This window comes from Lycium ferocissimum, chromosome 10 (genome assembly GCF_029784015.1).
Source record: "Lycium ferocissimum isolate CSIRO_LF1 chromosome 10, AGI_CSIRO_Lferr_CH_V1, whole genome shotgun sequence".
NCBI classification, from domain to species: Eukaryota; Viridiplantae; Streptophyta; class Magnoliopsida; order Solanales; family Solanaceae; genus Lycium; species Lycium ferocissimum.
This window is the reverse complement of record NC_081351.1, coordinates 19,273,873-19,345,961: the sequence shown is the minus strand read 5'-3', so window position 1 is coordinate 19,345,961 and position 72,089 is coordinate 19,273,873. Positions and strand designations below refer to the sequence as shown.

Here is a 72,089-nt window from a genome sequence, read left to right as displayed (position 1 = left end):
AAGAAAATTATTTCAAATAATCAAGATTATTACAATGGCTACATTTTAAACTGTTAACAAATTTAATTACTGTGCTATCCGAATTAATTAGCTTCTTTTCCAACCAGATATTTAACATGTTTAATTAATTAGAATATATTTACTACTTAGTGACCGTAATTCTTTTGTCGGTCTTACGTACGAACCCCTAGCTTTATGATTTATAGATAGGTGATCTAATTAAGTGGCAATATATCATTAGTAGCAAGAAAATGTGACAACATTAATATGATAAGAACCAACAACGTGAATATATCTCATGATGAGATATAGTTGTCTCATCCCACGTCTTGTAAAAAATTTGGCATGCTTGTATTTGTGTATAAACTACTAATTCACCCGATCTCAAATATTAGTCGTTTGGAGTTTTTTGATGCAACATATTTGGCGCTTGAATAGAGAAGATTTTTTTACTTATTTTCAATATGAAAATTTGTCAAGAACAAAAAGAACAAATTTCTAGCACGCCCAATGAGTCCAACTTCATCCTTCATATCTTTCTCTTACAAATCAGATCTACAGATTCTGGAGCCAACTATTGTGATGGCATCAAGGAAGAGCAACAACATCCCATGCTATAATATTTACATTGTTGCAACGTTCATTGTACATGAACGGACATGCCGATAACATGTATCATGCGCTAAGATCTAGTGGAATCGACAAAGATAATTACTTTATTTTCCTAGATATGCTTGAGATGAGTAAATCTTCAAACAATGAGGGTACATATCTCATATTCTAGATCTATTCGATGTGATTTCTCAATCAGTATCCAAGGTTTACGAGTTCAAGCGCAATTTCCAACTTAACACATGAAAGGACAAGTCATTCTATTATAGTAGGGTCACTCCTAGTAAAGTTTGAGGTAATGTGATCAATTACGCGTATTGATTGTCGCGAGCAAGTAGATAGCGTTTTAGGACTCTTACCTCATTCCTCTCTCCCTTTTTTGCTCTCATGTTGCCACACACAAGGAATTAGAATCAAACCTTGACGAGTTTATGAATGAATTAGAATCCAACCTTGACGAGTTTATGCGCTCTACCCAATTTAGCGCATGGAAGGACAAGCTGCTCCACAAAGAAGGTGTCACGTCCTAGAAAAGTCTGAGATAATGAAATCAAAAGCTGACAATCACGACCAAATAAATAGCGTCATAAGACTCTACCCCATTCCTCTCTCACCTTTTTTCACCTCCTGTTGCCACACGGGATAAATTAGACATATACTCTTAGCATTAAGGAAGTATAATTTTTTTTTTTTTTTTTTTTTTGAAAGACTTATAATATGAACCAAAAAAAGGTAGTATTATCGAGACAAGACCACGTGGTTGAATTTCATGTAGAGACGTGGATGTGTGAGCCAAGACCGGCTCATTGTACGGTACAAAGTACCCATCAAAATGGGGAGAGAATTGTCTACCTAGTTGTACTTAAAAGTACTTCTTTAAATATATATAAAAGTACTTAAATAAAGTGCTATTAATAATGGGAGCAATAGTTAGGTTTGCATGGAGATCTGAAATATGACAGTTGGATATGTCATATATTGTCCGATTTTTCTAATTTTTCTTTTCAGTCCAGTAATAATTTTATATTATGGTGTAAGAATTTATTGTGTTTCTTTGTTTTTGTAATTGTTAGAAGAAAATTGAAAGTTGCAATTGCATTAGTAGGACAAAAAAAGGCTATGCAAGGAGACACTGCATACCTCAGAATTGAGGGTTCTAGGGTTTGACTTCGTGCTTGAGCTCGATTTATGTGAACCTTATGATATATTTGAAGTGATTATTGAAATAAAAAGTTCTTTTTAGCTGTCGAAGGCATATTTTATACTCCTGTTAATTTAGCTGTTAAAAAAAATGGAACTCATTATAGTCATATGTAAACGAGAGCGGAAAATAAAACGTATTAAAGTAGTACAATCGATATGATGTTATTACAAATCATATTTAGACACAATACTGGCCACAAAAAAGTTAAGAGTATCATGATATATATGTTTTGAATTTTCTTCTCATTGCTCATTATGGGAAATATAATTATATATATAGACCTTATTTACGAATTTTTCATTTAGTTTCCAATTTTCAAAAGGTACACGGAAAATGAAACATGTCTAACTTTAATTTGATTCCTTTCCTCTCTTTTTTGGCATTTAGTAGAAATACTATGAAAAATATAGTTACAAATAAATATTTAAATCCGTAAATTAGCTTAGTGGGAAACACCATATATTGCGTCAAGAACCAAGCCAGATTTATTTTTATTTTTTGTTGGAACCGTCAAATTCATATAATCGAGTTTGGAACCTTTGGCTTGGTCAAATATCCACTCAAAAGCAAAAAGGCAAAAGTTAGATTCTTCTTTTAACAAAAAAAAAAAAAAAAAGGTAGCAAATATAAATTCAATTTAAACATCCCTTTGCATCCTCAGCTTTTTTTTTTCTACAAAATTTGTGCTAACAGTAGTTTCCGTTTCCTAATTATCTATACGTTCCAATTTTAGTCCTTATACGTTCCAATTTTAGTCCTTATAATATCTACTTACGTATATTTTTATTTTCAATTAATTGAGACATGCACTTTTAATTCGTTTTGCTGGTAAAGACTCACAACCAATTGTTTCACCACCTAACTACCCGCGTGACATGCTAAACTTGTATTGTTACTCCATATTTAACAATAATATAGTTCTAAAAATAGTTCAAATATGACATATATATTTCCTGTATAAAAGGACCCAAAACACATATTTTAATTAATTGAAGGTTAAATATGCTTTGTTGAATATTAAGAATCAAAATTCATCAATATCTGAGGGCCAAAGGTGCTGTTATCCCACAAAATTTCTTATATTTGTAATCTGAAAAGAAAGATTATTTTCATTGTTATTTTTTTTTTATCTCCAAAAAAGAAGTGCCAAATATGATTATACATATATAATAAAGTTTTGCTGTTTTCTTTTTGGGCTACGCGTTAGCTATAAAGTATTTTAATTTTTTATAAGAAACTCCACTTTTTGTCTGATAGATTAATTGTTTGTTTAATGGATAATTGCACATTTTTATGTGAGCGTGCATGTGTACTTGAAGTGTAAAGCTTTGTTAGTGACGCACTGTTCACACTCTAAATTAAGACTTGTTTCTTCTTTTTATTCTTCAATTTTTATTTTTATTTTTTGTGGTTTCTACTAATTCAATATTGCTGTCCTATTACTTTATCCATCGGTCTATCAATAAAATTTAAATAGACTTTTTCAAGAAGATTATTAATCTTCATGTTTAGACAAGACCTCTCTAGGATCTGTGATTTCTTATTGTTTTGGTAACTCTTCAAAGGTAAGCTGTAAGATTTGGTTCAACTCGTTCAAGAGGCGAAACTGGAATTTGAATTTTAAGAATTTGACATCAGATATTCTGATTTTTTAATTTTTAATATATCTCCAATAGAAGATAATCTTAGCATATTGTGGATTACTATGTTACAGTAGACAGTGGCGGAGCCAGGATTTTCATCCAGGGGGTTCAAAAATTCTAAAAGGTAAATATACGAAGAAGTCGGGGGTTCAACATCTATTATATATACATAATAAAATAATTTTAACTTTGAAAATACTGTAATTTTTCGATTTTTGAAGTAGAGGGAACCTTTCTAGTGCTTTAAATAAAACCACCAATTGAAAAAGAAAGAGGTTCAATATATGATAGTTTGGTCTAGTATGTAACCAAAAAAAGAAAAAAGAAAAAAAAAAGAGATAAATAAAATTATTTAAAAAGGAAAAAGAAAAGGAGAAAATAAATGAAGTGGTGACGATGACTATTCTTGCAACCACAAATTTAATCCATAACCTTCAATTATTTATGTACAAATAAATAAAATACCAAATAGTACATAATGTTTATAATATTTCTTCGACAGGTAGTATGAGTTACAACAAAAATACAAAATGACACCAAAAATGTAAAGGCTTGATTAATGCTTCTTTGCATTGAAAAATATTAAAATAAATATCTGTCCCTTTAGACTTATCTAAAAACTTTTTGTTGGTATTAACTCATCAACCTTTTTTCTTCTTCTTTTATTATGGGATTTTATTAGTCAACTTGTGGGTCATCCAAGAAGTATGCATGGAAGTTTCAATTAGCTTTGAGCTTTCACTTTAATTAATACTAATATAATTCAAAAGGCTAAGTATGTTTGTCAATTTCAAATGTTCACCAACTCAAAAAATCAATCCAACCTAAGCAAATACATCATTATGGCTAATCAACACTTAATTAGTACTAATTGTACCTTCTAGTTTTTTCTACCTAGTGATGCAAGCAAATGCATACAATCCATACACCACGTATGAAATATTTCTAATCTCGCCAAAGATATAAAATACCTTTGAATTCAAAAAGGGTATTGATTGATTCAACATTTTAATCATATGTACTATTCGACCAACAATTTGACAAGGAAATTAGATATATATATATATATATGTCGAAGATAATTTTAACAAAGGAATTTTTTCCATAATTAATCTTTTTATAATTTATAAACAACCAATTGTCAATAAGTAAGAAAAATTAATGTTGACTTCTCAAGTGGTTTTTATTCTTTTAACCCTTTGAGTATACTTTGGTTCTTTTATATTTTTTTTTCCTCGCAATTTTGTACTTGTAGATCAAGAAATTGCATTAATGGTGATCGGTTGTTGTAAGTTTTTCCTTTGATATTTACAAAGCTTGGAGGGTAAGTTATTTGTGGTGTTTGCTTAAGGGAAGCTAGCTAGTAATTACATCATCAATGGCGATTATTCATAACTACTATAGGTCAATGTAATGTCATTGGTATACTAGAATTTCTTGTTGAATAAAGAATATAGTAGAATTTGACTTAGCTTTTTCAAGAAACTGATTTTTTTTCAAAGTATTCCTATTTGTCATTTTTTTTTCGTTTTCCCACCTAGTGTCAGGTAATCGTATTGGGGCCTCAACTAATTCGTATTCACTCCATGTAAAGTCCATTAAAGAGGGAAGCGCTCCTTACTAAGATTTTTTTCTATATCGTGGCTCAAATTCAAGACCTCTTGTCGAAGGCATGGAGGGATTTTGTCCTTCCCATCATAATCTTTGGTGGTCTATTTGTCATCTTTCATCAACCCTCAATGTTTAAACCAATACGCATCAATAATTTGAAATTTATGGATTCTTATAGCAATCTCAAATTAATACACAATAACGATCGAATTCACAGTTAAATATTTATAAATATCTAGTATATTCATTTAATACATATTCTGGTCTAGGAAAACATTATTGAATTTACGTAAATTCACATATTACATTATAGATTAAATGCCTCGCCAACACATGCATTAATTTCTAATAGATGCAACTAAATGTGAAAATAAATGATATCAAAATTGAAAATTAAGAAGAAAGGAAAAGTTATATTGAGTCAAGTGGAATTCCAATTTTATGATAAAATGTGAACTTATACAGGTTTTAATAAAAAGAATTTCTCTTTTAATTCTTCTTAGTTTTATTCCGATAAGTTGGGCGGAAATTTTCAAAAAGCTATATGAAAGCCATTCGTGCTTAACGAGGTAAAAGAGATTATGATCTAGCATACTTATAAAGTTTGAACTATATTTTGTTCACATTGAATAAGCAATAAAACAGAAAAAAATGAGGAAGAAATTATAAACCGTACAATTTTGAGAATTTGATTTCGATCTTTTCTTTTCTATCTCCCCATTTTCACTAAATAAAGCCTAGAACGATTGTGATTTACTAAAAGAAGAGTTTAAGTTGAAAAATAAATAATACTTACTAATTTGCTATACCTAGTTGAAATTGAAGAGGAGTCTTGTAATAATGATAAAAATTGTCTTTGTGTGACATATATGTTCGAGTTGTGACATCAATCCACTCATGTCCCCATCATAATAAACTACCTATGAACCATGCCACTAATGCTCCTCAAGGTAGACTATCTAAATTACATTGTGAACACTGTGTGAACGATGATCGTTTCATGCACCAGACTACCCTTATTTTCATATCTGGTTAAATTGCATAAAAAATTTAAAATTCTTTGTACTGTCAACATATATTACGAGACTTCTCGATAATAATCATCTTCTATAGCATATTTCACTATAATATCGAAGTATTTTTGGAGCTATTTTTCATGTTATATATATTTTTATAATAATATTTCACTATAGCAACTGAAAAAATATTCGGACAAATGACACAGTTATAAAAAGATTTTAATTGTGATCTCAAATAAAAGAAACATATGTTTTCGTTTGAAAGAGTAAAAGGGTTTTTTTTTTTTTTTTTTAAATACAATTTTTATTACAGCCTCACTAAAAAGTCCATCCACGTGCCTACCCCAACCTCCCCTTTCTAACTACCCCACACCCTCCTATGTCTCCTCTTCTCCTCCTATATATATAAATCAGCTCATAGCCATCAGTGTTAAAAGGAGAAACAAAAAGAACCAATCAGTATATTCACATTTCATTCTGTTTATAGCAACACAAAGAAGAAAAAAAGAACAGTTCTTTTTGTGAATATCATAGCCAAAATACAAACAAATACCCATTTTTTATATTCCATTTTGTTCATATTTTATCTCATTTTCAATTCTTGATTCCAAAGATTCTTGCATTGAGGTAAAGTTTGAATCTTTATTGTTTTTCTTGTGTTTTCAAGAAATCTTGTAAAAATGGTCTTTTTTTGGGTTGATTCTTTTTTCCTATGATCTGTCAAATGTGGATTCTTTCATGTTTTTCAATGTGTTTCTTAGGATGTGGAGAGCTGAGTAAATAAGAAAATTTTATGCATATTTGTTTTCAGAGGTGTTTGGGACATTGATTATCCCATTATCAATTCTTGGTTTAAAGATTCTTGCATAGAGGTAAAGTTTGAATCTTTGTTCTTTTTTTAATGTGTTTTTCTTGTGTTTTCAAGAAACTTGTGAAAATGGCATTTTTTTTTGGTTTCCTATGATCTGTCAAATTTGGATTCTTTTCTGTTCTGAATGTGTTTCTTGGAATTTGGAGAGATTCAGCTGAGTAAATAAGAAAATGTATGCATTTTTGTTTTCTGAGGTGTTTGGGACATTAAAAATGTCATTGATGTAGTGGCTATTTGAATAGATTCAGTTTTTGTGATTTGTTTGACCAATGGATTGCAAAGTTTATGCTTTTGCTTCATCTTTTTATAGTGTCCATTTTTGAGACAATTGAATCTCCCTTAGGAAATGTTCTTTTGTTTGTTGAGAATCTGTATATTCTTGCTTGACTTGTTCAAATATAAAAATGAAAAATATGAAGTGACTAAAAATTTTCCTTGAATAATATTTTCTTGGTCAAAATTTGCAAAAAGTTGGTTCAATCTTTTCTTTTGGAGATTGAATGGTAGTATTAGTTTATTAGTACAGCTCATAATGTGGTGTACAAAAGTTTATACTTGTTGATGTGCTTTCATTTGGCACTTGATTATACTATTTTGAACCATTCAAATTCTAAAGTATATGTTATTACTATTGGCAGGATTTTAAGGTCTCAATAAGCTATTCAAGATTTGATTTCGAAATCGTATGGGGTTATCCTTTTCATGCCCACTTGCCATTAGTACTGATTCAGAAACTGGCCTTGATTCTGTCATTGTGAAATCTATCGATTTTGGAAACGATGAGCGAAAGACGCCAATACGATCCGTTAGCTTCAACAGCCATGCCAAAGAACCAATAATATTGCAATCGGATGGCTCTGGGAAGATGTCAATAGAAAAAACTGTTAGCTTTAGGACAATGGGAAATGCAATGGAGTTCAGGAGAAATTCATCTGAAGAGAAACACGAGTTTATCGAGTCTCCAAAATCTCCTCTAGTGTATACTAGCAGCCCTAAACACGAGGCAGCGTTAAAGTTGCAGAAAGTGTACAAGAGCTTTAGGACTAGAAGAAAATTAGCAGACTGTGCAGTACTTATAGAGCAAAGCTGGTATGGTTTTCTATTCCAAAAAAGAAAAAAGAACAAAGAAAAAAAAAAGGAACATATCCTATCTGATAATTATATTGATTTGATTTTTTCTGACATGTATTTTTGAAAAACTTTCAGGTGGAAGCTATTAGATTTTGCAGAGCTCAAGCATAGTTCTATTTCATTTTTTGATCTTGATAAACATGAGACAGCGGTTTCTCGCTGGTCGAGGGCAAGAACTAGAGCAGCCAAGGTAAATTTTGGATCATATCGTTTATGCTTCTGAAAGTTATCGTAAATTTTTTGGATTTACTCAGATTTTCTTCTTCTTCATGCAGGTTGGCAAAGGCTTATCTAAGAATGGCAAAGCCCAGAAACTAGCTTTACAGCACTGGCTTGAAGCTGTAAGTAGATCTTTTTTATGATATTGAATTTATGTTTTATGCCAAATTTCTATATTTCGCTAATGTGGAAAAGGTTTCTTGTGGAACAGATTGACCCACGACATCGTTATGGACACAACTTGCATTTCTATTATGTCCAATGGTTGCATTCTCAAAGCAAAGAGCCCTTCTTCTACTGGTAACTGTCTAGATAACCAATGATTGAATTGTAACGATAATACAAAAGTAAAAGTTTCTCGTTTGCTAACTGTGTTTCTCTGAATCAGGTTGGATATTGGAGAAGGAAAAGAAGTGAACATTGCTGATAAATGCCCTCGGTGGAAACTTCAGCAGCAATGCATTAAGTACCTCGGTCCGGTAAGTCTTAGCTCTATTTATCAGTTTGTTGCCATGAGTATGGCATTTGGAAAAGGGATAATTACATTTTGGACCGCTAAAAAAATAAGAGCCAGCAAATGTATTGGTTTTGTATATTTAGTATAATATACATATTGTGCATATATCAGTATATATTTTGTATATTTTGGCTAGCGCCCATAATTAAAATGAAAAAAGTCCTTTGGAAAATTTACTTATCGTCAGTTTCTTCTTCTTTCACAACAGATGGAAAGAAAAGCTTATGAAGTTGAAGTGCAAGACGGGAAGCTCTTCCACAAGGAAACCGGGAAGCTCCTTGAGACGACCGATGAACCAAAAGGCACTAAGTGGATTTTTGTCCTCAGCACCTCTAAGACCTTATACGTTGGCAAGAAAATGAAAGGCACGTTTCAGCACTCTAGTTTCTTGGCTGGAGGAGCTACTTTAGCTGCTGGGAGAATAGTTGCAGAACAAGGAGTATTGAAGGTATGTCAATAAATCTTCGAGTAACTTGCACACTTCCAATTCGACAGCTTATTCGTGATTTCGGTCTAACTCTCTTTTGTCTTGTTAACTGAATTATACAGGCTGTCTGGCCTCATAGTGGACATTACCAACCTACCCCAGAAAACTTCCAGGACTTCATTTCATTCATGAAGGAGAACAATGTCGACCTCAATGATGTTAAGCTTGATTCTGATGAAGACGAGGAAGAATCAGTTGGCAAGAAGAGTGTTGTTTTCCTCAGAGGCGACTCTTCTGAGGACGACTTACAAAAAGACGGTTTGGAGAGAGAAGAGAATGATTCAGAAAAGTCAACTTCGGAGAAAAGCGACTTAAAAGTGCAAGAGAATGCTGCAGATGTACAACTTTCCGATTCAAAACCATCTCATAGCTTCAGTAGCAAATTGCCTAATCTTCAAATTCCTCGCAATGATGATCTCATAGAGAAACTAAAGAATGAAAGTGAAGCTGCTAATTCTAATTCCAACTCCTTCTCATTAGAATCACCAACAGACGGATTCGAAACAGCTAGAGAATCTTTTGCTTCCGAACAAGATCAAATGGATGAAAGTAAAGAAGAGATAATTCCAGATGAATCTATCATGCAAAGGATAAATTGGCACATGGATCTTAAATCGTATCAATTGGGAAAGCAATTGTCTTGCAAATGGAGCACAGGAGCTGGACCTCGGATTGGATGCTTGAGAGATTACCCGTCACAGTTGCAATCCCATGCTTTAGAACAAGTGAGCTTGTCTCCTAGAAGTGCATGCCGGCTCAAGATGAGTTTCTCTTCGAGGGCATCAACACCAGCGAGCTTGAGCCGGGTAATGCAGCATTCATGTTCCCTTTCTCCTATGGGGAACAAAACTTTATCTTGCCTCAGTAGCAGATATTCCTCTCCACCTTATAAAGGACCCTAACTTTAGTTACTCATGAAACTAGGATTAGCTTTTTTTTTTTTTTCTTCTTTCATTAGTCTGTTCTTTCACTGTGAATAGACACAATGACATAGGGATTCTTTACTTATTCTTTTCATAAGAATTCTTTCATAGTTTTTTGATTCAACTGTATACAGTTCTGTTCATCCTAGAGGTAGATTGCAATATGCAAGTTGTAAAATTTTGAGTTCCAATACTTATTTGTAACTGGAAAACAAAGAAATGAGAAATAGAAAAAAAAAGGAAATCATTCATTCTTTATATATGGTATTCTTAGCACAACTTTTGTGCTTGATAAGTTTATTATTGCTGTACTCAGGGCCTCTGGCTGTGATGATAAAAGAAAAAGAAACAAAGGGCTCTCACCTATATTTCTCGCACTCTCAAAAAATGATGTCGCACAGGTGTCGGATCCTCCAAAAACCCACTACTTATGGAGGATCCGACACACAGTCGGTTGCATTTTTGAAGGGTTTGGGTAACATAGGCTCCCACTTCATACATTTACTACCATTATTCCCATAGCCTTTCCTTTTAACTCCCATGGTGTTTGCAAGTCTACATGACTCCAATGAGTATTTTAAGGTCAAGGGCATATGTTAGTTGACAGATTGATACTTACTGATTCATGGAAAACTTTTCCACAGTGCTAATTGTTCTCAGTCCTTAGAACACATGAGAAATATTTAACCATGAGTAAGTTGAAACCAGGTTGATAATGCGCCCGCACCCTATACCCTTCTCTACCTATATATAGGACCTGGTTTCCAAGTAAGATTCAAGACTTTGACATGCTGCTTTCTATTTTGCTCCGACTCTCCAAATATCTTTGCCGCACCTGTGTCAGATCCTCTACAAATATAGTACTACTTTTGATGGATCAAACAACCACCCGTCGGCATTTTGAAGAGTCCGAGCAACATAGGCTGCTCTAACCACACATCTTGTGTTGTACTACCTTGGCCGTTGTACCAAAGCCTTAGGGGCTGTTTGGATTTGTTTTTATACATAAATCTTTATGTTGGTTTTTATTGTCCATGGACTTTTTTAATTTCCTAGTTTATGTTAGATAGGTACTGTTGACATGATAAACTGATATAAAACATGCCTCTTTAACAAAGTCAAGTATAATAGACATTATTTATTTCTGAAAATCTGTTGAAGCAAATAATAGAGGCAGTTTTGATAAGACTGACATACACAGGTCATTAGCATAATTACTTGTTAGAACTAGTTATTAATTTCTTTAATACTCAATCATTATGATGTGCTTCCAGCTTCTTGGAACTAAATAAGTTGTATTAATAAAATCCCAACATCAAGAAACATGTAAGCACATGTTGACCTAGATCAAGATGCACAAAACTGAAAATTATATCAATTTTAGTCCTCAGGGTTGTGGATTATGCTGTGACCTAGTGGTCAATGAAGCGGGTAATTTTTTTTGGAAATTACGGTTCAAACTCTTGCAGTGGCAAAAGTTGTTACTCCCTCTGTTTCAAATGTATCTTCCTTTCCCTTTTTAAGTTAGTTTAAAAAAGAATGTCATTTTCGATATTTAGTAACTATTTAATTTCAACATCTTACGTAACATGTTTAAGACCACGAGCTTGAAAGGGCCTGCATTTTGATACATTATACACATTTTTAGTTTAGGACCACAAGATTAAAATTTTTCTACATTTCTTAAACTTGTGCCCAGTCAAAGTAAGATACATGAAATAAGATGGAGGGAGTAGATATTTCTTAACATTTGCCTTAGCATTGGTGGGTCAAAGTTACTTGATACCTGTTATGGTGAAAGAACAAGTAATCGATGAATAATTTAGGTGCACGCAAGCTTCCCGACACCATTAAAGCATCCTTTTGACTATGTAGTTTTTAAGCTCAGAAAAACATTGTGGTGAAAAGTTTGAAACATGAAAAGAAGTGGAACCTAATCTAACATATCTAAGACAATATGATGAGCAGATGTTGGATGAGGAATTGCATTATTTCCAAAATGCCAATTGTCACTGTCTAGGAGATTCAAAACATGGGATTGTTAAAAGTACAGACAAAAACTGGAAGAAGAAGGAAAAAAAAAAAAAACTAAGTCCATATTTTTTCTGCAAAATCTGCAATTATAGACCTTAATGTTTGTTGGATAAGTTCATGAACTTGTCAATAATTAGGGAATATTACTAGTAAATGCTATCCTATTTCCAAAAGGCTGCACTTATCATGCGATCTACACATTTAATACTTGCAAGCACGCAATTTTTTTGTGGGACTGCTTATTGATCCAACACATTAGTGTTTTAAATAGTTGTTATATCATTTTAAGGGTGTCACCAACAAGGGGTGTGGTGGAAAGGTAGGTACTCCTTCATTCTTAACTAGAAATTTCGAATTTGAGCCCTGCGTATGCGTTGTCTTTGTTAAAGGAGTGTTTTACCCCAGGTAGAACTTTTCGTCTGCACGTATCTGGATTTAATTGGATCCCAACACAAGGACCTGACACCAACCAAAAAAAAAGTGCATCCTGTTCTTTATTTAAAAAAAAAATTCCCTTTATTTTGTTCTGTTTTATTTGAGATAAAGAACATTTAAAGTTTTGCTATCTACTTCCAGCTCATGTGGTTGCTTGGAGTCCAACAATTGGTTTGAGTGTTCTTTGAAAGATTTGTGATCTTAAATTTGAAGATTGCATATCTAGGAAGTTGCTTCAATGATGGATAATTCTTCTTAAATTATTGTTTAAAAGATCTATTGAAGATTGCATTTGATCTTACATCCAAATATCTTTTATGAGTTTATTGGAAAGTTCATGTAACTTGTAAGAGCCACTCTAGAACTTGTAATACCAATCTTTAATACCAAAAAATTTCATGAAAACACTTTCCGGTTTACTAATATAATCATTAATGTTTACTATTTATTTTTTCTAAATTCGTTTTACTAACTTACCAAACACTAGAAAACAATTTCTAAGAAAATCAATCACTAACAGATCTCTTAACAGGAACTTCATTATATCTAGAAGAAATAGCTTTAGTGCATCAGATTGTTTAAATCTTTTGTTCGTAGATATCCACTCGATCGGAGTGCCAGTAATTGTTCACATTTTATTATATTGTTGCATAATTTTTGGTATAGCACCACCAACCATTGGAGAGTCATTTGCAATTTATATTTGGATTAAGACGATTAACTTTGAAAATGAAACACGAACCTATTTCTGCTATTCCGAGTTTGACAAACAACATGCTTTCTTTACTCGTACTTGACTAATTTTGTTAGAGTTTCATCTAATTTGCTAGTTTAGTTCTCTCTTTAATAATTGATTTCCTTGTTTGGAGGAGAGAGTGAAGTTTAAATTCTTACATCTGGCATTAATTAGTTCAGCAGACACAACAACTATAATACCAAATCATAATGTGAACACTTTCATTGAACAAAAAGATCGCCTAATTATAATATTTGATTAGCCTTGTTAATTAGAGCTGGCATCTACTTTAAAAAGATATTATAACCCAAACTTAAACTTGCACTTTGAACTTGTGCGGATATACTATTTAGTTGTACATTTGTACTCCAATAATCATAATAACAGTCTTAGATCCATGCACTTTAATTTGTTGAATGAATTATTGCATAATTTGTATTGTGCGTGGAAGATGTATATTACTACATGTTTCTTTAGTTTTAATTACCTTATTATCTGGTTATTTTTTTCTTGTTGCTACCGTTTCCTTTGCACCTTACTATATTATCTCGTTGTTTTTCTACTCGTTATTAATGCCTCTTTTTCATCTTACCTTGAGCCAAGGGTCTTTTGGACCCTTCCCAAACCCCACTACAAGTGGGATTAAACTGGGTTTATTGTTGTATTAATCTTTACCTTAAAATATTTAATTTGTACTTTGCGTGCTATTATTGAGTTTAAGTATATACAACGCGAGTGCCAAGAAATTTCTATACCATTAATCAGATCATTTTTACAAGTTATAGATATTCTTTAAGTCATGACCTGATGGCGTAAACTTTCTTTGAAGTTGGCTCCAAGGGAGGTTAAACTCAATCATATATCCTGTTGTCTCGTCAGAGTAAACTCCATTCATCAGTGAACAACAATCTGTACTCCTATTCCAGAAGAAATAGTGTTTATTGTTATTTTTCAGTTCTGTCTTTGAAAAATAGCTATTGTCATAGAGTTTCAAATTCCACCAATGAATATATATGACAATCTTCTTGAGTTTCAATTGTAGGATTTGAAACTCTATGACAATGACTATTTTTCAATTATATTGACTAACAAGTGACTATTTGTGTATTTTATCCCTTATTCCATCAAAGTGTTTTTGGACAAGAATAAGAATATTTGATATTTGGTCAACTTACATAAATAATTACCTTTTAGGAGCAATTAACCATCCATAACTACCTTTTTCATATTTACAATTCGTAGCTACATTAGGCATTTTTGCTAGTATTTGTATTCACTGTATTTGAATGTATCTCATATGTCTTGTATCTCATATGTATTTGAACTTCTTGTCTTGTATCTGAATGTATTTGGCTTCATATACATTCAGATACAAGACAAGAAGCCAAATACATATGACGAAATACACTTAGGCCAAATACATATGTTGGTTGGCTGGGTTGGAACCTGGCCGGGCAGGGGCAGAGCCCACACCCAAAAACCACTCTAGCCACGGCCGCTTGATATATTTTGGTATAGCTATGAATGGTAATTTACAAAATCAATGTAGCTGCTAAATATAAATAAATTAAAAGATAGTTATTATCAATAATTACCTCTTAAAGGTAGCTATGCCAAGTAATGTCTGATATTTTCTGATACAATTTTTTGATTCATGGCCAAATAATTAATTACTTTTCCCGAAGCATTAAAGGATAATTAAGGTCAATTTTGCTGAACTGTGAGCTTGTTTGTTCATTTTAAGCTATAACACCAACTTTCAAGTACTTTTTTTGTTTTGTTTTGTTTTGTTTAACTTCAACTTCAATACAATATTGTCCAAACGTAACATTTAAAGTTAGTAGCTCTTTCCTAGCAACATTTAATTTGATGATATGCGTTAGTCCAAAGTATATGAGGTTCATTTCTTAAATGCCAATAGTAAATTCAAATATCATCTTTTTTGTTACTCTTTTTGAAATAAAATTACAATTTAAAGAAATTACCTTCATCCCAAAGTAAACGTCACTTTAGCTCATTTCACGTCTATTAATAAATCGATAAATACAATATATAGTTTACTAAATTAACCATATTTATTAGGAGCATAGTTGCAAATAGCTCCCGTTTTAGTCTTGAATTCCTAAAATGACATTTATTTTAGGATAATATTTTTTAAGCTAAAATGACACTTATTTTGGGACGGGGGAATAATATAAATTACTACATTGATTGTTAAATATATAATCATATAAGTATATGCTTTTAAAGTAGTTCCTCATCAATTAAAAGTTACTTCTAGTATTCTAGATATTAAAATGGGACAAACTTCACATAAAGAAAAGGTTGGGGACCATTCAGCATTTAAATTAAATCATAAACAGATTACCCTAACCCGAGTGAATAGTGGAGCCCTAATTGAACCAAATTAGTGGAGCAAAAAGGGATTTTTTTTTTAAAAAAAAAATGCATATTAGAGAAACCCCATTTAATTAAAATTCAACAATTTGCAGCTTAAAGGTAACTTTTTTTCCCCTTTCATTGCTTCATTATCTACTTACAAATGAGCTAACTGTACGCCTTCTTGAATTATTGAATGTGAAAGTGAAAAGACTGAATCTTTGTACTGAAATACTAGCTCATGTTTTGTTTTCTTGCTAATTTTTGTGGTAAAAAGTTTCAAAGTTTGGAACTTTTTGCTTTGCTGGGGTTTCTGTTTTGACCCTTTTGCATTTGATGAAATTATATGGTTTATAGCCTGTTTGACCAAGCTTATTTCTCTCCAAAAGTGCTTATATTAAAAAAGTGAGGTGCTTCGCCAAGTTTTGGGAGAAAATAAGTGCTTTTTGGGAGTAGCAGAAACAGTTTTTCAGAAGCTAGAAAAAATAGCTTTTGCCCAAAAACACTTTTCTGAAAAGTACTTTTGAAAAAAATACACGTAGAAGAACTTTTTAAAAACTTGGATAAACACTAATTGCTGCTAAAAAGTGCTTTTTAAATTAATTGGCCAAACACAGACTGTTTTTCGCCAAAGTTGCTTTTTTTGAAAAACACTTTTGAAAAAAGTACTTTTCAAAATAAGCTTATTTTAGAAGCTTGCCAAACAGACTATTAGGAGTGATTTTGGAATAAGACCTTGCAGCTGATAATCGCCTAAAATCAATCTAAGACTATTTTTTGGACTTGCATTCCTCAACTTGGCCAATGAAATTAATTGTTTTTCCTCGAGTCTAAATATCGAGGGTCTATCGGAAACAGCCTCTCTACTAAAGGTAGAGGTAAAGTCTGTGTACATCCTGTCCTCTCCAGACCTTACTTGTGGGACTACATTGGGTATGTTGTTGTTGTAGTTTGTCCTCGAGTCTAAATATCGAGGGTCTATCGGAGACAACCTCTCTACCCCACAAAGGTAGGGTAAGGTCTGCGTACATCGTATCCTCGCCAGACCCTACTTGTGGGACTACATTGGGTATCTTGTTGTAGTTTGTCCTCGAGTCTAAAAATCGAGGATCAATCGGAAACAACCTCTCTACATGACAAAGGTTGGGGCAAGGTCTGCGACTCTGCGTACATCCTACTCTCCTGAGTATGTTGTTATTGGGTATGTTGTTATTGTTTGTCCTCGGGTCTAAACAGTTTAGTGATCGGAGGGAGGATATAGGATGTTATCGTCCAAATGTAGTCCAGTAACATTGGAAGTAATTGGACCAGCTAGGGAATTGAATGGAAGGTATAGGGAGTCAAGTTATGTAAAATTTCTCTTTATCAGTCAAATAGGCCTAGAAGATAGTCGCTTGGTTTATATATTTCTGTAAAATTCACACCAAGTTTGAAACGTAAAAAACTCTTTCAGGTAATATAACTGTGTGTTATATTGTTGCTTTATTGGTTGTGTTTATCTTGCCACTTCTTGCCGCTTTTTTTCCTTTCCTTTTAACCTGTTTTGGCAATGCGTCATTGTGCTGAGGGTCTATTGGAAACAACCACTCTACCCCATAAAGGTAGGAGTAAGGTCTGCACACATCCTACCCTTTCCATATACTACTTGTGGGTTACATTAGGTATGTTGTTGCTTACATCGTTATGTAAGAAGAGAAATTTGGAGGAATAGTTGAAGAGATGATCGCTGAGTAGAGCTCAAGCTCTTGTAATTGATTTTAATCTGTTGTTCAGTGATCTAGCATATCAAAGATAGTCTTAACAAGTTAATGTTTAGCTTGCCATTGGAATTAATTGATGTAATTAAGAAAAAACAAGAAATTTATTAACGGAACTTTGCAGTCGAATCTAGACGTACATATACTTTATAGAAAGTAATCATATAAGTTGAGACCATGTCCTCAACTAATAATCTCTATTTAACAAAATAAGGCTCAGTGGCGGAGCCAGGAAGTCAAGTAAGGGGATTCAAAAAAAAAGTTCTTTATGCTAAGGGGATTCAATGTCACGACCCAAACCGATGAGCCGTGATGGGAGTCTGACCTCTAGCGACCAAACACCCCTAAGTACTTATCTGAAACATACTGAACATCAATAGCCCATAAATGGCACAAACTAATCTCATAAGAGGAAACATCAGAACTCTGTACAACCTGCATATATATATATATATATATATATATATATATATATATATATATATATATATATATACAGCATGAGAACGAATGCTATATATCGTACATAAAAGAATATAAGCCGACAAGGCTACATCGTCGACTACTACATGCTGTCTACGGACTTCTCTGGAATGAAAGCTATAGAAAGGACGAGACGAGGCCCCGTCATACCCATCTATATACATCTCAAAAGGATGGCCTACCAAAAATAGACTGCAACTCCGGATCGAATGGAGTGCACTGATCTCTGCTGGATAAAGGTCCTACTAAGCTGGACCACCTCCCTGTCTACCTGTACCTGCGGGCATGAACGCAGCCCCCCGAGCAACGGGGAGTCAGTACGGATGCGTCGAATATGTAAGGCATAAAGACAACAAGTATGAACATATATATAGAAATCATGAATAAGATCTGACTCATAAGCTGAAATGACTATCTGCATGAATCTGTATGAACTAGTATCGTACGCGCAATCGACATGCATATATATATATATATATATATATATATATATATATATATATATATATACATATATATATATATATATATATCTAGTAGGTACACGCCTCATTGTCACATCACAGGCCACACCTTCACCCCCTGTCAAGTGTGCCTTTCTCATGTATATACTCCTACATCATAGGCCACTCATGGACCACTCATAGGCCACACCTTCACCCCCTGTCAAGCGTGCCTTTCACATATGAAATATAATATCGCAGGTCACACCTTCACCCCCTGTCAAGTGTGCCTTTCTCATGTACCCCTGAGAACTGAAAGTGAAGGCATAGCACAAATAAAACTGAACAACAGGATTTTCAAACAATATAATGACAATTGGCCTCTCATGGGCCTTACTGAACTCGTACTACTAGGACAGAAAATCACAAGATCTGTACATGGGGAAATACCATAGCCGGGATATGGAAACATTAAAACTGTATTTCTCTTAGTTTTACAAGAATAGAGTAATATGGAAACTCTCGCGACTCGTTTATTGGTTCATATCATAGGATCATGCCAAGTGAAAGAAAGGAAAAGCCTTAACATACCTTGACGTATATCAAGTCGCCCAACTCCTACTTCTTGAACTTGCAAGTCTACAATTAGGTAACATAAGTCTTAATTAGGCTACTTGCCTTGCTTACTAATCATCCTCAAGCACATATAAAGCTTAACGAACTATAGACAACCATCCCCTTTATAAGCTTACCACTCTTCAACTTCTCATTCGATCCAATATCAACTACAATACCCACAATACAATGATAACAACTATACATATCAAAATACATGTAAATCCATTCCTAATCATTTCTTAAAATAGCCTCATGTCACTACCTTGCCCTTCATCAATCTATCACTCTCACAAATACCTTTTCTTTACCTGAAATCACTAAAACTCTCGGTAGTCAACTTAAATATAAAGGTAGGAATCATTTACATACCTTGAGGGGTCAAGAATGCCAAGAATCACTTTAACTTCAACTCCCTAAGCTTCCCATTCTTGGAGAAACCCTAGAAACAACCTTCTTCTTCACAAGCTCGGGTTTACGGGGTCCGGGTCTTGTCAAATCTTCACTAATATGCCATAAATGTTGGGAGAGCAAAATACTAGGGTTTTATGATCTGGGAATGAGAGAAATAAGACATAAAGTCGTGGACCATGTATTTATACTTGGAGAATTAAATGCTTCAGTGGTCCGGTTCGACGAGCGGGTCGATGACCCGTCGACGTGTCGACGGTCCGTCGACGTGCTCGTCATCCTGCGCATGCAGAATGCATGGATGCGGAACCCTGTCGACGCCGCATAACGGCCCGTCCGCGCCCGTCAATCATGGCGGTGTCCTGCGAACCGGATCGCGTCGTCGCCGCCACACAACGACGGCCCGAATCGATAGGTTCGACGACCCGTCAATCTCAAGACTAGTGTCTCAATTCCCAAGGCACTCTCAACTAGGAAATCATAAGTCTTACTATGATTTTTCAAGGGGCGTAACGATTCGATATATGCAAATAGATCATTTTTACTCCTATCTCATTTTTAAATCAGGGTTCAAGGAATGCCTGTAGCTACGCCCCTACTAGGGCTAATAATACTTTGGGTTATTGATATATTCTTATTTTAGTCCTATGATATCGACTCTATCCAATTAATTGAATTGTGCACTTTTGATCCCTTTTCTTGTGAATATTCGTAAATTTACCATAACTATTATCCATTCAACCACGTACTTTCTCATGTGATATGTTAAATTTGTATTTTTACCTCATATTTGATGGTAACATAGTTCTATAAATAGTCACACGTAACATATTTTCTACATGAAGGGACCAAAAACATATTTTAATTAATTGAAGGTTAACTATACTAAGCCAAACAAAGGCGCAATTTTAATGGAACACTATAGTTCATCATGATAAACTATATGGATTTCGATCACTAGCAATTCTATCACTCAATTGTGTGTTTATGTCTATCTTATTTTGGGCTTTGAACATTACTCGCAACCCCAGATTTTGCACACGAGGTAAAACGCTTTCTATCTTCAAAACTCAGGCTCGGGTCTCAATTCCCAAGGCACTCTCAACTAGGAAATCATAAATCTTACTATGACGGAAACAAGGGGCGTAACACTCTCTCCCCCTTAGGAACATTCGTCCCCGAATGTTCGAACAATCAAGGCTATAGAAAAATTTCGGCGGAGTTTCCCCTATACTTATACCAATATGACCTGCACATAACAACCCAGAATAATGCCACACAGGGCCACATACTACAACATACAGTGCCATGGCCTCACACGACCAATCACGATAACTGAAATGAAATAATACCTGGGGAATGTGATATCTCAGATCGAACCTCCTGTACTGCTGGGAACAAATGCGGGTACTCAGTCTTCATTGCCTCTTCCGCTTCCCAAGTCACTTCCTCAACATTCTTATTCCTCCACAACACTTTAACGGAGGCTACATCCTTAGTTCGCAACCGACGGATCTGCCTGTCCAAGATAGCCACCGGAACTTCTTCGTATGATAACTGCTCGGTCACCTGGATATCATCTACTGGTACAACTCTTGAAGGATCTCCGATGCATTTACGAAGCATAGATACATGAAATACTGGATGTACCGACTCTAACTCAGAAGGCAATTCTAGCTCATATGCCACTATACCCACTATACGAATGATCTTATACGGCCCAATATATCGAGGGCTCAACTTACCCTTCTTGCCAAACCTCATTACTCCTTTCATAGGAGAAACTTTTGGGAAGACCCAATCACCTATCTCAAACTCTAGCTTGCGTCATCGATTATCTGCATAGGATTTCTGTCGGCTCTGAGCTGTTAGCAACCTCTCTCTAATCACTTTCACCTTATCAACTGCTTGTTGAATTAAGTCTGGGCCTACTAACTGATTCTCCCCGACATCGAACCATCCTATGGGCGATCTGCATCTCCGCCCATATAAGGCCTCATAAGGGGCCATCTGAATGCTGGAATGGTAACTATTGTTATAAGCAAACTCAATGAGAGGCAAATGATCATCCCAACTGCCTTGAAGGTCAAGTACACAAGCCCTAAGCATATCTTCAAGGGTCTGTATAGTACGCTCCGCCTGCCCATCCGTCTGCGGATGAAATGCAGTACTAAGACTCACTTGAGTCCCCAATCCCTGCTGAAAAGACTTCCAGAATTTAGCTGTGAACTGTGCTCCCCTATCTGAAATAATGGCCGTGGGAACACCATGAAGTCGTACGATCTCCTTAAGATAAAGCTTCGCATAATCCTCGGCTGCATAAGTAGTTCTGACAGGCAGAAAATGAGCTGACTTTGTGAGCCTATCAACTATGACCCATATCGAATCACACTTCCGCTGAGTGCGGGGTAACCCTGTAATAAAGTCCATATTAATTACCTCCCACTTCCATGTCGGAATCTCCATAGACTGCAATAAACCTCCAGGCTTCTGGTGCTCTATTTTGACTTGCTGACAATTTGGACACTGAGTGATTGTACCCCGCTATATCTCTTTTCATACCATCCCACCAATAAACCTCCTTAAGATCATGGTACATCTTTGTTGAGCCTGGATGAATAGAATAGCGGGAGTAATGTGCCTCTCCCATAACCTGCTGACGGAGTCCTGCAACACTAGGGACACACAATCTGCCTCGATATTTGAGTACTCTATCACCTGTGATCACAAAGGGTGTCTCTTCTTTACGAGGTACTCGTATCTCGAATCTAGATCCTCATCGACGCTCCTTTATCTCAACTACCAAGGATGATACCGCCGTGTCTTGAACCAATCGCATGAACCTAGCAATCGAACTCCGAGGCTAGCCAATATTCTCTTCTCTTCTCTCTGGCGACACGTGAGACAAGCTACCCATAGATTTACGACTGAGGGCATTGCTACTACATTAGCCTTCGCGGTATGGTACAAAATATCCACATCATAATCTTTTAACCTCTCTAACCATCGTCTCTGACGCAAGTTCAAATCCTTTTGCGTAAAGATGTACTGGAGACTCTTATGATCAGTATAGATATCAACATGGACACCGTATAAGTAGTGCCTCCATATTTTCAAGGCATGAATCACTGCCGCTAACTCAAGATCATGGGTTAGATAATTCTTCTCGTGCTTCTTCAATTGTCTAGAAGCATAAGCAACGACCTTGCCGTGCTGCATCAACACACAGCCCAATCCAATACCTGAAGCATCACAATATACTACATAGCCATTTGCTCCTTCTGGAAGAGTCAAAACTGGTGCTGAAGTTAACTTATCTTTTAACGCCTGAAAACTCTGCTCACAAGCATTTGTCCATTGGAACTTAGCTGATTTCTGAGTCAATTTAGTCAATGGGGCTGAAAGAGAAGAAAATCCTTCTACAAACCTTCTATAATAACCTGCCAAGCCCAAGAAACTACGTATCTCCGTTGGTGTCGTGGGCCTTGGCCAATTCTTCACAGCCTCAATCTTCTGGGCATCCACTCTAATGCCTTCCTCTGAAATAATGTGGCCCAGAAAAGCCACAAAGTTCAACCAGAACTCACACTTCAAAAACTTGGCATACCGCCCTTTTCCTCGGAGAATTCCGAGCACTGTCCGTAGATGTTCTGCATGATCGGCCTCTGATGGCGAATAAACCAAAATATCATCTATGAACACAATCACGAACAAATCTAGAAAAGGTCTGAATACACGATTCATCAAATCCATGAATACAGCTAGGGCATTAGTTAGCCCGAACGACATAACACGGAACTCATAGTGGCCATATCTAGTCCGAAATGTTATCTTCGGAATGTCTTCTTCCTTCACCCTAACCTGGTGGTATTCTGATCTCAAGTCTATCTTCGAGAAATACTTGGCGCCTTGCAACTGATTGAACAAATCATCGATCCTCGGGAGCGGATACTTATTCTTTACAGTCACTTTATTCAATTGCCTATAATCAATACACATTCGCAAAGAGCCATCCTTCTTTCTTACAAATAGCACCGGCGCTCCCCACGGTGATGTACTAGGCCTGATAAAGCCCTTCTCAAGCAAATCTTTCAACTGCTCCTTCAATTCCTTCAACTCCGCAGGTGCCATCCTATAAGGAGGAATAGATATTGGCTGAGTGTCTGGCAATAGGTCAATAGAAAAATCAATCTCCCTCTCTGGGGGAATGCCTGGAAGCTCATCGGGAAATACTTCCGGAAACTCATTAACCACAGGAACGAACTGGAAAGTCGGCGACTCTGCTTGCACATCTTGAACTCGAACTAGGTGAAAAATATACCCGTTTCGATCATCTTCTCTCCGCCTTAAGGTAGGAAATAAACCTCGCCCCTCGACAAAGCATTACCCTTCCACTCTAGGACCGGCTCCGCCGGGGAACCGAAATCGAACTATCTTTGTTCTGCAATCAACATTGGCGTAACAGGAAGATAACCAATCCATACCCATGATAACATCGAAATCAATCATCTCTAGCTCAATCAAATCTGCTACATGGATCAGTGGCGATCACAAACTATAACTACACGATCTTGATATACTCGCTAGCTATGACCGGATCATCAACTGGTGTAGATATCTCAAAAGGTCTAATCAACTTGGGCTCTATCCCAAACTTACAAGCAACAAATGGAGTAACATATGATAAAGTGAAACCTGGATCAATCAGTGCATAGATATCATGGGAGGAAATCGATAATATACCTGTAACAACATCCGAAGACGTCTCGTGGTCCTCCTACCGCCCAGCGCATATACGCGGTGCCGAGGACCTCGAGCCGGACGCTCCACTCCTCCCCCTACCTCGTCCGTTCTGCGGATCGAAAGGCTTGCCCCGAAGGGCGCACCTTTGCAAGAACCACCGTGGACCCTGTAGGCTGAATAGTGCCCATGCCACCTCCTGACGATAATTCCTCATCACATGACCTGGTCGGCCATAAGAATAACAGGCATTCGATCCCAATCAGTACCGCCCGATATGTAACCTACCACACTGGGCACGCCGTGGCATGGGTGGCCTCATCTTATCCCGACTCGGTCCGACCGGGAGCTCGATGCTCTAAAACTCGGGTCGCTCGAATAAGAAACCGATCAAACCTCGGGCCTGAAAATCGCGGGAGGTGCACTCCCTACTGAATGATATGAATACTGGGAATGCTGCTGCATCTGTCCTCCCCTGGACTCACTTCCAATGTCGAAAGATCTAGCCCTCTTACCATGGCCTCGGTCACGGTCACGCTCTGGCCCTCTCTGACGCTTGCGATCTTCCAGATTCTGTGCATATGCCTATATACGGGAGATATCCATGCCTGGCTGTAATGCAGCAGTCGTACAAGCATCTATCAAATGTGGCCCTAAACCAGCCACAAAACGGTGAAAACGTCCTCCATCTCGCCCACCATGGCCGGGGCATATCTAGCCATAGAATCAAACACACACAAGACACTTGGACACTCATGCTGCCCTGCTCAATACGTAGAAATTTGTCTACTCGGGCTCGCCTGACCTCAGGAGGAAAATAATGGCGAATAAAAGCATCTGCGAACTCTCGCCAAACAGCTAGAGGAGCATTCTCTCCTCTAGATAACTCCCAAGTCTGATACCACTGCACTGCAATATCACGCAGTCTATACGAAGCTAACTCCACTGACTCAACCTCACTTGCATGCATCACCCTCAAAGTCCTCTGCATACCATCAATGAAACTCGGGGATCCATATTCTTCTTTATCACCGAAAATTCTCGGGAGGATCTAACTCGAGAAAAGTCTTAACTCCTCGAACTACCAGCCTCCCCGCCGCCGAGCTCGAGCGGCTACTAACTTCGATCAATAACCGAACAACATCCCGCACATCCCGACCTAGTGCATCCGGGCCGAGGAACCGGGGACGGTGCCGGAGACTCCGGTGTAGGCGATGTCTCGCATGGGCTCTCGCTTCCGAATCTCATCCCGAGCCCTAGTAGCTTACCGAGTACGGCTAGTGGCCTCTCCCGTGGCTTTCTTTGCCTTTTCTAGGTAGCCGTAGCTTTCTTGGGAGGCATTGTCAAAATCATAACACCATCGAAAGCGAACGCCTAACACACGACTCTATCGCACAATCCAGAGAGAAAGAATGCCATCATCCTAAATGTCCCGTAGCATCCCGTTTATAAGTGTGGTGCACAACACACCCATAAACAAGACTCTACTAGATTACGTCCGTAGACAATCCTAGGACGAAACTGCTCTGATACCACTTCTGTCACGACCCAAATCGATGAGCCGTGACGGGAGTCTGACCTCTAGCGACCAAACACCCCTAAGTACTTATCTGAAACATACTGAACATCAATAGCCCATAAATGGCACAAACTAATCTCATATAAGAGGAAACATCGGACTCGCACAATCATATATATATATACACACACACATGCGGAAGAACAATGCAAGCAAATAGCTAGGCTATATATATACCTGTAAGATACAAAAGAATATAAGCCGACAAGGCTACATATGTTCGACTACTACATACAACTATCTACGTACCTTTTCATCGGAACGAAAGTTGTAGAAAGGACTAGATAGGCCCCGTCATACCCATCTATATACATCTCAAAAGGATGGCCTACAAAAATAGACCGCAACTGCCATCGAATGGAGTGCACCGATCTCCGGATAAAGGCCCTACTAAGCCGGGACCACCTCCTATTCCCTGTACCTGCGGGCATGAACGCAGCCCCCCGAGCAACGGGGAGTCAGTACGGATAATGTACTGAATATGTAAGGCATAAAGACAACAAGTATGAACATATATATAGAAATCATGAATAAGATCTGACTCATAAGCTGAAATGACTATCTGCATGAATCTGTATGAACTAGTATCCGTTCGCAATCGATCGAATCTATATGTTGGAAAAAGATATATATATATATATATATATATATATATATATATATATATATATATATATGCATATATATATATATATATATACACACCCCTCATTGTCACATCACAGCCACACCTTCACCCCCCTGTCAAGTGTGCCTTTCTCATGTATATACTCCTACATCATAGGCCACTCATGGACCACTCATAGGCCACACCTTCACCCCCTGTCAAGCGTGCCTTTCACATATGAAATATAATATCGGAGGTCACACCTTCACCCCCTGTCAAGTGTGCCTTTCTCATGTACCCCTGAGAACTGAAAGTGAAGGCATAGCACAAATAAAACTGAACAATAGGATTTTCAAACAATATAATGACAACCGCCTCTCATGGGCCTTACTGAACTCGTACTACTAGGACGTAAAAAATCACAAAATCTGTACATGGGGAAATACCATAGCCGGGATATGAAAACATTAAAACTGTATTTCTCTTAGTGCTTACAAGAATAGAGTAATATGGAAACTATCTGACTCGTTTATTGGTTCATATCATAGGATCATGCCAATTGAAAGAAAGGAAAAGCCTTAACATGCCTTGACGTATATCAAATCGCCCAACTTCTACTTCTTAAACTTGTAAATCTACAATTAAGATAACACAAGCCTTAATTAGGCTACTTGCTTTGCTTACTAATCAGCCTCAAGCACATATAAAGCTTAACAAACTATAGACAACCATCCCCTTTATAAGCTTACCACTCTTCAACTTCTCATTCGATCCAATATCAACTACAATACCCACAATACAATGATAACAACTATACATATCAAAATACATGTACATCCATTCCTAATCATTTCTTAAAATAGCCTCATGACTACTTTGCCCTTCATCAATCTATCACTTCCACAAGGACCTTCTCTCTACCTAAAATCACTAAAACTCTCGATAGTCAACTCAAACACAAGGGTAGTAATCATTTACATACCTTGAGGGGTCAAGAGTGTTGACAAAAATTATTAACCAACTCTGTAAATCTGCTCCTGAGCTAATGGATTTATTAGTTTCCAATTTTAGAAATAGAGGTGTTGATCATCATGATATGATTTTTTCTTTGTTTTTCGCCAGTGCCAAGTTTCGAGCGATACGTAACATATTTTTTCTTTGGTTTTGATCCATCGTTCTAATGCCTTCATTGCATTGAAAAATAAGCTCCAAAACTGATTCAACAGAAAACTTGAACATTCCTATGCATACAGATTTATTAGTCCGAGCTACTTTATCGATGCCTTAAGATTCTGGGTTAAGTGCTCAAATGTTTTCATATTTAGAAGTAATATGCTTGAACTTTGGAGCAATCTTTATCCATTAACACCATAAGGATATTTAAGCCAATCAATCATATCATCAAGGATAGTTTTAAAAGTTAAGCGTTCAGCGTGCTGTTGACATTACTTAATGCAATTAAGAAAAAGATAAGATAACTTCATAAATTTATTGATTGAACTTTGCAGTCGAAATCCAATTAGCTAACTAATAATTAGGCTGAATATGTAACAAACTATAGATAAATGATTCATGTCTTTGGTAATGAACACTTCAGAAACATTACAAACTAGGAAAGTAAAAGCTTTTGTTTGCATCACCAGCAACATAGTAGACTTGAATCCTGCAATTATAAAATATGAAGAATTAAAGTTAAGAGCTTTTGATTATATACATTTTTTTTAAAAAAAATCTTCTGAAGGATAAAGATCAAGTTGAATACCTGGAGGTTACACACTATTTTTTTTCTTTTTCTTTTGCATTCTCGTAATAATTCTGTGTTCTAATTTGTCAACCATCCTAAAAAATCATGCTGGATTTTGGGTTGCCATCATTATGTATATTACAGAGAGTACAATAATTAGACCACAACTGCAACCTATGAGAAACGCCTGCCAACTGATGATCGCTGAATCTCCTTGATCTAGCTCAATTGGAGTTGTCGCTTGTGGTACCCTATCATCACCGCCACAATCTTTAAAGAGTGGAAATCTTCTTAATCTATCATTCCCTTGGTATGAACTCTATATCAAAATGTTTTCCTTTGGGAATGCATCCACCAAGATGATTGTGAGAGAGATTTAAGACTTCAAGTGATGTGAGAGATGTAAGTTTTTGCGGTATCCTTCCACCAATTTTGTTAGATGAGAGATCCAATGATTCAAGTACAGATAGATGTTGCAGTGATCTTTGGTATATGACCTTCCAAGCCATTGTGAGATAGGTTCAACGTACGAAGCCCAATGAGATCTCCATTAATACTTGGAATATAACCTCCAAATCTATTGCTAGAGAGATTGATGATTATGTTTGTAGTCAAAACTCGAGGAAGTTCAATATCCAATCCCTTTGTTGTAATTGTCACAGAATAAAATCCACCAGCTACATACCTTGGTGTTGTCATGTTCTCATCAATGATTTTCATAGCTTGAAAATTCTCAAAAAGACTTGCTGGTAAATTCCCACGATAATCATTTAATGAGAGATCCAAAATTCGAAGTTGTGCAAACAAGTTTTTAGTCATTGAAGCTTTGATGGGCCCATACAACTTATTAGATCTCAAGCTTAAAATCTGCAATAAGGTAGGGCTCCCAAACATTTTGGTAATGTGTCATTCAACTCATTGTTAGCTAAATCAAGGAGTTCCAAATTTTTACAATTGATCAAAGCTGGCGGAACTTTCCCCTCTAGATTATTCCTGTCCAATTTAATGACTTCGAGTTGGTTTCCAATATTACAAGTTGTATTAATTTTCCCACTTAGACTATTGTTGCTTAACTCTAAAATCGATATTTTGCTCATGTCACCCAAACATTGTGGGATTGTTCCTTCAGATTATTACTTCCCAAATCTAGCACTGTCAGTGTTTTCAGATTGCAGATGGTTGAAGCAATCTATCCATTGAGATAATTCTTGCTTAAATCCAAACCCTGAAGCTCGCTCATCTTACCAAACATTGTGGGATGGCTCCGTTCAAACTATTACTTTAAATCTATAATCGTCGTTGTTTTTATTAACAACGGTTGAGCAACCGTCCACTGAGATTATTATTGCTTAAATACAAAATCTGAAGTTCACTCATCTCACCCAAACATTGTGGGATTGTTCCCTCCAAATTATTACTTTCCAAATATAGCACTGTCAGTGTTTTCAGATTGCAGACAGTTGAAGCAATCTGTCCACTGAGATTATTGTTGTTTAAATACAAAACCTGAAGTTCACTCATCTCACCCAAACATTATGGGATTGGTCCCTCCAAATTATTATTTCCCAAATCTAGCACTGTCAGTGTTTTCAGATTGCAGAGGATTGAAACAATCTGTCCACTGAGATTATAGTTGCTTAAATCCAAACCCTAAAGCTCACTAATCTTACCCAAACATTATGGGATGGCTCCGTTCAAACTATTACTTTCCAAATCTATCACTGTCAGTGTTTTCAGATTGCAGATGGTTGGAACAATCTGTCCACTGAGATTATTGTGGCTTAAATCCAAACCCTGAAGCTCACTCATCTCACCCAAACATTGTGGGATGGCTCGTCATTCAAACTATTACTTCCCAACCCTGCATTTATTAGTATTTTGCATTGCGCATTCGCCTCGAAAGTAAATCGGCACACCCGAGATTATTGTTGTTTAAATACAAAAACACAGTTCACTCATATATCCATCAAACATTGTGGGATTGTTAGTTCAAACTATTACTTCCCAAAAATACATCGTCAAGGTGTTTCGACTTCTGACTAGTTAAGCAATCTGCCTAAACGAAATGGTTATCGCTCAAGTCTAAAATTTCTAGTGATGGTAGGGAGAATACCCAAGATGGCATAGTCCCATTCAAGTGGTTTGATGACAAGTCTAGTGATGCAGTCCACTTCCGTTGGATGGAATTAGACAAGTTAGGGAATTGGATCGAAAATCTAGCGATTGATTCGCTCCGACTCGTTAAAGGATAGCACTCAAGTCGACATTGTGTCATAGTTCAAATTGATAAGTCCTTGAGCTTTCCAAATATCAAGAACTCGAAAATTGGTCCTTCTAGATTGTTATTTTCAAGGGACAAAGTCTCAATGTGGGTGAGATTCCATTGAGGTTTAGGAATGGGCCCCAAGAGATTACACGATCCCATGCCCAATGTTTGCAATAAAGTTAGACAGCTAAATGATTCAGGTATCCTACCAGTAAGATTCACATTAGAGAGATGTAAATTTATGAGTGATGCACTGCTGTTCCATTTGGTCATAGGAAACCCAACAATGAGCTAGGTATTTCCAAATAAATCAAGAGATTTTAAGCCGGAAAGGTGAAAAACTCTTTAAGGCAATATCCCACGTAACTGTGTGTATGGAAGCTCAAGAGTTGTTAAAAAAGAAGAGAAATTCAGAGGAATGCTCGAAGAGATGTTTGCAGAGTTAAGGTCAAGCTCTCTTAATTAGGTCAAGTTCTTAAGGAGCAGTTCAAAATTGTGAGGTCCAACTCTAAGATCATAAGTATCATCACTGTGAATACGAAGAACGTATAATTTAGAAAGATGAGAGATTTCAAAAGGGATAAGGCCTGAAAATCTCGAATATGATAGATCAAGATAAGTCAAGCTAGAAAACTCACCAAATTTTGGCGAAACGTGCGACCCGAAAAAATCCTTATAAGACAAATCAAGCCTTTTAAGATTGGAGAGTTGAAAGAGGCTACTATTAGAATCAACTTCTTTAAGAAAAAGAAGGTGTAAGCCATGTCTTAATATAGTTTCCATGACAAAAAGGTTCCACGTAATAAAGTTTTTTGTTAATTACATATCAAAGCTTTTTTACTGTAATAGTCAATTCCAAAAGAATGAAAAAATTATGAAAAAAGAAAAAGTTACACATTATTCACGTGAAAGCTAAGAGATTACAACAATTTCATATTGTTTACCCCGAAAATGGATAACAATTAAATTTGTAAGTGGTTGATAGAATATGTGGTTAGATTAATTTATAGAATAAGATAATAGCAAGTAAATAGTAATATATTGATAAATAATAGTAAAGAAAACTTAGGAAGACAAGTTTGTGAGCTCTTTAATTGGTCCGGGTTTGGAGATTGCTTTCTTTAACTTGAGCCAAACACTCGAGAATATTGTATTTCAATTTTCTCTCGATTACAAATACATTTAATGACGAAAAGCTAACCTAAAAAGGGAGGGGGTAGAGTTTTTATTTATGCAGTTAACAATAGATGGTCCTTAGTCTGATATGAAAAAGGCCATACAGAAAACCCTAAAATGGATAAGGTTGCATCCGTATAGTGACACTAGTACTGTAGTCAGCGCAAATAGTGGAACGGTTAGATGACACGTGGCTTGTTCCATAACGGATTCTTCAAGCCTATGTTAAGTGTGCTCTCTTCAGGCTCGGGTTTTCTGTGCCCATCAACATACCCTCGGTTTTGACACAGAGTTGAATGCACTCACGACCTTTCGGGTTTAGTTCCTATCGATTGTCAACGACCTTGCTCTTCCTCGATCTCATATCAGACGGCTTTAAACTTTACCCCGATTCTTACCGGGTACAAGTTGCTTCGGTTTTTACCGTATACAGATAGTCCCCACACTTCTCGGATCGAAGTTTTGCCAAAGTGACGGGAAGTGGAACGATTGCTCCGGTGACTTCTCTAGTATGCTTTTACTTTGAAAAACAAGCGGGAAATAAAACATCCTTTCATGTCAGGTCCCTCTGACTTCGGGCACGTGTCTCCTTCTGGTTGGATGGCTTCGGTAACCGCTTTAGGGTCACATCGCTTCATGTCACATCCTTCTGACTTCGGACACGTGTTTCCTCTTGGTTGGATGACTTCGGTAACCGCCTTAATACTTTCTCTATATAAAGCGTTACAGTGATTCCATTTCTTTACTTTTCACTTTTCACTTCCTTCTTTCATCCTTCGTCTCTCAATCATATCTCTCATCTTGGACTGTTCTTGCTCTGTTTTGAATTCTTTGCTATGAAATTCTGTGTCTTCCAAAAGTTATTGAGAAAATTCATCTGAGGTCCCAAAACGTTCTTTATTTTCTGGAATATCTTCTTAAACCTTCCTTAACTTCATTTGTTTATCTCTAGATCTTCATATCTTAATATTTTTAGCCTTCAAATCTTCATAACTTCATAACTTCATCCCAGATCTTCATAACTTCATCATCTAAACTCCAAAAATGGTAACGGATATCGACTCTACTTCTTAAAATGTTCCTTCGATTTCTTCTCCGACTACCGAGCCTGTTGTGAGCCCCGACGACAAAACACAAACCATTACCTTCAAACCGACGACCAAAGATGTAATCCCGTTGAAATTCAATTTCAACAGTGAATTCGCCGTTGAAACGGCCGTAAAGATATCTGACCGAGGTTTCAACGTGAGACGTTACCCATCCTCGATCAAAGAGAAGACCGCCCCGAGTCGGGTCGTAACGTGGCTAGATAACCCCCACATAGACATTTTTGCCCTCCGTTGAAGGTCAATGATCGACTCTGCTGAGGGTTTTCATACGCTTATACATATCCTTTCACCCTCAAGCTTAACTCTCTAATAGATCCGGTTATCTTCTATATGTGCCGAACCTATAAGGTATGCCTTTCTTAAATAGGCCTGAACATTTGAAGGATCGTGGTCTGTCTCCGTCTTTTGGCTAATAATGCCAAAACTAACTTTACCCTGCATTATCTGATCTAGTTATATTGCCCGAGGATCTTCCGTGGCGGTGTTATAAAATTCTCCAAACGAGAAAGGAATCCCATTCTTTCCTACCTCGATGAGAACAGGGATTGGGGCTGGCACGAGCGTTTTGTCTGGGTTAAGACCAAGGACATTATACCGGCGGATTACATGCCTTTCGCCGCAAGGTGGAATGACAAACGTAAGTTTTATGGGCTTATATCTCTTTTACATGTCTTTGAGCATTTCTTTTAACCTTTTTCCATGTTTCAGCCGATGCATGGCTTCCGGATGCGATCCCCGAATTTCGCAGATTGATTGAAAAAATAATCAGTCAACATCCGCACGAAGAGCGGACATGGAGAGAGTTGTCCCGTGACCGATGAATAGCACAGAATCACGGTATCTTTTCCTTCCCTCAATTCTTGTCATTCTCTTTCGCTCAACTTTACTCCGATTTAATCCTTCGATATCCAGGTTTGGACAAAGGCTCTTTGACCCCACGGCCCGCACCAGCATACGAGCCTGCCATAACGGGTTTGGATTTTGATATATCAGGGTCAGCTCGGCTCATTGCCGAGCTTGAAAAGAAAAAGAAAAAGACCAAGTCTAGGGGTCAAAAAAGAAAGAAAAGCTCGAAGGATACTGCAGGTTCATCCGAAGCTCGAGGCCTGAGGGATGAGCCCCAGGATGAAATTTGGATTGCAAATGTTGCATCGGGGCCTTCTATTGCTGCTGTTACTGAGGCCGAGATGGCTTCGGTGGAGGTTCCAGAGGGGTGTACCGCGGCTGATTTGCCGAGCCCAGTCACAGATGGGGAGGCTGAGGTTCCTTCCTCCCCAATAACCAAATATATCCAAGCTTCGATTCCACTAAAGTCCATTGATTTTATTGATATTACAGGTGACACTACACCCAAGGTGGTGCCTTTGGTGAAAAGGGCTCAAAGGGCCGAGGCGACGATAATGGATGAACCGCCTCCAAGGGCCGAAACAACTACAACTGCCGACATGCCCCTAAGGGCCAAAACAGCTACTACGGCTGAGATACCATCAAGGGCCGAGACAACTTCACCTCCTCCTTTTGCTCCGTCTTCAGAACAGGAGAATCTTGATGATTTATTTTCCAATACTCCTCCTGCAACGGCGGAAGCCTCGGGGTTTTGCTATCTTCCTATTCTACGAGCTACGAGAAGGGCTAGCTGGTCTCCTGAGTGTGTTTGAGATCTAGACTTGTAGATATTTTTTCGGCTCCAAGTGTAGAGCCGAAGAGGACCAGGTCGACCATGGTCACCGCCCCTGAAGACTACAATTTTTTATCTTGCCTCGTGGGGGTTGCCAGTTATCTAAGACCTCTCGTTTTAGATTTGGACAAAAAGAAGATGGAGGGACTCTCGTGGCAGTGCCTTTTAAACGAGGGTATGCATGCCGGCAACTGGGTAAACATTTTTACCTGCCCCTTGTAATAAGTTTAAACTTATCTGTTGTAACTTTCACCATTTGCCAGTCTCTTAACCTTATTTATTTTATTCTTGTAGAGTGTTGTGCTTGTGAATGAAGGTTTCCTCCGAGCCCTGCATGAGATAGATGACTTACGGGCCTAGTTAGATACTCAGGGCCGAGAGACGGAGAAGTTCAAAGTTCTCTTGCAATAAAAAGAAGATCAACTGAGCCAAGTCGTTGCTCCTCCAAGTCTCCAATCTGAGCTCGAAGCAGCCAAAAAAGAGCATCTCTGATTGAAGACTGAGCTCGACGAAGCAGTCGAAAAGTGCAAAGTCCTAGCGGAGGACAACAAACATCTCAACCAAGCGAACGCCGAATATGCACCAAACTTGGTGAGTTTGAAGCTACCATCGCCTAATTGAGGGAAGGGCTTGATTCAGTTAAAGGCGAGGCTGCAAAAATAGAGGAGAAGTTCAGGCAGCTCAAAGACGAGAGGGCTATAGAGAAGGACAAGTTAAGGATTGCCGAAGAAAAGGCTGAGAGTTGAGCCCGGATCAGTGATGAACTCAAGAGCGAGCTCGAGGCCGCTGCCCGAGCTAATGATGCACTTCAGGCTGAGCTGGCATCTTCCAACGAGGTTCGGGTTGATCTGAGAGATATGAAGTACGAACCGGAGGAAAAACTAAAGAGAGCTCAGGTCGACCTGGAGGAAGCCCACAAAGAAATTGAGGCTACCGAGGCTCGTTCCACCCTTCTAGTAGAACTCGAGAAGTGGAGGTCTCAAAGGTCTACACTTGAGGCGGTTCATCGGGGTATTGAAGATATCCCTGCTAGTATGATCGACACAAAAATGATCGAGGATAGGGCTAGGAAAGCACTCGAGGATAGCTCCGAGGAAGACCCTAACGAGTCCGTCTCTGACGACTTGGGTTCTTCTTCGACGGAGTAAATAGGGCTTATAGAAACTTTTTTTGTTTTTCATCTTTGTGATTTTCACAAGTGTAAAGCTTCAGCCCTTTATGCTATATATAAAATTCACATTTCCTTTCGCCAGTATTTTTTTTCGATCTTTAAGTTGGGTATAATTTATGAGTTTGTTTTGTATTGATGTTTGCTTCGTAAAAAATGGCTGAGGTTCGACCTTAGGCCCTTAACAATTTTTCTCTTAGAAAATCGAGCCAACTTAACTTATTAGTTTTGGACTTTAATTTAACCGGTTCCTGTTTGACCGATAACTTATTGATGCCTTGTCCGCGGGAGCCTTATTATGCTTTGTGAATTCGGACGTCTCTGAATCACCTCGGGAATTTAAGTCGAGGTCTTTAATTATTCGACCCTCTTCTGACTGTTTGAATTCTTGATAGATTGGGCTCGGTTAATTATAACCTTAGTGCCTTTGTCTATTTATTGACGACAGTCCCCAGTCGAGGGTATTATTCGTAAAAGAGCATATTTGAAACGTACTTTTCAAAGGTATTCCTCTTCGTATTTCAAATGTTTGTTTCATACAAAAACTAAGGACTTCATCTGACCCCTTCTGGTTTTGCCGTAGCAACACTATACGGGCACGATTCATTCAATCGTTTGGCCCTTACATTGAAACCTAATATAGAAGGCTCGGTCAATTCCAAAAGACAACAAAAATTGTTTCGACGTTGAGTTCGTTTCTTACTTTACTTCTCTGAGCTTTTCTCCGATCTTTTGATTCCTGGCGAGGTTATCATAGTCCTCTAGTGTTTGGTCGTGAAGCATGAATAGAGAAACACTACATGAAAATGATGTTGTTGAATATCCAGTCCCCAGTACTTAGCTGGTCTTTGAGTTCAGGGCACTTAGCCTCGTTTTTCGAAACTAAGGTAACACGTTGTAATTGTTGCCTCATTGAAAACCTTGCCGAAAAAATCACTTCGGGATAAAACTAAACTAAGAAAAAGAGTGCAACACGTATTTTCAGACATAATTCTAATATCTTCGAATTTACTCCGATTTGACCCCGCAAAGAAGAAAGATGAAAATTATTGGAATTCACAAAGGGTTAACAGAACGTACTTTAGTAATAGTATTTCTTCAAGTGTGCTACGTTCTAGTTGTTGTGCAATTGTTGGCCGTCTCCGGTTTCTAATTGATCTGATCCTTTGTCGGTTATTCTGGTCACCTTATACGGTCCTTCCCAGTTTGGACCCAATTTTTCATCACCGGGATTGTTAGTGTGCACGGTAATTTTTCGAAACTCTAAGTCCCCAACTTGGAAATGCCGAAAGTTCATCTTTCGATTGTAGTATCTTCCTATCCGCTGCTTTTGAGCTGCTAAATGGACCAATGCATTCTCGTGTAGTTCGTCCGTTAAGTCAAGCTTTACGGCCATAGCCTCTTCATTTAACTCGTTCGTTACATACCGAAACCTTAGGCTCGGTTTACCAACTTCTACAGGAATAAAGCCTTGGCCCCATAAACTAGGGAAAGCGGTATTTCTCTAGTACTTGACTTTGATGCCATTCTATAGGCCCATAATACCTCCGGCAAAACTTCCTTCCACTTGTGCTCTGACGACTTTAACTGCTTCCTCAGATTTTGGATTATGGTTTTATTCGTCGACTTCGCTTGTCCGTTTGCATTGGGGGTGATACGGAGTAGATAAAATCTTCTTAATCTTCAATCCCTCAAGGAAGTCATTAACCTTATTGCCTATGAATTGACGATCGTTATCGCAAGTTATCTCGGCTGGAATGCCGAACCGACAGACGATATGGTCCCAAATGAAGTTAATGACTTCCTTCTCTCTAATTTTCTCGAAGGGCTGTGCTTCAACCCATTTGAAAAAGTAGTTAGTCCTAAATAAAATAAACCGAGCCTTACCTGGAGCCCACGACAAAGGGCCGACAATATCCATTCCCTATTTCATAAACGGCTAAGGGGACAAAACCGGATGCAGCAACTCCCCCGGCTGGTGTATCATCGGTGCGTGCTTTTGGCACCCATCACATTTTCGGACAAAGCTTTTCGCGTCCTCTTTCATCCGATTTCAGTAATATCCCGCTCTGATTATCTTTCGAACCAAGGTTTCGGCACTCGAATGATTACCTCAGGTTCCTTCGTGAACTTCCCTCATCACATAATCCATTTCTCCGGGCTCCAAGTACTTAGCCAAAGGTCGGTAGAAAGATCGACGATACAATCAATCATCGACCAAGCAGAATCTCGCATTGGTTCAAAGCGACCTCGATTCCTCAGGGTCTGTTGGGAGTTTTCCTTCTCGCAAGTAATCTATTTATTTGTTGTGCCAATCCCATGTCAGACCCTTTGCATTTATTTCGGCGTGACCATTTTATACTGACGAGTTCATCAATTGGACGACCGTGCCCAAATTGAACTCCTCCGCTTCAACTGACGAACCTAAGTTAGCCAATGCATCTGCTTCATTGTTCTGTTCTCTCGGTACATGTTGCATAGTTCATTCTTTAAATCGGTTCAAGATTACTTGAGTTTTTTCCAAGTATTTTTGCATTCGTTCGTCTTTGACCTCGAAAACACCATTGACTTGGTTTACGACCAGAAGGGAGTCGCACTTAGCTTCGATGACTTCGGCCCCTAAGCTCCGAGCCGATTCCAAACCTGCAATCATAGCCTCATACTCGGCTTCATTGTTAGTTAATTTTAAAGTTCTCATTGATTGTCAAATAATGTCGCCTGCGGGGGTCTTTAGAACAATGCCCAATTCAGACCCTTTTAGGTTCGATGCACCGTCCGTATACAGGGTCCAGATCCCTGAGATTTTTTTTGAGGTTAACAAAAGCTCTTTTTCTACCTCGGGAACCATTGCAGGGGTAAAGTCCTCTATGAAGACGGCTAAGATTTGAGATTTAATAGCCATTCTAGGCCTATACTCGATATCATAACCGCTAATTTCTACTGCTCATTTAGTTACTCTACCTGACAGTTTCGGCTTATGCATGACATTTTTTAACGGGTAAGTAGTTACTACACATATGGGGTGGCATTGGAAATAAGGTTTTAGCTTCCTTGAAGCACTTACCAAGGCCAAAGCTAATTTTTCGAGGTGCGGATAATGAGTCTCCGCATCTCCTAATGTCCTCCTTACACAATAGATCGAGAATTGAGTACCTCCTTCTTCTCGGACCAAAACCCCACTAACCGTAACCTCAGACACTGCCAGATACAAGAACAGTTGTTCATCTGCCTCGGTGTCTGCAGCAAAGGAGGGCTTGACAAGTACCGCTTTAGATCTTCCAAGGATTTCTGACACTCCGGTGTCCATACTAAGTCATTTTTCTTTCTTAGCAACGAAAAGAAGCAGTGACTTTTATCCGAAGACCTCGAAATGAAACAACTCAGAGCTGCTATTCTTTCGGTTAGCCTTTGTACTGCCTTCATATTGTTCACTACTTCGATGTCTTTAATGGATTTGATTTTTTCTGGGTTGATTTCAATACCTCGGTTTGACACCATGAAGCCTAAAAACTTGCCCGATCTGACACCAAAGGCACACTTCTCCGGGTTCAGCTTCATGTTGTATTTGCGAAGTATGTCGAACGTGTCCTGCAAATATTTTAAATGGTCCTCTGTTTCCAGGGACTTGACTAACATGTCATCAATATAAACCTCCATTGTCTTACCTATTTGTTCTTCGAACATTCGGTTAACTAGGCGTTGATGAGTTGCTCTGGTATTTTTTAATCCGAATGGCATTACATTGTAGCAATAAGTCCCATATTGGGTTATAAAAGAAGTTTTCTCTTGATCCTTCGAGTCCATCTGAATCTGGTTGTATGCGGAGTTGGCATCGAGAAAACTTAACATCTCATGCCCGGCCATCGCATCGATCATTCGATCAATGTGAGGCATAGGGAATGAATCCTTCGGGCATACTTTTTTCAGATCTTTATAATCAACACACATTCTAATTTTATTACCTTTCTTTGGCACAATGACGACATTAGCTAACTAGTCTAGGTATTTAACACACCAGATAAACTTATTTTTAAAAGCTTTGTTACTTCATCTTTGACGAAGGCATGCTTTAATTCGGCCATCAGTCTTCTTCTCTGTTTGACCGGAGTGAATTTTTTATCGAGGCAGAGCTTATGCGTCGTCACCTCCGATCGCACACCTGTCATGTCTAAATGGGACCAAGCAAAACAATCGGCATTAGCTTGCCCGTGCCTAGGTATACCTTTCTATCCAGCAAGTGCACGAACAAGATAATCTATTCCAACTTGCGTCTGAATCATCCGGTAATATGAACGATCTGGGCACACCAAAATTATCTTCTTCGAAAGTCAGGCTCGCATCTTCCTTTCCTTCATTCGAGCCTGCATTCTTTAATTACTATTTAGTATCCTTTCCTTTGATCGATTCAACAGCTTTTTGGACCGGTTCATTCAGGATGAGGGGGGCTTCTTCGACCGTGAACATCTCCCTTGCTGCGGGTTGCTCACCACGGACCGTTTTTATCCTTTTTGGAGTTGGAAATTTTAGCATCTGATGTAATGTCAATGGTACTGCTCTCATGCTAAGAATCCACGGTTTGCCGAGTAATGCATTATACTTTATCTCTTCATCAATGACATAGAACACAATTTGCTAAATAGTTCCGTCGATGTTGACCGGCAAGAAGATCTCTCCCTTAGTAGTTTCACTTGCCATATTGAATCCGCTGAGAACTCGAGCTACCGGAACAATTTGGTCCAATAGCCCCAGTTGTTCTACTACTCTCCATTGGATAATGTTGGCCGAACTACCTGGATCAATCAAAATACGTTTAACTTGAGATTTAAAAATAAGGATAGAAATTACTAAGGCATCATTGTGTGGTTGAATGATGCCTTCTTCATCCTCATCGTTGAAGGAAATAGATCCCTCGGGCACATAATCTCCGGTCCGCTTCTCTCGAACAATTGAAACCTTTGTCCTCTTCATCACCGGTCCTCGTGGCCTGTCTGTTCCTCCGATTATCATATTGATCACATGTTGTGGCTCCATAGGCTCGACCTGTTTGTGATTTTCCCTATCTTTATAGTGTCCTTTGGCCCGCTCACTCAAGAATTCACGAAGGTGACCGTTTTTTAACAATCGAGCCACCTCTTCTCTCAATTGGCGACAGTCTTTGGTTCTATGGCCATGAGTCCCATGATACTCACATATCACACTTGGATCCCTTTGAGATGGATCAGATCTTAATGGTCTCGGCCACCTGGCATCTTTGATATGGCCAATATCTAAGACAAGATCTGTCGCGTTGATGTTGAAGTTGTACTCTGATAACCTCGGAATGTCCCCATTGTTGGCCGACCCACTGGTGTCACCTCTAAACAGCAAGCCACGACTGGTTGATCCACGATCATTTCGCCTATCACCTCTGCTTGAAGGATGGCTAGGGCCGTTTCTTCCCTTGTTCGACCTAAAGCTGGATCTCTCCGGTTGAGCATACAGTCGATACCTGTCCTTTGATGACCTTATCTCCGGTTCGAAATTCCTCCTTGATTTATCAGAATTCTTACTCCCATTTATCGGACCAGGGGGAAAGCATTTTGTACGTCAGAATATTTTAAGTTAGTGGTGACAAGTTAAAAACAAGGCTATTTTTCCGACTTTGTTTTAAGACATAAGCCGCTTATGATTTCATTGGATGGAAATATTAAGAAAAATTTGGGGTTAAAAGTGGAATTATGGGAACTAATATTTCATGAAATATGGGACCAAAAATGAATTATGGGAAGTTAGACATTTCATGAAAAATTTGGGGCCAAAAGTGAAGTTTTGGAAGTTTTATTTCATGAAAAAATGGCCATGTGGCCTTGCATGTGACATGTGGGCCATAGGCCACATGTATTAATTATAAATGAACATATAAGATGACAACTTAGTCATCTTCATCAATTGACCTCCTAGAAATTTCAAGAAATTTGAAGAGAAAAAAAAGAAGGGGAGAACGGCCAAGAAGGGGCTGGCCGAACCAGCCCCATGAAAATTTTCCAAGAAAAATTTGTTTCTTCTAGCTTTCATATCAATTGGAAGGTCCTCGTCGACGTGGAGTAGTTGTTGGAACAAGAAAACCGCTTGTTGTCGCGATTTGCCAATTCTAGCCGAGGAAGAAGTTAAGTGGAAGGTAAGATTTAATCATCTTTACATGTTTAATAGGTGTTTGTGCATGTTGTGATATGTAGAAATGAATGAAAATCATGGAATCTTGCAAGTGGAAGTTGAACCGTGCATGTGTGGTTGTGGCCGTGTGGTGTGTGTGTGTTACGTGGGAGTGATGAATTGATTGTATTTAGCATGATTGCATGTTGTTTTAATGTGTGAAAATGGATAAAAATCATGGAAGTTGTGGATTGGTTGTGGTGGCCGAAAATAGGTTATGTTGTTTGGCAAGGAATGGACAAATTTTATTTAGTGTAATTTGGTTGTTGTGTTGTGGATTATGTAATGAAAATGAAGGTGTTGGATGATACAAGTTGAGGTTGGGATCATTTGTAAGCTAATGTAGAAGTTAGCATAATGACAATATGGTTTCTTACATTTACATGAATGATGTTGTAAAATGTGGTTGTTGATGTAATTGATGAAATTGAAAGAAAGAAACGTATTGTTGTTATTCTTATGGCATTGGAAAGTTTCGGGTGGAGTGGCCTATTGGTTGGGTCGTTTTGAATATTATATGGATTGCTTGAAATGTTCTTAAATCATGTGTGAATGGTTTCGGATTAGTAATCGAATATATGAGCATTGATATTGAATTGATCGTATGTAGTTATTTGAAAATAAATGAAATGTTGCCGAATTGTGTAGAAAGGAATTATTAATGTTAGAATGCATTTGGGAGTGAATATTGATATTGTTATTATGTTTGTTGGTATTGTTGATAATGATTTGGCCGAGTTAAATTCTCGGGGATGTCCAATTTATAGGGGAAATGCTGCCGAAATTTCGGTAGATAAAGTGTTAATTTGGTATTGAATGCCTAAGTGCTTATGGCTAATGATCGATACCTAATGACGTTATTGTAGATTATGAGAAGTCGAGACTTAAAGGTTGGATTAGCTGAGGAAGCGGCTAAGGTATGTAAGGCTTACTCTTTCCTTCTTTGGCATGTCTTAGACGCGATTAAGGTATGACATGATTTGTGCTTGGGGTAACTCCGCTCTTACGTTCCGAGTATGTATATGATTTTCATTTGCTTCATGATGTAACATACTTCATATGATCCTTAAGTCTTATGTATGCTTGGAATCTAAATATTGCATAAAGAATTTTGTTCCTAAAGATCCTATGCCTAAAAACGTCCGTAACTTTCGTAAAAAGAACCGGATTGCTTTGAAACGTTTGTAGAAAGTTTTGTAACGTATAATGACTTTGATTTTCATTGGCGGGCTCGGAATGATTTGATATACGACTATGGTCCCTACGATATTTTGATGTACTTATGATATTTGATATGTTTCGAGTACCGTCAAATTATATTTGATATGACTATTGTCCTATTTTTAAATGACGATTCATTCAGATTACTTCATTGAGTCTCTGAAGATGATTTATGTGCATATAGTTTCTCACTACTCTGCTCGTGCCAGCCTCAATATGTCCTCCACTGCGTCCCGGGCCAGGGCATATATTCGTGCACCTCATTGCATTGTTCACCGCGTCCCTCATTAGAGGGCCGGGGCACGTTATATTTACCGAGTCCCTTGCTAGCGGGGCCGGGGCACATTATATGATATGATGATATGGGAGAGGTGGCTAGGATGGCATATGATGATTCTCTTTTACCGCGTCCCTCATTAGAGGGCCGGGGCACGTTACATGTACATGCATATGATATGATTTTACTACCGCGTCCCTCACTAGAGGGCCGGGGCACGTTATATGTATATGTATATGTGTATACGATGATTTCATTCACCGCGTCCCTCACGAGAGGGCCGGGGCACGTTATATGCATACATGATGATTTTATGGAAATGACATACATGATATATGTTTTTAAAGGCAAGTCTTATGGTTTTTCTGTACTCTTTATTTCGGTATAATCCCGCTTATTATATTTTATGCTTTACATACTCGATTACGTATTCCGTGCGCCCCCCGCTTTCTTCGGGGGTGCGTTTCATGCGCGCGGTACACGCCGGATGAGTTGAAGATATTGAGAAGATGTTCCGGCGGGATTGGCGAGCTCCCGTTTTCTCGGTGCGGCCGAGTCGAGCATTATGATATGGTTACACGTTCCATGTTAGAGACTTTGCGACGAGTGTCGTGGGTATAAGGTGTCGGTTGTGTAAGCGGCTATGTAAGCCGATGTGTTACTAAGCATTGTATTATAAGTTCTGTATGTTTCTATATGTTACAGATTTTCTTTGATTCGAGAAAAGTAAAAAGAAGTATATTATGTTTCGAAAAATTATCGTTACGTATTTGTGCCATGATTTGGAAAGCCAGCGTGATTATGAGTATTATGTGAGTCAGCGGGTTCGCTCGGCCCTAAATAAGGGTCGGGTGCCCATCATGCCCTAACGGAAATTAGGGTGTGACATTCAAGTTGACCATCCTCTATCCGAATCTTGGATTCATACCTGTTATGGACATAGGCCCAAGTTACCGCTTCATACTCCAACAAGTTTTCCTTCAATTTGAACGAGGCCATCGAGCTTCGTGGGTTGAGACCCTTAATAAAGGCTTGAGCTGCCCACTCCTCTGAGACTGGAGGGAGTTCCATTCGTTCCTTTTGGAACCTGTTCACGAACTCTCGGAGTAGCTCGTTGTCCCTTTGAGTGATTCTGAAAATGTCCGCTTTCCTTTACTGTACCTTTTTGGCACCAGCATGGACTTTGATAAATGCATCTGCGAGCATCTCAAAAGAAGTGATGGAATGCTCGGGCAGATGATCGTACCAAGTCAGTGCTTTTTTAGACAATGTTTCACCGAACTTTTTCAACAACACTGATTCGATTTCATCTTCTTCCACATCATTACCTTTTATAGTGCAAGTATACAAAGTCACATGCTTCTGTGGGTCTGTTGTCCCATCATACTTGGGGATATCGGGCATTTTAAACCTTTTCGAGATCAACTTTGGGGCCGCACTCGGAGGGAAAGGCCTTTGGATATATCTCTTCGAGTCTGGTCCCTTCAAGATTAGAGGTGGCCCCCGGATTTGATTTACTTGATAGTTATACGTTTCCACCCTTTTTTCAGTTGATTCGACCCGCTTAGACAATACATCAAGTATTTTTAAGACCTCGGTAGATGTACCAGCTTCGAATCCGCTACTGCTCTCGACTATTCAGCCCTCCTCTCGCCTTGGTTCGGTAGGCCAGTTCGGCTTTGCCGATGCTGCTTTGTTGTCTTTGTTCTGGAGCTGAGCTATGGCGATCTGCTGTTCCTGCAACATTTCAGATATCAAACATAAGCTAATTTCATCCGGGATATCCGGTGTTTTTGGGGCTTGCGCTAAAGGAAAAGTAGTTAAATTATTGCTATTCAAAGGATCTGTGGCCGGAAGGGCGGCATTCTCCTGGTTGACGGTATTCTGGTGGTTAAGGCCTTCGGTTGAGTTGACAGCATTTGGGTTGGCCGGGTCAACAAGGGGTGCGGTGTTGTTTTCGTTTTCAGCGACTATTTACCATCTCGAACGTATCTGAAACACAATCTTTCAAAGAACAAGTGAAAGAGGGAGTAGCAAACTAATCACCACTATTATCCTATGCTCCACGGTGGGCGCCAAACCGTTTACCCCGAAAATGGATAACAATTAAATTTATAAGTGGTTGATAGGATATGTGGTTAGATTAATTTATAGAATAAGATAATAGCAAGTAAATAGTAATATATTGATAAATAATAGTAAAGAAAACTTAGGAAGACAAGTTTGTAAGCTCCGCGAACTGGTCCGGTTTGGAGATTGCTTTCTTTAACCGAGCCAAAACACTTGAGAATATTGTATTGCCACTTTTCGGATTACAAATATGATGAGTGATGAAAAAGCTAACCTAAAAAGGGAGCGGGTAGACCTTTATTTATAGCTAATAATAGATGGGCCTTAGTACAATGTAAGAAAAAGTCTTTCTTGAAAAATCCTAAAATGGATAAGGCTATGTCCGTACGGTCTGACACTCGTACTGTTGTCAGCGCAAATAGCGGAACGGTCAAATGACGCGTGGCTTGTTCAATAACGGATTCTCCGAGCCTATGTTGATTGTACTCTATTCAGGCTCGGATTTTCTGTAACTATCAACATACCCTCGATTTTGACATAGAGTTGAACGCACTCACGACCCCTCGGGTTTCGTTCCCATCGATTGTCAATGATCTTACTCTTCCTCGATCTCATATCAGACTTTTTTAAACTTTACCCCGGTTCTTACCGGGTACAAGTTACTTCAGTTTTTACCGTATACACATATCATTTCACTTTTCTCTCCACTTCTTCTCTTCCTGATGATAACTTTTAAATGTGACTTGTTTTTCTTGCCTTTTTGTTTTAAATGAAAGATCCCGTTTTGATGCTTTTTTTAATGCACTATCACTTTTTTTTGTAGTAGTCGATCATAAACGGCGAAAAGAAAGTTTGTTACCATCACCAAAAAAAAAAAAAAAAAAAAAAATATATATATATATATATATATATATATATATATATATATATATTGAAAAGAAATACCAAAAGTTTCATGTTGTTCACAAGTCAATGGACAAGTCTTTGTGTAGATAATAGAAACCAAAACTTTATCACTGCATATTACCGTGTTCACATGTGAATTCGATTTCATCAGAGTGATATATCATGCTTTTATAGTATTTTGCCATGGCTTATTTGCTTCCGTTATTTCTTTTTTCGTACTGCTTTAAATTGTTTGTCCTTGTGTCAAGGATCTACCGGAAACAATCTCTTTACCTCTCAAGATAGAGGTAAGGTCTGCGTACACTCTACCCTCTCCAGACCCCACTTTGTTGGATTTCACTGAGTATGTTGTTGTTGCTGTTGTTGTCTGAAGTTCAATTTTGTATTGCAAACTTATATAACAACTTTGATTTGTCTGCTTTATGTGGATTAATTGATTGAAAAATCAACACATATACTTAAGGTGTTAGCGAACAAAATTTTGCACGGATTGCCCTTCATACGGGCTGGTCATTAATTTGTGCCCCTGCTGCTTATCTAATGAAAATATCCAGATATGCTTCACTCGGCACAAGTTCTGTAACATTTTCATCTTCGAAAATTGAACTTTTTCCTCGCTTGGCACAAGTTCTATAGTAATTAAGTTATGCGGCATAAGTTGTGTAGTATTTTTCAGATTATGTTGAGTGTTGAAAGTTTGTCTTTTCCGGCATAACTTGTGTGGATGTGATGATACATATGCCGAAGCTAGACGCTAACCATGTTGAGCGAAATCTAACTTATGCTTCTTTTTTTCCGGATTATATTGAATATTGAAAATTTTGCCTTGTCCGACATAACTTGTGGGATGTTATGATACATATACCGAAGCTGAACACTAACTATGTCGGTCGAAATTTAATTTATACCGCACCAAAAGTGCTGAAGGGCAAAAATTAAAGACCACAAATTTGAGGGACAAAAATGAAGACCACCCCAAAATAGGGGCATTTTGTGTGAATAACCTGTTAGTGAATTCTAAAATCATAATACTGGGGTTAGAGGCCCATTTTTTGGACTAAGGCCCCAAAACTTAGTGGACCTGAATGAGGTCATTTGCGCAAATGTCTCTATTTCAGGGTGGTCTTTAATTTTTGGCTCTCGAATCTGTGGTCTTTAATTTTTGTCTTTCAGCACTTTAACTAAAAAAAAAATAAGAGGACGAAAGTACCTTTGACACTGAAATAACAAATAAATTTTCTGTATAAGAGGAATATAATCATAAATACTCCATGTTTTGAATATGGAATCACATGTTTTAACTGAGTTAATAATCTGTGACCTTAGGCCCAATATAAGTGCACAAGTCTGTAGCCTCGGGCCCAAATACAAGTGTTCAACATTCAACAATTTATATAAGAGGTGTTAATACACACTTTTACACTAGTATACAATATTATACAAACTTCTATTTTAGTTTTAGTTCCTGAAGCGTGACCCTATCGGCCAGCACGTATCCACTGCTCCAGCACCGCCCTTACCTCCCGCGACACCCCACCGGCGTCATGAAACACAAAATGAGAGCTAGGCCCAATAAACCCGGCGTGATGTGTGTGTTGGGGTTTTGTGTGTGTGTGTGTGGGGGGGGGGGGGGGCGCTAGCTCGGATATAAAAATAAACATGGGCTAAAATGGACGGGTAATTATTTTGCCCTAATTGGCATAGAGTGTAAAAATTCCAAAATTAAAGACCACAGGTACAAGGGACAAAAATTAAAGACCAATGCGTCTGAAGGGAAATCTGTGCAAAAATTTGGAACTGAATATTGGCTGGTTTACTCAAATAGCCTTTTTGATGCCACTCTTTCTATTTGTCTCTGTTTAATATATATATATATATATATTTTTTTTTTTTTGGGCAAATATGGCCTTACCGCTTTATAAGCGGGACAAATAAATAATAGGTAGTTAAGTTTGTTCTTAAGTTTCTTCTATTACGATTCCAGGCCATTTTTGCAAAGGTGACTTCATTCATTGAACATGTGAACCGGAGCTCTTACCTTTAACTTAAGCATATAAAATATTGTTGTAACATATAAACATGGGTCTTTGACATATATATACATCTTAAGGAGAAATATTTACGAAACGTGACGATAGTTTTATATTTACAAAACATAACATTACAAATCCTATACAAAACATGCTTTATATTTAAAAAAAAAAAAAAAAATTAAATTATTTTTTATTTTTTAAAAATCATTTTTAAAAAAAAATATTTTTTTATTTAAAAAAAAAAAAATTAATTTTTTTTTTTTTTTTAAAAAAATTAATATTTTTTTTTTTGCTCAAAAACTTATGTATGAAAGTTGTATGAAATGTGTATATCTCATTTCAAGACTTAAAAAGTTTGCTCAAAATTTAGTGTATGAAAAATGTATGAAATGTGTATATCTCGTTCAAGGCTTAAAAATCCGCTCAAAATTGTGTGTATGAAAACAATATGAAATTTGTATCTTGCTCATATCTTAAAATTTCGCTCACATTTTCATGTATAAAGTTCATGTTAGATTTACGTAAAATTAATACAACTACAACAACATTGTATATAACTTTGATACAACATTCAAGACTTAAAATAATCGCTCAAATTTTTGTGTATGAAATTTGTATATCTTGCTCAAGGCTTAAAAAGTTCGCTCAAATTTTATGTATGAAGAACGTATGAAATGTGTATATCTTGATCAAGGCTTAAACATTATGCTTAAAATTTTATGCATGAGAATGGTATGAAATGTGTATATCTTCCTCAAGACTTAGAATTTCATTCACATTGTTTGTATATAAATTTCATATTAGATTTACGGAAAATTAATACAACTACAACAACATTGTAACAATTTTCATACAATATTCAAGGCTTAAAGTTTTCGCTCAAAATTTTGTATATGAAAATTATATTAAAAATTTTGCTCACACATACACATTTCATACATAGAAATATGAGGTAATTTTTTAAGCCATTGAGCAAAAAAAAAAAAATTAATATTTAAAAAATATATATAAAAATTATTTTTTTTAAAAATAAAAATATTTTTTTAAAAAATTATTTTTTTTTTTATAAAAAATATATATATTTTCTGGAAAAAAAATAAAAAAACGAAAAATATATGAAAATCCGTCATGTTTTGTAATATATCGTTATGTTTTGTAAATAAGGAAAACTATCGTTACGTTTCGTAAATATTTCTCCTTAACATGTATATATACGTAGTTTTCCCTATAAACATTCTTCTTGAATCAAATTGTTTTAGATGAATTTATATGCCATATATAGAGTACTGAGCAATAAAAAAAGAAAAGCTTTGATGGTGGCATAACATATTGAATGTGTAATATCTCATCTGCATTGAAGATAGTAGTATCATTTCTGTCACCTTTTGTTCTTTTGCAATGTGAATATTAAAAGATATTTAGCTATTTAAGGATTTGTGGAGATGTTGTAAAAGACATCGATCATAAGTCTCAAGCAGAAGTACATTCATTATTTGAAGTTTATAGTTCAATACTCTAGCCCTTTTGAGTTACTGATTCAAAATTAATACCCTATACTCAGCTAATAGATTTCATAAGATAAATACGGGATTCAAAGCTGTTAGGCCTAGCCGGATTAATCGGTAGCTGAAACTATCCGCCCCTTATCTAAAGTTTAAGGGATCATTTGATATACTGGACAAGCATAAATAGTCTGTTGCTAGTCTGTCCCCAAACTAGAAGGCCCCAATTTTTTTTAAAATTATTATTATTATTATAATATAATATATAATTTATATAGAAAAAAAATTACAGTATGTTTTTTTGTTATTTGATTGAGGTTATTTTATACTAATAATTTCATAAATTATGATAATTTGCTTCACTCTTCAATTTCATCCTTTTTATATAGGAATTATGTTATTTACATTACACTGACAACATTATGAGTTTCTTTTACGTTCTCCTCTGAAACTGCGTGAATACAAATGCATAAATGCACCAGTTTCCTTTTAGTGTAATTCAACATATTATATTAGGTTATTTATAATTTATATTAGATATTCACCAATGAGTGCTACTTAAAATGAACTACGATTGTCGTTTAAATTGATCAGAAGGAGTAAATATACTTGACATTGTCAATGCTCAAAACTTAAACTATTACGTTATGTACATTCATTTTTTTTTCTTGTGATGATAGCCAAATCAAAATTTTCACTTTGAGTTTCGGTCCTCAACATTCGATAATCCACCACTTTATTCTTTGAGTTCTTCTTCCTTTTTTTTTTTTTCAAATTTTTAAATTCGCTATTTTTTTGTCTTAAATGATTACTTTGTTGTTTAGAAAACAACTTTTTTCCTTGTTAGTGCACAAATTCTACAAAATAAATTTAAGGGCCTCTCAATATAGTATCGCCTTAGTCCACGAGATTCGTTGAGCCGCCCCTGCATAAGAGTTCTCAGAAATCACATATGAGATCTGAAAAAGATATAAGAGGGCAAGAGATCTCATTTCCTCCTAGTTATCCCAAATAAAATAATAAAAATGACTAAATACCCTGAGATCCCTCAAACCTTTTTTCTACCGGGTATTTTTGTAAACAAATAATTTCATCTTAGACAAATTCTTGTTAGCTGAAAACACAACTTCTAGTGGCTGGTTTTCTCAAATAGCCTTTTTTTTAGTCCACTCATCAACTTGAACTGTTAAATCAATTCCACCATAGCAACCAAAGCATTGAAGGATAGTGAAAAATGTACTCCGTTTGAAGTTTATAGTTCAAAGCATATGCTTCAACTTCTTCAGTATTTTATCAAACACAAAAACAAAATCAAATAAATACATTTCAACACAATGGATCAGCACACTTGTTTACAACATTCTCATCAGAGCTTACCTCAACATCTTTCAACCTCAAACAGCCCTTATCCTACTCACCCACATGCTCTTTCAAGTTTCATCAAGCTCAACCCAATAGTCTCTTATTTTTGGTAGTAGGCTTAAAATAGTCCCTTAAGTATCAATTGAGCAGTTTTGATCTTTTAAGTTTGTCAAAAGTAAACACTTTCGGTCCCTATCTGATATTTTCCAAACTCTGACGGTTCCATTTAACCAAAACTGTGGGAACTATATATATATATATATTTTTTTTTTTTTTTTTAACATGAAACACAAGAAATTTTCCTCAAAATCCCAGAAACCGCAACATAAGAAACTACACGAGACACAAAAAATAGACCCCAAAAAAAATAATAATATAAATTGCACCTAAAAAGGTTGCACCAAACTCTTAAAATAAACCAAAAATAACACAAACTACAAAAAATGTGCTTTAAAATGTGAGATCCCGTTAAATATTTTTTATTTTCATAGTCCGATTAAATTCAATAATAAGGATTTAGTAATTATCTAAGGGAGATTAAAAGTGCTCACTTTTGACAAACTTAGAGGACCAAATACGATCAAGTGATACCGCAGGGGAATCCAGGATTTTTTGGAACATGGGTTCACCACTAAAAAAAAAAAAAAAAAAAAAAAAAAGGAAAAAATATATTAAGTGGGATTGATCCCTAGATCTCTAGGTAAATAACTCAACCTTAAACCAAGTGCAACATTTAGCTTTTTGTTTTATAAAATATATACATAAAATACCTAGTTTTACAGAGAGACCATGTGTTCACGTGCCGTATTTTTGACACGTAGAATCGCCTCTGAGTGACACTTAAGCGATTATTGTGAATTTACAATCAAAGATAAGAGACCATTTTTGTCATTTTCTCTGCATTTAATTAGAAGAGACCCTTATGTGTGTACGTCTTTAATCGGGTCGTACGCACTTGGGTGAACTCGGGAGTGCACGTAAGGTGTTCGATGAAATTCCTGAACTGTGTGTTGTATGGTATAACGCGATGCTTTTGGGAAGAACGGGGATATGGGTTTGGGGTTCTTGATGTTTTCTCGCATGCCGTATAGAGATGTTTATTCGTGGACTAGTATGATTCGTGGGTACATGAAGAACGGGTGCTCTGAGGTTGTTGTTAAGTTTTCGTGAGAATGATGGATCATGAGGATGTGAAGCTCAGTTTATTGAAGCCGGTCGAGGCTACTTTTGTTAGTATTCTTTCTTCTTTCAAGTTTTTGGATGTTATATCTAGGGCGGCAAGTACATGCTTACATGGTAAAGAATGAGGAGTACTCGACCGCATTGATATATCACATTTTATGGGAAGATGGGTTGTTATGCTTCGAAGGTATTTGATACAATGGTTATCAAGAAGGTTTGCGCTTGGAATGAAATGATTTCTTCCCTAGCTTTGAATGGTAGAGAGAAGCAGGCATTAACAATGTACGAGAAGACGAGAGCAAAAAGGGGTGCAACCAAATGGGATTGCGTGTTCATGTCTATCTCAGTTAAGGCTTTAAACATTAACCCGATCCCAGATTTTGCAAGTGTAGGTGTCTTTATGCAAGTTATTGTTTAAATAGAAGATCCCTTTTTGACGCCTCACTGTTTTTGTAGTAGTCAATCGAAAATAGTGAAAAGAAATACCAAGAGTTTCACGTTGTTCAGTAGGCAATGTACAAGTCTTTGTGTAGATAATAGAATTCTCAAATAAAATCTACCAAATAACAAAACTTTATCACTGCATATTACAGCGTTCATGTGAATTTGATTTCCTCTGGATGACAATGTTTTATGTGCCAATTGTGCTTCAATTCTCTTCTCCTAATCACAAGATATGCTAAAGATAAAACAATGGTAAATACACATTTCGAAGATTAATTGGTTAATAGAATTCAGAAAATAAAGAACTTAACAGTATTAGTGGCTCTCTCTCTGATTTTGGAAACTCGTGAATATGTCGTGTCTCTAATCTTCAATTCGATAACTTTCAAGGTCCATCGCTAGGTGATATTTCTTTTTGAAAAAATCCTTCTGTTTAAAGGATTTGTAGTTTTCCATTCAATATAATAGTGTCAATATTTTTATATCATCTTGAATATCATTTTTTTTTTCCCAGATGTGAAAAGATGGATGATTGTGTTGGACTTTGTTCGAAAGATTGACACCAAAAACTACTTGTCACCATAGAAGTAACATTACTTGTAGCGGCTGACAATTTCTATAGCTTTCTGTGAAAAAATTTGAAAGACTAATCCACGACGCGCTTATAGCTCAACTGTGCTAGCATTTGTAATGCTCAAAAAAAAAAAAAAAGAATGGCTGGACTGAATTGGACTATTGAACTTTATAACCGTTTTTTTGTTGTTGCTAATTTTGTGTAATTTCAGGAGTGGCTTCAGAAAGTTAAAAAAAAAAAAAAAAAACGCATAAGTTTTTCCATATAACCTTGAAGAGAACTCCAAGCCCTCCACCTCAAAGTACTAACTTGGTACGCCTCCGGTGCCTGGGCTTCACATTGTACCTATGGTTTTATCGGTCCTCATGATGCGGATCCAATAAGGAATTGGCTTGTTCTGCCTCTGCTCTTCGCCAGCTTCTTCTTAACCATGAAACTCTTGTGGGGCAGCAGTTTCACGATCTGCGACTTCCTCCTCGGATATGGAGCTGGCTACTACTACTGCTGTTGACGATGAAATATAGTCTTAGCATTCAATGTGCATTCTTGAATAATCTCATTTTTCAATTATTCAACCATTTCAGTTTACCAAGTTCAATGTTAGCCAGATTAGTCAACATTTATCTCTTTCGATGCAACAATAAGATCTTATTTGTAACAAGTGATTTTGTTGGTTGGTTAATTGGTCACATTTTATTCATGAAATGGTTTGGATTGGTATTAGTCTAGATACGGACAAATCATTCTATTTGATCGAATAAATACATTCGATCTAATTGTTAGGTTTTTGGGTTTTACCTTCTTATGTGCAATTGAATTAATAAAACCCAATCCAATTTGGACCAGGCCAATTTTGCCCAAAATTTCCTCTATATATAGGATAAATTTAGGTCTTATTTTGAGAACACAAGAGTGAATCTATAGCAGCCATATAGAGAGAAAAACGTGAGAGAGAAAGCAGATTCGTCCAGAAATTTTCTGCTGCAGCAGTCCACTTTAAATTGAGTTTTCTAATTCATTATCCGTTGGATCTTGTTGCAATTTGAACTGAAGGTTCTCAACATCTGGTTCTTCGATTTCAATGGTGGAGATCGGATTTTGTGGTCTGTAGCTCCAGTTTTCGAGTACAAACAGTAGCTCATTTTTGGGGGTGATTTCTCTTCTTTCTTCGCTAGTTTTGGTGCTATCTTTTATGTATTGTTGCTCCGTGCTTGACTTTGTTGTTGTAGCCATTTGGAGAATATTTTTACAACTCTTGTTGATTATAGTGGAGCTTTTGTGGGCCGGAGGTCCCGTGGATGTTTTCTCTTCACCTTGAAGGGGTTTTACCATGTAAATTTGGTGTCTCTTTCATTCGATTTATTTTTGCTTGCTTTGCTATTTTATTGTTGGTATAGCTACTGCCTGGATTTCGGTTTGTGCTAATATTTGTTGTCTTGTCTTGGTTCAAATATGTGGGAAGTTTTGACTTGGGTATTTCTTGCGCTGTTAAATCGTCGTGCAATTTGGTTATTGCTTGTTTCTTCCCAATAAAGTGGTATTAGAGCTTGTAGTTGTATGTGGTTGTGTTGATCGTCTATGTTATATCCCGTATTTTAGCACGTTGGATTATTCGTAAGCTAATCGACATAAGTTCAAGGACAAGATTATTTTGAGATATGAGACAAGGATTTTTAATCCCCAATTTTAATAAGTGCACGATTTGCTTGTAAATTTCAATTAGTGTAGAAATATTAGTGGAGATTAGGGATTAATTAACTATGATTAGATTATTAAGTGGGGATTAATGATTAATTAAGTTAAGTAGTGTATTAAATGGACCCCACTACAACATGGCCGAATCTGATTGGTCCATGCCATAGTGGGACACATGTCAACATGGCTGGTTGCATTTATATTTCATGTGATGACTCATTTAACCACAACTTCATCTTCACAAAAATTTATTTGGAGAAAGAACCATGAACAACCATGGCTGCCAAGCTCTCGGCCAAGTTCAATGAATTAAAAGGAAGAGGATTTTGATCCCAAAAGTATTCTAAACGTTCAAGGGTGCAACACTTTGCTTTAGTGATCAGCAAAGTGAATTTATATCCTTAGAGCAGCAAGGACGCTTGCAATTTTAAGGAAACAATGTGCAATTTTCTTCAAGAACGTTAATAAAGGTTGCTCACGGTTGTAGCTCGTTTGGAGCTCTCGGCTAAGCACCATTTTTTTGAAGGAAAAGTTATAATTTCCATCAACGTTTAAGAGACCAAGCTTGCTAAGGTAAGGTTTATTCCCTCTTACATGTTCTAGAGATGGTTTGGTCTTTGTACAATTTGATGGATGTGGAATTTGTGAAAGGAAAGCTTAAGTCATGCTAGAACTTGTATTGATTTCATGGGCTGTTTTAGAACTTGTTGTGATATTAAGATAGTTTTCTTGCATATGAGTAGTTGATGTCGTTGTTGTGTTGTTGTAGTAATGGACTGATTTGGAGTGTTGTGCGTGCGGTGCGGGCTGTTTCGGGGTGTTCTTGAATCTTGTTTTGGCTAGTTCTTGATATAGTAACTTGGACGTGTGGTTGTTGATGTTGATCTGGTCGTTTCATAGTTGGCTTGAATGTGAGGGAAATGAACAATATAGGAGAAATGCCGCCCAATTTTCTAGAAATAAGCTACTAACGTTGAAATACGTTTTAAGCCTTTCCGTAGCTTAACCATAGTTCTTAACGTCTTAATATAGGTTGAGGTACTTCGGGCAGCGTATACGTATTGAATCACGGATTAAGCGTTAAAGGTATGTAAAGCTATCCTTTTTTTTTTTTTTTGGCATGATCTATGTGAGACAAACAGACGATGAATGTATAAACTCCAAAGAAGCTCATATTCTTATAGACACTAGGATGGCTAATGTTCTTGATTTCCAGAACCTATTTCATTACGTCTTGATACGTGTCTATGATTCCTGAAGTTCTATTTGATATAATCCATAGTGACATTCGAGGGTCTTGGACATGAGCACACCGTTGTCTTTGATACTCAAGTGTTGGTTCATTCTACTTATTCTATTGAGTCTCAGATGATGATTTAGTTTGCATACGGTTGCTCACTATTCTGCTCGTGCATCTTTGTTAATATATCTTTTACCGAGTCCCGGGCCGGGTATGTTTTCGTGCACAGTTTCACTGCATTGTTCACCGAGTCCCTCACTCGTGTTGTTGTTACTGAAAATGATCTTCTTGTTGCTTGTGGTAAAAATGATATCAATCTTGTTTGTGATGATTCTACCTGGTTTGTGGATTCAGGTGCCACTTCATGTCATGCCAAAGAATGAATTATTTTTTCTTCTTATATCCGGGTAATTTTGAAAATTTACGGATGGGTAATGATAGTGAGGTTGAGGTACTTGAAATGCTGGCACGATGCAACGAAAAGTAAGAGCGGTTCGAGGTTGGTTCTTAACAATGTCAAGCATGCTCCGGATGTTCGTACGAATTTAATTTCTGTAGGAAAGCTTGATGATGATAGTTATGATCAAACCATTGGTGGTGGCCAGTGGAAGCTTCTTAAAGGTTCAATGGTTGTGGCTCGAGGTTACAAGATGTCTGACTTGTACTTATTTTAGGGCTCCATTTGCAGTGACTCAGTAAATTTGGTGGAGAATAATACTTCATCAGAGTTATGGCATAGAAGGTTGAGTCATATGAGCGAGAAGGGGATTGATAACTTAGCTAAGAAGAATTTGCTTTCTGGAGTAAAACAAGCAAAGTTAAAGAGATGTGTTCATTGCTTAGCTGGGAAATAGAAAAGAGTTTCTTTTCAGAGTCATTTGCCTTTAAGAAAGCTTGATTTGCTGGAGTTGGTACATTCTGATTTGTGTGGTCCTTTTAAAGTAAGCTCTCGTAGTGGTACACTTTGTGACTTTTGTTGATGATCATTCTTGCAAACTCTGAGTATTTCCTTTGAAGTCCAAGGATCAAGTACTTGATGTGTTCAAGACTTTCAAGCCTTGGTTGAGAGACAGACAGCGAAGAAACTAAAATGCATCCGCTCAGACAATGGTGGTGATTACATTGGTCCTTTTGATAATTATTGTAGACTGACACGGTATTCGGCATGAGAAAACTCCTCCAGACTCCTCGGTTAAATGGTTTAGCGAGAGGATGAACGAACTCTAATTGAGAGGGTTAGATGTTTGCTTTCGGATGCTAAGTGCCAGATTCATTTTGGGCGGCTTATCTTGCTTGCTTATCTCTTTTTGTTGCTTTGGATGGTGATGTCCCTGACAGAGTTTGGTTTGGTAAGGATGTCTCTTATGCTCATCTGAGAGTCTTTGGTGTAAGGCCTTTGTGCATGTTTCTAAGGATGAGAGGTCAAAGATGAAAGTTAAAACTAGGCAGTGTGTCTTCATTGGTTATGGTCAAGACAAATTTGGCTATCGTTTCTATGATCCAGTTGAGAAGAAACTTGTTAGAAGCCGTGATGTTGTGTTCTTTGAAGACCAAACAATTAGAAATTTTGACAAAGCTGAGAAGGTTGATTCTCAGAACAATAAGAGCTTAGTTGATGTTGACCCAGTTCCTGTGACTATTGCACCTGAAGAAAATCTTCAAAATAATGAAGATCAAGTTGATAATGAAGATAGTGATCATGTTCAGAATAACCAGCATGATGTTGTTGATGCTCCTAGTGGAAGATGATGTGGTTGGCCCTTGACCGATTTGCTATTTATGTTCCGAGTTCTCTCAGAGGATCTATTAGAAAGAAAGTACCTTCATCTCGTTATTCTCCCAATGAGTTTGTACTCTTGAGCGGGGTGGGGGAGAACCTGAAAGTTTTGATGAGGCCATGGATAGTGAAGAAAAAGAAAGGTGGTTTGATGCTATGCAAGATGAGATTAAATCCTTGCATGATAATCATACATTTGATCTGGTTAAGCTTCCTAGAGATAGAAAAGCTTTGAAAAACAGGTGGGTTTTTAGGGTGAAACATGAAGATGGTAACCCAGTTCCACGGTATAAGGCTAGATTAGTTATCAAAGGCTTTAATCAGAAGCAGGGAGTTGATTTTGATGAAATCTTTTCTCCAGTTGTGAAGATGTCATCCATTCGGGTTGTTGGGCTTGTTTCGCAAGTCTAGATTTAGAGGTTGAGCAAATGGATGTTAAAGCTGCTTTTCTCCATGGTGACTTAGATGAAGAAATTTATATGGAGCAGCCAGAAGGTTTTGAAGTCAAGGGTAAAGAGAATTATGATTGCAAATTGAAGAAGAGCTTGTGTGGTTTAAAACAAGCTCCCCAAGCGGTGGTACAAGAAGTTTGGTTCTTTTATGAGTCAACGGGGCTTGAAGACTTCAGATCATTTTGTTTTTGTGCAAAAATTCTCTGATGGTGACTTTATCATTCTATTGCTTTATGTTGATGACATGCTTGTTGTTGGTCAGAATGCTTGTAGAATTCAGAAGTTGAAGCAAGAGTTGAATAAGTTTTTTGCCATGAAAGACTTGGGACCAGCAAGGCAGATTCTTGGCATGCAAATTGTTCGTGACAAAAAGGCCAAGAAGTTGTGGTTATCACAAAGAGAAGTACATTCGAAAGTACTTCGCGGAGTTGACATGGATAAAGCTAAAGTTGTCAAAACACCTTTAGCTATGCACTTTAAATTGAGCACGAAGCAGTGTCCTTCCAGTGATGGTGAGAAGGAAGATATGAAGAAAGTTCCTTATGCTTCAGCCATTGGCAGTCTGATGTATGCAATGATTTGTACAAGACATGATATTGCTCATGCTGTTGGTGTTGTCAGCCGTTTTCTTTCTAATCCGGGAAGAGAGCATTGGAATGCATATTCATGGCCTTCTTGTTGGCCTCAAGCTGCCCTTTTGGTCTTTCATCTTTTCAGCGCTCTTCTCACGAGCCATCTTTGCCTTTTGGCCATAGCCTCCACCCATGGTTTTGTTTGTTGCCATTGCCTCCACCCATGGTTTTGTTTGTTCTTTGATCTAAGCCTGTACAAATTAGAGTTTTTTTTTTTTTTTTTTTTTTTTTTTTTTGAGGATGCAAACCGAGTTATTATGCTTGTCCTTGCAAGTTGCAAGATCTTTGGATTATTAATTTGGTATATTTAATGTGGTGTTGGCGGATTTGTATGCTTGCACAAGTTGTCAAGCTCTTGTTTTGCTATTTATATGTTATTATGCTTGCAAGTTTATAGTTTTTTCTTGGTTAATGTCTTGGTTATAAGGCTGCAAATTTAGAATCTCATTATTTTTGTTATGTTTACTCTAAAACTGAAATGAAAATAGTTACTTGTTTAAATTTCTAACAAACCGAACAAATTGATTTGTGTAACCAAACCAAAATAATAAAAAACGAATCGAATTGAACCTAGAATGGATCGAGTTTGGTTGAGAATTTTAGAAAGCCGAAATTCGAAATTTCAACTCGATGATGGCCAAAACCGAACCGAACCGATTCGTGCACAGGTCTATTCCAAACCTTTCCTCTCTCTCACGGTATCCTTCCATCCATTTTCAGTTGCTCTAATCAATTTACTCCTCTCCCTCCATATTCTCCTCGTTTTTCCCTTTTCCCTTTTCTATTTGATTGTTCCATCTAATTGTCTCTTCCTGTTGGCTGTTCCCATGTTCAGATTATATATGCGTACTTGATTCTTTAGATTTAGGGTATATGTGGGCTTTCTCTGTAAACTTTTGCTTTAGGGGATTTATTTATTTCAAAGTTCAGTGTTTTCCTTTGCGTAGGTGTTGTTGGAAATAATGTTATAGATATTATAGCTTTCTTATTGCAATTTTGTTGTTCAAAATTGCTTAATTGAATCTCTTATTGGCTAATTTTTGCGTACTCCTCTTTTCAGGTCTTAACAATTGCTCCCTAAGATCAAATCTTGGTTCTCTCCTCAACAATTGTGAGCAAAGCTAATCTCACACATTTGTGCTTTTTGATTTCAATTTACCTTTTTAGACTTGTTAAATTATTTTGGTGAAACGCGTCACTTATTTGTTATTAGCAGGTTGAATAATTTGCTATTCCTTTTGTATTCTAATTATTTATAGTTTCATAGTGGAGATGTGGAGGAGTGCAAAATGAGGGCCTACAGAGGTCATTCTTGAAACTTTCTACAGCTCATTTATACTTGAGTACTATATTCTTCGATTAGAATTTGTTTTTGTAGTCGTATAGTTGGTTTTGGGTAATGAGGGAAAAATTAAATTCGTACTTTAAAAGTAAATATATTACGAGCATGTGCCATGAATTTCTGTTGTTTTATAAAGCTAGATTAGAGAGGGCTACAGAGATGTGGCTAAGGGCAGAACAAGGGCCTGTAACGGTCACTCTTGAAACTTCATTGGTTCATTTAAACTTTAGGTATATATTTTTCTGCTTTTTATTTTAGTTATTTTGCATTTTGCTTTTCTGGGTAACGAGGAAAAAAATGACATTCTTAGTTTTAGGGTGGATGTATCAAAAGTATGTGCCAATAACCGTAAGTCCATAGAGCTTGCTTCGAGAGGGTATTATGATAATATCAGTCATCAATATATTTCTTTTCTTAAATTTTCCGTTGGTAATTTTAGATGACTTGGGATCTTAACTTTACTCTTTTCTTATTTAATTTGGCCAAGGATTATTGTTCACGTTGGAGGTCCAAGAAGAGCTGGAGAATCTATTCATAATATTTAGAGACCTAATGACTTTGTGACTGCTTTTATAGCACCAGTTAAGCATTCCAGTGAAAGTAGATGCCCCTGTTACTAAGTTTCTTAGCATTTCGTGTCCTTTGAGATGACTTAGCTAGAGTGTCTTATAATTTTGTATTGAGTTTTTCTTCTGTTGTAGATCTTGAATGAAAAGACATAATAGCTTCCGGAAAATGAAATTCTATGTTCAAATATTCACAATCTGTAAGTTGGTTTAATTTTCATCTTAGAATTGTTTTTTTTTTTTTTTTTAATTCTTCATTTGAACTTTTATAGAATTTCTATTCATAAGCATTCCAAGTTTGGATTATGATCTTTGCTTTATGTTAGAATCTCATAATTCTACTATTTATACCTGCATTCATTGAATATATAAATGAAAAAGAAATCCTTATTGCAGATATCAAAAATTCTCTTAAAGTTTTTACTCTAAAGGTTTTTTCCCTTCACTTTCTCCCTTCTATACTTAGTATTAGTATTTCTGTTGATTCTTTTGTTTTTAATAGTTTCCTTCCTGCTTTTGAATTTCTTTTTAGGATGTAGATAGTGAGATCAATCTCTCATCCCTCCTACTTATCCCTTTCAAAGTATGAGGAAGATATCAATGGAGCAAAACTCAAGAAAGAATTTAGCAATTTGATCCTAAATGTTTCGAGTATTATCCGGTTATGCAAAATCCTTTGGTTCTCCATTATATCTTTGTTGCTTCGGGGCTTTTGCCTTTGATTGTGTTTCTGCTTCTGGTGTGTTAGTACTATAGCTAATGACAGGAAGATGTAGGAACTTTCTTTCTTTTATGCTAATATATCTCCTATTAATAAAGTTTTTTGCTGTTAAGTTGTCTATCATTTAGAAAAATCTACTCAATTTTTGATGCTAGAGTAGAGTTAAGTTCATCCAACGACCTCTCGCCCCTCCCCCAACCCCCACCCTCCGCTCCCCTTTCTCTCGGACAAGTTTGTGTATAACTATTCTTAATTTATTGGTGCCTGGATATTAGCAAGTATGCCAAAATCTCTCTGAGAAGGTATTGTGTTTAGCGGATGAGCCCCGTTGAATTATAAATCTATATTGAAGTGACAACTCTTTAAGTTAAAGTGGTAATTGTCTAGATGATAAATTCTATACTTTTCTAAATTTATGTTTGAGGCATATGTTTTTCTTTTCCTGAAGTTGGTTGCTATTCTTAAGTGTGTGCAAAGGGCATGGGTTTCACAAGACTTTAAATATGATCCCTAATATGCTAACTGCTTCACTACTTAAGATACTGTGAACATTATGATGCAGCACAATAGGAAGAATTTAGCATAAAATCTGATGTGATCCTTCAGTTAAAAATGAAATAGCAAAAGAGTTGAAATTAACAAAGAGATTGGAAAGTTATCCAGAAAAATGCATCATCTACTATTCTTTAGTGCTTCCAGTGTTGCAGTTGGTACTGCCCAACCTTGGCGAGGCTTCAATCCATTTTTAATAAGTACTATTCTCGGATTAAAGTCTTTCACAAAATTTTATTTAAGGTTTTCGTCTCTGTTTTCTGTGAATGAGTTATTAATTTGTTGTAATTTTTCATACCAGAATTATGAATATGGTTGATTATTAACGAATAATTCGTTTTACCAAAATTAAGACACGGACTACTCAACATTATTTTGATACTTTTAGGACCGCGTGAAGCGCGGGTAAATTCACTAGTTATTATATATTTTTACATATTTAAAATAATTTGAGTTATGAAATAGAAAGTGTTGAAATCAGAATGTCATCATAAAATAAAATTCCTAATAATTGCGGAATGATGTAGTTTCCATCTAGCAAGAAATACCTGATGCTAATTAAGATAGTATAGCCTCTATGGTACGAATATGTTTATGAATTCTTGCTCTAAATCGAAATGATGCATGTAAATATCTTTCATGAAATTAGCAAAAACATAAAGAAATATAGATTTTCACAAAACGTACAAACAGAGCACAATAACTATGTATTATGTTCGACCATAAAATTACAGAAAAATAATAATAGGAAAATAAGATGCAACAGAAAAGAGAAGCAAATCTAGCAACTTCTATCAACAAATAAACATGAATACAGTAGATGTGTTCTCATGTTACCGGTGATAGATATAGTAAGAGTCCTCCAGGGGCTGATACAGTTAAGGAAAAAATTTAGTTAGTGAAATATTGGTCCAAAACCTGTAGATCAGTCATAGAATGTTTCAAAAATTTGTAATAGCGGTCATTGAAGGCAGCTTTAAAAATGGAGGAAAGAAACTTTGCTTCTACACCTTTTGTTTCTTCAATATATAGAGGTTAAAATGACTCTTTATATGGCGTACCGTCAATAATCGCAATAAATAAACAGTTACATATCTTTCAAGATTCCAAGAATTAATGTTTATCCAAATACTCTATAATTATTTGTAGCTTTCATGTTCATTTACATTATATATGAAAAAATGTTCAGTAGTGAAAAAATAAAAACTAATGGAAGTTAAAAGAAGCATTCGTTTTTTCAAAAATAAGAAAAGAAAAGAAAGGACAATGCATCTATTGTAGATTAAACACTTGCTGATGCAAGATGCTGTTAAATGTCCCATGAAATTATTTAGAAATAAAATGAATACTCAGCCCCTAAAGACTACTAAATGCATTGAACGCTATACTATTTGATGTGTAAGAGTCATTATTGTGGCTGATTAAAGGTAGACAAATGAAAAGGCAGGCGTTGAACTTTGATTTATTAGTTGAAATTACCACATTCATGGGAGCTATCATTTAACATTTAATAGGATACTAATTTTGGTTAATTAGATATTTAATTAGATTTTGATTAAGTGTAGGGTAAAATGGTAAACTAACTTTGAAGGTGGGAGCTTCCCACTCTTAGTATAATATGATATGATATGATATGACATATACATGAAAAAAAGGGCAGCCTGGTGCACTAAGCTCTCGCTATGCGCGGGGTCCGGAGAAGGGTCAAACCATAAGGGTCTGTTGTACGCAGCCTTATCCCGAATTTCCGCAAGAGGCTGTTTCCACGCTCAAACCCGTGACCTCCTAGTAACATGGCAACAACTTTACCAGTTACGCCAAGGCTCCCCTTCTTAATATATATACATGGTTGGGATAAAAGCTACTGAGTTCACGTAAACTCATAACGAATGTTATAAATTTGTCCTGAGTATCAATTAGTGGTGTGAATAATATAAGTTAATTCTGCTTGATGCAAACCTGAACTCAAGTGCATTGAACTAGCAGAAATATTCAAAAAGCAGGACGTGTTGAACAAAAGAAAAATGGAGTTACTAGTTTTGAATTTGTTTCTTGATCAAGTGAAAGTGGCAGCCGAAAAAGAGCATATTTGATGTTTTTCTTAAAGAACCATTTGAAATTTATTAAGAAATTGGAAAATACAAAAAATAGAGGGGACCGGACCAATACCTCTACAAATCAAAGTTGAGAAAAGATGACATATCTTTGATTCTTTTTACAGGGAAAATTAGCAAAGTATAGACAAGTGTGATTTCCGACTCACAAGGAATGACGATTATTTAGTAAGTAGAAGTATTGATCATCACGATACAATTTATTCTTTGTTTTCCGTCTGAGCTGAGTTTTGAATGATACCAGAACATATTTTGTTTTCTTTGTATTTGATCTAGCGTACCAATGCATTGCATTGAAAATTAGTCCCAAATTTAATTCATCAGAAAACTTGAACATTCATATGCCTCGAGATTTATCTGTCTTGAGCTACTTTCCCGATTGCCTTATGATTTTGGATTAAACACTCAAATGCTTTCACGTTTAGAAGTTATATGCTTGCACTTTAGAGCAATCTTATATTTAGGCCAATTAATCATATCATCAAGGACATTCTTAATAGGTAAATGTTTAGCTTGCTATTGAAATTCCTTAATGTAATTAAGAAAAAAGATGAGATAACCTCATAGATTTATTAACTGAACTTTGCGGTTGAATCCAATCAGCTAACTGATAATATAGGCTGAATATGTAACAAACTATTGATAAACGAAAACTCATGTCTTTATTCATATGGTAACAAACACTTCATGAAACATCACAAACTAGGAAAGTAAAAGCTTATATTTGCATCACCACAAGAACATAATAAATTTGAATCCTGCAATTTTAAAAAAATGAAGATTTAAGTTAAGAGCTTTAAGGATGAAGGAGGTAGAAGTAGAATACATATACATTGTTTTTTTAAAAAAATCTTTTTTTTTTTTTTAAATCACAAGCTTCGAAAGTAAAGCTTTTATTGCATCCCAGCAACTCAATATACATGAATCCTGCAATTCCCAAAAATGAAGAGTTAAAGTTAAGAGCTTAAGGATGAAGGAGGTAGAATATATGCATTGATTTTAAAAAGTTTCGTCTGAAGGATAAAGATCAAGTTGAATATCTAGAGGTAACACACTATTTTCTTTTCTTGTGCTTTTGCATTCTCGTAATAATTCTGTGTTTCAATTCGTCAACCATCTTCGAAAACCATCTTTGGATTTTGGGTTGCCATAATTACGTATATTACGGAGAGTACAACAATTAGACCACAACCGTAACCCATAAGAAACGCCTAACAACTGATGACTGTTGAATCTCTTTCTCCTTGATCTAGATCAACTGGAGTTGTCGCTTGTGGTACCCTATCATCACCGCCACAATCTTTTGAGAGCGGAAATCCTCGTAATCCATCATTCCCTTGGTATGAACTTGATGAGTTATGACATTTCATAGTTTTGATGATCGACATATACACCAAGGACCAGGTCCTTGATCAGCCCCCCTGGGCACTGTACTAATGTAACAGCTGTAAAGCTGTGGCACTATTTTGACTTTCAGAGCCACAGCAGAACAGTCGCTGCATGTCTGATAAAAGACAAGGATCATTAGTGTCTCTATCTATATCACATGCCACTCATATGCTCTCATTTGTTCCCTATATAAACAACATGTTGGCATTTGTTTAACCTAGCACTTCAAATCATATTATTCTTATTGTTGAAAAGAGCAGCCGCCATTGTTTTCTCGGAGCTTTCAAGATCAAGACTAAATAACTCAAGGATCAGATCCCAAGACTGAAGATTTCTTAAGTCCTAGGTTGTTTAGTCTTTGTCTTTTTGGTCTTAATATTGTAAACCTACACTTCTTTTAAGAAGGGTTCTGTAGATATTTGGTTTATTAAGCTTTTTGTGTAAACGTCTGACTATAGTTAGTTCTGGTAAGTTGAGGTTCAGCTAGAGTTAGTTGAATCAGTTGGTTCTTGGCTAGAGTTAGTCAAGAGAGTGCTTGCAATAGAGTTGTTGTAAGAGGAGGGATTAGTGAGCTAATTTCTTGGTTGCAAAAGACTTGTGATCTGAAAACGTTGCTCAGTTAGTGAAATTGAAAATCCTACTAGTGTAGGTCGTGGTTTTTAATCCCTTGAGAAATGAATTTTTCATGTAAATATCATGTCTCATTTACTTTCTGTTTTTTGCTTGAGGGAGCAGATAAGGAACCTGATCCCTTATCTTTTTTTTTTGGTGGACTCTTAGTTTCTATCAATTAGTATCAGAGTAGGTTCTTTCTAAAAAGGTAACACTTAGAAAGGATCTCTCATTATGGCTGCCCTACCAAACTTCGAGCAAGGATAGTCAACCATAAGACCTCCAAGTTTTAACGGACAGTATTGTGGATGGTGGAAAACAAGAATGCATGACTATTTAATGGCTGAAGATTCTGAACTCTGGGACCTCATTCTTGATGGTCCATTTGTCCTTACAAAGACTGATACAGAGTCTGGAAAGCTAGAGGTAAAGCCCAAAAAAGAATACACTGAAACTGATAGAAAAGCCATTGAAATAGGGTTCAAGGCAAAGAATACACTGAAACTGATAGAAACACCATTGAAATAGGGTTCAAGGCAAATAAGATTTTTAATGTGTGGTATTGGACCAGATGAATACAATCATGTTTCATCTTGTGAAACTGCCAAGGAAATATTGGAAGCCCTCCTGACGGCTCACGAAGGAACCTCTCAAGTCAAGCAGTCCAAAATAGACATTCTCACCATTGAGTATGAACTATTTAGAATGAAAGATGATGAGTCAATCCAGGATATGCACACTCGTTTCACCTCCATTATCAATGAGCTTCATTCTCTTGGTGATATTATTCCAATTAACAAGCGAGTTCGAAAAACACTTGTTGTTCTACCAGGATCTTGGGAGAGTAAATTTAACGCTATAATTGAAGCCAAAGATTTGGAGAAAATGATTATTGATGATTTGATTGGAAATCTCAAAACCTATGCGGTGGAGAAAAAGAAGGAGCTTGAAAGACGGGAGCCAAGGAAAGATAAGAACCTGGTCCTTAAAGCAGCTAAAAGTGACTCAAGTGGTGATGAATCTAATATGGCCTACCTTACAAAAAGGTTCCATACGATGATTCGTAAAAACAGTTGTTTCTCCAAGATAGGAAGCTCCAGCAAGAACTTCAAACAAAATGACTTATGTCACAAATGTGGGAAGCCTGGACACTACATTAAGGAATGTCCTCTTCACAAGCAAGATCACTACAAGAATGCTGACAAGGGAGTGAAGAGGAACTAGGTCCCTGAGAGGAAGTTCAACAGAAGAGATGTGGTTGATAAATTGGTAAAGCAGTATCGTTCCCAAAGAAGACTTAATTGTTATATTTGAAAATAGATTAAACAGTAAAGAAATCAAGAGCTTTGTTTTCAAAATAGATTAAACCAAAGCCAAGAATGACCATAGGATATAAAGGAGCACCCATAGGATTTAGAAATGTTTACTTCACTTATTGCACGTGTCTTAGGGGTTTTAGATTATATTCTTAAATTCCTTCACAGTTGTGAATTTGGACTTTATATTGTCTTTTCTGATAAAATTGGGTAAACACAATATAATTAGCAACAGCCTATGTGTCACTATTTTTCATTTAATCTTCTCTTCAAAAATACTCAATTTTGTTTTCTCATTCATTAAAATATAACCAAATTCTTCTATATAGATGTGCAGTCACCATATCTTCAGGAGTACTTGTTTCTGCCTTCCTCAAAAACTCTGTATTCGTTTTTTAAGATGGGTAATTAATTAAATAATTACTTCTTTTGGATATGATTGATTTTTCGTACAAGAAATCTTACTTAAGCTTCAGATCTTGCGGTAAAGCGACACTAGAGATGAAAGCTAAAGCCTGTACAATGCTATGTTGGCATGCCTTTATATTGAAGGAAAACTTCTACCCATGGATTTCCCAGGTGGGCGTGAATGATCACCTGCGTGTTTTCTTTTTCTCATGTGGTTTTGAGAGAAGTCAAATTAAACAAGTGATATTAATGACTTAATGTATGAAACAGGCCGTTTTAATCCTTGTTCCGCTTTTGAAATTCTTTACCCATAAAAAAGTCAGGAAATCCGCTGTTGAAGGTGAGAATTCTCATGATTTCATGTATTTTTTCCAGTTGTTGATGCAATTTAATATTTTTTGCTGTTTAAGGCCTACACTTTCTGTTGCGTTCTGCTAAACTAGCTGTTGAGAGAGGGATTGCTCAAGACGAAAGTGAGTCATGCTTCACGAATTTGTCAGACCATATAATACTGGCTCTGTAGAAGCTTTGCATGAGGTTGTTTTAACATCAGTACTTATGTTGTTTATTTTTCTTCTTTTTTGGTGTGATAATGCTTATGTTCGGTACCCGCAAGGTGGATCAGTTGGTTGAGCATGGGGCTTTCATAATGGAGGTCTCAGGTTCGAAACCCCCTTGACAAAAGTAGGGGATTTGCCTTTTGGGTCGAGCTCGTCGCACATGATTTGCCTAGTGCGGGTTATCTCTCCTGTGTGGTTTGCGGGCTATCGTACAGAGCGGGGTTTACCACCCGTGCGCAAAGGTAGCAGCGGCCGCCGGTTCCCTTGTACCCATTGAGTGCACACGGGGTAAACCCGCTTCGTGCGATAGCCGCAAACCACACAGAGAGATAACCCGCACTAGGCAAGTCATGTGTGACGAGCTTGACCCGAAGCCAAATCCCCTACTTCGTCGGTAGGGGTTTCGAATCTGAGACCTCAATTATAAAAGCCCTATGCTCAATCACCTGAGCCAACTTGCGGGTACCGAACATAAGCATTCTCCCACCAAAATGCTTATGTTCGATGCATTTGGATAATAAGAAAGTGATATTTGATATGTTATCTCATGCAGGAGTTTGAGACAAAAATGTTGTAGTCATGTTGAGAGAATTGAATGATTGTCTGCAGGTTGGTTTATGTTTAATACAGTTTCTTTAATCTTGTTGATCCAAGTTTGCAGGTTGAACTTTTTAAATATGATCAAAATATTGGCCTTTACATACCCACAGAGCAAATAATTCCAACTTATAAGGTCACTCTAAATCTATGAACCTATTTCTTTTCCTTCACTAGAGATCTAAACAAGACATCCATCCAAACTCATCAGTTATATTCTATTAGTTGCAGAATAAAGCTGAGCACAGCTATTGTACAGTTATATTCTCCTACTTGCATTGCCTAATATATATGCAGGAGATCAAGTAAAGTAGAAGCTCCTTGGTTAATTTATGTCTACAAACTAAAACATGGTTAAACCAATAAAATGCTTAAAATTTGCATGTGGAATTAAATTTACTATAGACGGCGCAGTAACCAAAGTTTTCTTGAGATGACTAGACAAGACTGGCGAGTCTGAGAAACAGCTTATTAACTTTGTATTAGCTTGGCTCCATAGAGAAAAACTACCTTTCAGCAAATCCCTGTTAAGCCAGGTTACGGCTATTATTAATAATGTTTCATTAATATTGTCAAAACAAGGAACAACAAAAGCAGCAGCAAGTAAGTTAGAATGGCAAAGAAATGTTTTTGTTATTATGATCCTTTTGTGTCTTCTTTCAGATTTGTGGACCACTTCTCAATGAAGGTCAGGTTCATAGCATTGTGGATGAGATGAAGCATGTCATTACAGAGAGTTCAAGTAGAAAACAAGAACTCAAAGAGAGAGCGAAAATGGAAAATTTCGATGCTGGGGAAGCTGAATTGTTGAGGGAGGAAAGCAATCAAGAAAATTCAGTTTTTTGCTATGTATGTTCTATATAAGAATGACAAATCACACTGTGTTGTCTTTCTTCAAGCATTTCACTTTGAATCTACTATTATTATCCAATCATTCTAACTTTTTTACTAGGTTGGTAATATATTGCTAAGTTGCTCGGACTCTCCAAAATGGCTGCCGTACTCATGTCGGATCCTCCAAAAATGCACTACTTTGGAGGATCTGACACGTACCCCTCGACATTTTTGAAGAGTCCGAGTAACATAGACATATTGTGCACATTGATCAGAACTTTCAAGGCTTCTTTCTTGCCTTTCCTTGATGAGTTGTCATCATATTTGTTACCAATGTCGGTAAGTCATAACCACTAACCTTTTAGTTTGTTTTTCATTATATATTATTATTTTCCACATTCATTTTTTCTTGCTTGTGAAGGCCAAGGAGAAGACGCCTAATGAAAGATGGACATCTATTTTAATCTTTGATGATCATATGGAGGAGTGCCCTGAAGCAGCTCTAAAGTAGGTCTATATAGTTGTAGGGTTTTTTTTAAAATGGGTTCCCAGATTTGATAGTTACTTCCTGTAAAAATTAGGTACTATGATCCATGTCTTCCTTTAATTTTGGATGCAAGCATTGACGAACGCCCGAATGTTAGACATGTTGGTACATCTTGGTAGTAATAGCTTTAAGTCAAGTTGCATTCATATTTGTGCTTATGTTGATGTCATGTTCAGAATGCTCTTTATGGACTTTGGCTTTGGGTGGAATACGATCGTTCTTCTTTCAAACATTTTGTTGGAGGTATGATATTGTTGAATGTGGTATTGAGACCGTTTTCATCATCATGAGAAGGGGATGACAAGTGATATGTTTTTTTTTTTTTTTTTTTTTTTTTGTGTATTTACTTAATCTTATGACCTGAACCAGAGGCTCTGTCAAGGATCAATTTAGTGATAATGCACTTATGTGCTCGTGAACCTGAGAATGAAAGTGCATATGATAATGTTGTTTATGCACTTGGTAAGATATGTCAGTTTCATGGGGAAAGTTTCGACTTAGCCCAGGTATGTTCTTTTATTTGTTTATGTATTCTTATACCTTCAGTTCATAAATATGCGCGAATTGGCATGCCAAAATTTCAGTTAAAATTTGGGTACTTCATTGCATGCATTAAATAATTTGAGAAATGTCATAATGTTTGGATCACATTATTTTTTTTGCAACACTAATGTACAGAGATTTTAAAATCTAAAGTCAATAAGTCACTGAACAACCACAAAAACAATTGCCAAAAAGACAACGTACAAACATAATGTCTGATGCTTGTTTAACCATGCATATAGAGATCTACAAGAGTTCCCTATAATTCCTTTCTTGTTTGTTTTTTTATTTGCTTTACCCTTAGTCAAAAGACATTTTAGTTAAGCCCAGTGAGGACTTTTCTATAAGTAACATAATTTAATTAATGATACTGTATATGCTTGTAGTTTCCCCATAATTCTTATTCCAAGTCATTTGGTAGGCTATTCCAATTTGGTTGAATTGCCTGCCTATAAAAGCGGACTTGGAGGAAGGCAAAGATGTTCATAAACAGTTGTGTTCAATGATCGAAAGATGCTGGATTGGTTTGCTCTTGTCTTTATCCTCATTTATTCTGGATTGGTTTTGTTACCCTAGCATTGGTCATTAAGGATGGTTACAGGGTAACAATGAAACCCGGTTCTTGCTAACTGCATTAATGCTAGTTTTATATTTGCTTTACAAATTAATGATACTGCAGCTGGAACAACTCTGATAAATTTGGTACAGCAAAATTCCATTAGATGGTGAGACCCTTTAATGCATTGACAATTGACTTATCTGATGTGGCGCTGGCAGGGATATGACTTGACAAAAATCTTCTTGTTGCTGGTTTTCACACTGGGTATGTTGT

General features: G+C 36.8%; 2 protein-coding genes and 2 pseudogenes across 2 annotated transcripts; 2 read left to right on the top strand and 2 right to left on the bottom strand.

Annotated features, from left to right (window-relative positions):
* Positions 1-6,538: 6,538 nt before the first annotated feature.
* LOC132035163 (IQ domain-containing protein IQM2-like) lies at positions 6,539-10,497 on the top strand. The gene is made up of 8 exons (XM_059425456.1): positions 6,539-6,716; positions 7,599-8,049; positions 8,167-8,281; positions 8,367-8,432; positions 8,522-8,610; positions 8,699-8,789; positions 9,036-9,275; positions 9,377-10,497. Exons 2-8 carry the CDS (start codon positions 7,646-7,648, stop codon positions 10,214-10,216), a joined length of 1,845 nt encoding a protein of 614 aa, XP_059281439.1. The 5' UTR covers positions 6,539-6,716; positions 7,599-7,645; the 3' UTR covers positions 10,217-10,497.
* A 17,314-nt stretch (positions 10,498-27,811) lies between these two features.
* Positions 27,812-31,249, bottom strand: LOC132034688 (receptor-like protein Cf-9 homolog; annotated as a pseudogene).
* An 8,980-nt stretch (positions 31,250-40,229) lies between these two features.
* Positions 40,230-44,691, bottom strand: LOC132034687 (uncharacterized). Its single transcript, XM_059425060.1, has 3 exons — positions 44,449-44,691; positions 40,472-41,141; positions 40,230-40,387 (listed from the first exon to the last, which is right to left on the bottom strand). Exons 1-3 carry the CDS (start codon positions 44,689-44,691, stop codon positions 40,230-40,232), a joined length of 1,071 nt encoding a protein of 356 aa, XP_059281043.1.
* A 6,375-nt stretch (positions 44,692-51,066) lies between these two features.
* On the top strand, positions 51,067-52,701 carry LOC132034686 (putative pentatricopeptide repeat-containing protein At1g10330; annotated as a pseudogene).
* The last annotated feature ends 19,388 nt before the right edge of the window (positions 52,702-72,089 follow it).

What these genes read in the sequence shown, in the direction of transcription:
- LOC132035163 (XM_059425456.1), top strand. Translation starts at nt 7,646, where the DNA reads ATGGGGTTATCCTTTTCATGCCCACTTGCCATTAGTACTGATTCAGAA. An exon ending in AAAGAGCCCTTCTTCTACTG is followed by an intron (nt 8,611 to 8,698) that starts GTAACTGTCTAG and finishes TCTCTGAATCAG; the next exon opens with GTTGGATATTGGAGAAGGAA. An exon ending in GCATTAAGTACCTCGGTCCG is followed by an intron (nt 8,790 to 9,035) that starts GTAAGTCTTAGC and finishes CTTTCACAACAG; the next exon opens with ATGGAAAGAAAAGCTTATGA.
- LOC132034687 (XM_059425060.1), bottom strand. Translation starts at nt 44,691, where the DNA reads ATGCCCGATATCCCCAAGTATGATGGGACAACAGACCCACAGAAGCAT. An exon ending in TCCATGCTGGTGCCAAAAAG is followed by an intron (nt 41,142 to 44,448) that starts GTACAGTAAAGG and finishes AATGGGAGTAAG; the next exon opens with AATTCTGATAAATCAAGGAG. An exon ending in CAACGATGAGGATGAAGAAG is followed by an intron (nt 40,388 to 40,471) that starts GCATCATTCAAC and finishes TGATTGATCCAG; the next exon opens with GTAGTTCGGCCAACATTATC.